We start from the raw sequence: 71,428 nt of genomic DNA, 5'->3' as shown, positions 1-71,428 counted from the left end.
ATGGGCAGGAAATATCAGAAAGGGAGACAGAACATAAAGACTCGTAACTCTGGGAAACGAACTAGGGGTGGTGGAAGGGGAGGAGGGCGGGGGGTGGGGGTGAATGGGTGATGGGCGCTGAGGGGGGCACTTGACGGGATGAGCACTGGGTGTTATTCTGTATGTTGGCAAATTGAACACCAATAAAAAATAAATTTATTATTAAAAAACACTTATATTATCACAAATAGTGATTAATAAATTGCAAAATTATGAATTTTAAAGAGGGATAAAATAATTTTCAAGCATTCTAAGTCTAGTTTTCCTTGCTACAGGCCACCATTTCAATATGTATTTAATTGTTTCCAAGTTCCAAAAGTACAGATTCAGTTGACTCTGATACATGTGTTCTAAGCAAAGTATATTTGACTGGAACTAATGCAACACTGTGTGTCAACCACAGTCAAATAAAACAATTAGTTAAAAAAAATAAATTGAGATATAATTAACATATAACATTGGATTAGATTAGGGGTATAACATAATGGTTTGATGCATGTGTATATTGTGAAATGATCACCACCATAAATTTAGTTAACATCCATCACTGCATATAATTACAGTTTTTTTCTTTGTGATGAGCACTTTTAAGATCAACTGTCTTAGCCACGTTCAGATGCAAAAAAACAGTATTATTCACTATAGCCACCTCACTGGTACTTTTAAAACATTCTGATACTCAGTTAAAGCAAAATCTCCGTTTGATGGGATCCAAGCATGGGGTCTATTTTTTAAAGGTCCCAAGTGATGATGACAGTCGGTTGTGACCCTCGGGAGTAGCTGCAGCATCGGTCAGAGTCATCCCTAGGTACATAAATTTGCTCCCATCAAGAGCACATGTCATATCTCCTAATTTTCTAATTGCTTAACCTTGGTGAATATGCAAATATAGTATCTGAAAAAGGGACGGTAACTGTGCAGAAAGCTCTTGGGTCACTGCCCTAATTTATCAAAATCCCCTTCTCTGAGGGCACCATTGATATACGAGGTTTGCTCTGTCTGCATCTTATAACCCCGTCATCTGGGCCATACATGAGAAATGGATACCTCTGCCATGTTATTCCAGCAATCTCTCTTTAAAATTTGAAGCTTGAAACAAAGTTAGAGCTGATTGACAGTATGCTAGTAATGCTATGTGCAGCTTCTGATGATTTCCTTGGTGTCAACCCATTGTGGCCAATTTGAAGCTACTAATATCATTTGGTGCAAAACTCGTGAAAATATAACAACTGATTCTCCCAAGGCACTATGAGCCACTCCCAACACACCCACGGAGCTGAGTCATCTTAATATCAGCCCCTCAGATAAGATTCAAGTACACTTCCTGCCCTGTTCCCGAATTTCCCAGGGCTAAATGATGCAGAGACATTCAGTTCAATTTAATGCAGAGACATTAAATTCAGAGACATTCCTTTCATTAGTCTTCTTTCCAGTAATTAAATACTTTTTTTTTTCTTTTTGGCTTAAGCTATTCACAGCCAGTTTTTCCTACATGCAGTAAAAAGACCCTAAAAGAATGCAATCACTCTTTAGGGTATTCACATTTTAGTTTGAGTAAGTTTATCAGATACTCAAGATACTTCCCGAGATAAGTAGATAACAGGGCAGGCCTGGCCCAAGAATTCCAGAGAAGGAAGGCTGAGCAGCTGGGAGGGGGCAGGCTCTCTGTGTGCTTGTTGGGTCCCAGGGAGAATCGAGGACAAGAGAGGGTTCAAAACAGACTTTATTTTCAGAATTGTGCCCAGCATGGCTTCTGGCACTCTCTACTTCCTTTGGAGAGAATTTATCAAATGTTTTACAAGGGCTATTGATCCAAACGCTATGGAAGCAAGGGTTGTTTATTTATAGGTACTTCTCTTCAAATCTATAAAAGAAACCAAGATACTATGGCTTTTTTGAGTAGTAGAGAAGAGAGGCAGAGGAAAGAGAGATAACAAATGGGGTAGGGGCACCTGGGTGGCTCAGTTGGTTAAGCATCGGACTCTTGGTTTCGGCTCAGGTCATGGTCTCAGGGTCCTGAGATTGAGCTCTGCATTGGGCTCTGTACTCAGTGTGGAGTCTGCTTGTCCCTCTGCTCCTCCTCCCACTTGTGTTCTCTCTCTCTCTCTCTAAAATAAATAAATCAATTTTTTTAAATTGGGGTAAAGACAATTATGTCTGAGTCTCTTCCCAAATATGCTGGGGTACTAAGCATTCTATTCCTCAAAGTTTACCGACGTGTCTACGGAATGGCATATATATTGTACATGACAATCTATGTTATTAGAGAAAAAACAAAGCTCTAATGCCAATAAGATATAATAGTTAAACTAGGGAGAGAGAAAAATTGATAAAAATAAGGATGACAGTGTAAAGTAACACTAATTATAGTCATTTATTCAAACTCCTCACCATTTCAGGCTTCATTATGTTGCAAATTATTAATTATATGCACATCAGAAAATATATCACCTATAAACTTGGTTCTCTTATTTGACTAATTTATCTTTATATTACTTAGCCCACATACTTTAGGCTGGTGTGGCAGGTTTGTCTACTTAAAGTTTTAAAAATTATCCAAACTATTGCTCATATTCTGACATTCTCTGTGTGATCCTGAGGTTATTCGCTTGGTTCTTCTTCTAGTTCCCTTTCCTTAACTGAAAATGACAGTTAAATTAGATCATGCCTAAGATCTACTGTGAATCTAAATATATTTGGACATGCAAAATTTCATGTATGTGCAGAGAGAAAGAAATTATGTAAATACACGATTTAAAAATCTGATTTTCTCATTTAGAAGGAGAGACAATGGTTCTAATTTTTTGAATATTGAGAATGAAATGAGTGGAGGCTTCCGATGGAGCTATTCTATAATAAACTAAACTAAACTAAAATCTTCTGATTTTCTTTTTCTTTGAAGATTACATGTTTAGAAGTGTTCTTGGTAAAAATAGTCTAGCAAACAATCAGGGCATAATTAAACCCTTGGAAGAATTCACTCTTGATACATATTAGATAATAAAGCAGAAAGGTAATAGAATGGTCACGGACATGCTTAAGGAGATGATTATATCCATGTTCTAACTCTGTCATAAAAACCAGAGGGCAGCCCCGGTGGCCCAGTGGTTTAGCACCGCCTTCAGCCCAGGGCGTGATCCTGGAGACCTGGGATCGAGTCCCAAGTCGGGCTCCCTGCATGGAGCCTGCTTCTCCCTCTGCCGGTCTCTCTCTCTCTCTCTCTCTCTGTCATGAATAAATAAATAAAATCTTAAAAAAAAACAAAAAACAAAAAAAACAAAAACCAGAACCCAAGGGAGATCTCCAGGAACTTCAAAGAAGTCCTTAAAGCTGCCTAGTGATTATCTTGTATTTACCTGGCCCAGTAATTCTTAAATGTTGGTGTTTGTCAACTGGGAAATGTGACACATACAAAGGATCTATCTGATTCGGAAGCCCGGCCCTTTGCATTGCTTTATTGCCTTATTTGGTGGTGACGGACACCCAAGTTTGAGAACCACTGCCCTGGTCTCTCTGCTCTTCCACTCTCCTTGAGGTTCTCAAAGTTTTTGGCACATTAGAATGACCTGAGGGGCTTTTTAAAAGCCCTGATACCTCATCTTGGGGAAGGTGGCAGAGGAGGAGGATCCTAGACTTAACCTCGTCCCACAAATGAGCCTAGATAACACTCAGATCAGTTATGTAACCCAGAAAATGACCCAAAGATCGGCAGCACAGATTTTCCAAAGCTAAGTGCAGAGAAGAGTGTGTATCAAAGAGGGTAGGAGGGGCAGAGACACAGCTGGGAGTCAGAGGGAGCCTCGGGACTGTCCACAGGAGGGAGGGACTGTCCACCTCCCCACCGGGACCCAGTGCAGCAGGGACCTCCCCACCCGGACCCAGTGTGGCAGGGACCTTCCCACCTGGACCCAGTGTGGCAGGGCCCTCCCCACCTGGACCCAGTGCAGCACTGCCCACCCCTGCACTCTCCTGTGGAAACACTCCCTCCATCCCAGCCTCAGCAGACGCCTTCCTGGGTCCCTGCGAGTCCCCTCCCATTCATAGCAAGCCTGTGCACGTCAAGGACCTGGCTCAGTCCCAGGCCCCTGAGATCCTGAGCTGAGCAGAAGTCAGAGATGCTTAGCTCAGGGAGCCACCCAGGTGCCCTAAATCTGGCTGGTTTTTTAAAAGAACTCATCTAATTTTCTGCTGAATGTATACTCAATGTAATATATTTATTTAGCAACCTATCCACGCTGGCAGGACTGATACATGTGGAAATGAGTTCTGGTGAGGTTGTACCAAGTGTTCTTGCTTCAATAAAGCTCTTTATGCCGTGTTTCTCTATCAATTATTTTTAAAGATTTTATTTTATTTATTCATGAGAGACACACACACACACACAGAGAGAGAGAGAGAGAGAGAGAGAGGCAGAGACACAGGCAGAGGGAGGAGCAGGCTCCATGCAGAGAGCCTGATGCGGGACTTGATCCTGGGACTCCAGGATCATGACCTGAGCCGAAGTCAGACTCCCAACCACTGAGTCACCCAGATGCCCTCTCTATCAATTTTTAACATTGATCTGTCCTTTATATGTAAACACCATATTTAAACATTACCTGATAATTACTTTTATTACCTGTATAGTGTAGACATCCCAAAGTGTGTTCCATAGAACACCAGGATGGCAAGATCTACTATTCTGTTCAAATAACATTGGGAAATGCTGCATGCATTTCTTTCTCTCGCATTTTTTTGGGGGGAGGGAGGAAGAGAATAAGAGTGAGGAGAGGAACAGAGGGAAAGAGAGAAACCCAAGCAGGCTCCACACCCAGTGTGCAGAGCCCAACACAGGGCTCCATCTCATGACCCCGAGAACATGACCTGAGCTGAATTTTAGAGTTGACCACTAACCAACAGAGCCACCCAGCGCCCCTCTCCTGAAGATTTATACTGTGTTATTGGCATATTACTGAAAGGTCTCTTACTAAAGTCTCTTGCAAAAAATAAAAATAGAAAATTAAGCTCCTCAACTGTCTTGGCCACTGCTTTCCCAACCTGTTAGTTCACAGACAACTCCCCACGGTGGTGCACCTGCCCCCACCCCAGCACCACACATTAGCACCCTGTGGTGCCCATTTTGTTAAATGCTCGTTCAAAGTCACAGACCTAATAATAGCGCTGGAGGGGGAAAATATCTTGGCCTGCTCAGTTCTTTTCACTTTCAGTCTACTCCCTCAAAAATATCTTTTTAAATATATAAACAGCATCTATGAAAATTATTTCTGATAAGAAAGGCTTTCAGGTAATTAAAAGCCCATGATAATTAAATCATGGTCTACATTTAATTAATACTTTATAGTAATTAAAATTGTCTTCCAACCGAAGGCATGACTTTGAGATTGGATTATCTGAAAGCAATTTTCTAAGCAATAATTCTGTCTCTGTTGAAGCAGGAGTTTGAGAAGTTGGGTGAACTTCATCAGGCTGCATCGTGACTTAAATCATGCGTCTCCTTTCAGTGATGAACAGTGAGCAGGGTACCAGAATCTACAAATTCATCAGATTCCAAACTAAACACTGAGGAAAACAGATGCCTTGAGCCCTCTGCATCCTCTGCATCCTTGGCACAGGACATAGATCAGGGTTTGGCAGGGTCCACTACTACAGTTAAACTGGACTGCTTAAAAAACAAAAACAAAAACAAAAACTGGACTGCTTGATTGATGGATAGATAATGCCAAACATTTTTTTTTCGGATGCTTTTTTTTTTCAACATGCAAAAATCAATTTTATTTCTACAGATTAACATCAAACAATTGGAAATAGATATTTTTAATGTACAGGAGTTCCAAAATAATAAAATACTTAAGTATAAATGGAACAAAATATGTATAGTATCTGTACGCCCAACACAACAAAATGTTGATGAAATAAAATTTAAAAACCTAAGTAAATAGAGAGATGCAGGATGTTCAGAGACTGAAAAACTTAGAAAGATGTTAATTCTCCCCAAATTGCTCTATAGATTTAACACAATTCCAGACAAAATCCCACCAGGATTTTCTATAGATACAGCCTAGTTTATTCTAACCTTTACGTGGAGAGGTATTAAGAGTAACCCAAAGAATTTTGCATCAGAAAAATAAAGTTGGAGAAATAACACTACTAAAGTGTAAGCTTACTATAGAGCTACAGTAATCCGGACGGTGTGCAATTGATGCTGCTTTTCTTTGTTTCCTTTCTTTTTTCAGCCTCGCTCCTGTAGGCTTGTGTCCAAACAACCTACAGGCATGACTCCGCAGACCTGCACACAGATGCTGACTTCGCTTTTTGTGTTCAGCCCGGGACAGTGAGGACAGTGTCTGGTTTCTGGCCATCCTCCACCGGAGCCCTGGAGTTGGAACGGTTGCAATACCAGGCCTCTCCAGCACGGAAGTGGCAGATGCATGGTCAAGAGGAGCCAAGGAACGCATGCTGTACTGTATGCCAGGGCCAGTAGGGCATGATTGCTCGGGTGGAAAGTGGTAGTGAAACATTAACCTTTTCTCAGGAATGCAGAGGCACAGGGAAAAGGACCAGAGCCAGGGGAAATACCAAAGAAGAAAAAAAAAACAGGAAGAGCAAAGGAGACCAATGGCAAGGACAGCACAGAGAGAAATCGTGGCATGCAAGGCAAGCAACAAGTCCCCTGAGAGCTGAGAAGAGAGGGAGCAATCAACCAAGAGCGGTTCTGTTATGTGAAAAGGGGGACAAACAGCTTTCTAGGCCCCCAAAGTGTACCACTGAAAACATTCACATTCAGAATGAACGAACGAATGAATGGTTGATTATTCATTCATTTGTTCATTCCTTATTCATTTGTTCATTCGTCCAACCAACAGTGAGTTCTCTCTGCGGGACTCCTAAACTTGATTTTCTTTTTTCTTTCTTTTTTTTTTTTTTTTGTTCAATAATTTTATTTTATTATTTTTTTTAAAGTATATGATGTATTTTCTGTTATATAAGTTCAGACTTCAGTTTCTCTAAACTTGATTTTCTAACAAACTCTCACTTCTTCTATTCCAATAGAGCAAGGGTCTTAGATTCCCTGATTTGTTGCAACAAAGAGAGTGTCACTACATTTTTCTGGCCTTATATATACATTCAGGAGCATGATGTCTGGCACAGATAACACAGATGAACAACATTATTTTCATGAGAAGGGAGTGACAGTAAGGAAGAATGCTTATCTCTATAGGCTCTCCCATCTGTGTGTACCATAAGGCCCACCCCCATCTCCAGAAAGAAAATAAATCCTGAACAAGAGAGAGAATCCCAAAGTTCACTAAGAAAACTGTGCTCTGACTCCTGAATTTCTAAATTGGGTGGATTTGAGACTCAAGATAGTTCAGTCATGTCAAGTCAGTTATAGGAAAAAAAATACAATTTTTGCATATCAAGATTTGTGGCTCAAGAAACTGAGGTTTGTTTGGAAATAAATATTGAAAAAAAAAAACTCATTCCCAGAATTTTCTAGTTAAAAATTTTATGGCAAGTTACAGGACCTCTATTTAACAACAACAAAAATGGTATTATGTTCCCATAAATATAATTTAGTGCTTTCCTACTTTTGAAAAAATAACTTATTTTAGATGCAGAGTCTCATATTCAAGTCTGACAATTAGAATAGATTTTTCAAAAAACCGTATTACAATCCCATAGTTTTAAATTTAGTTTTACAATGCTCAGATGGTAATGTGAATAGAAATGGTAACTCAATTACTTTTCAAATAAGTACCTTGATGAATATATTCATTTTCTCCTGACAGGGAATTATTATTGCCTTAAATTTAATCTTAGTTCTGCACATGCTGCAGGGATTTTCATGGCTAAACTGTTTTAAATTATCTTATGATTCATCTACCTTGAAATATGAATGCACTCTACCCACAAATAGGCGGAATTATATGTAGTAGATGGCAGATTACTTTAAATTTGATTTTGTAGAAATATTTTATTAAAACATTTCTCTTATGTGGCTAAAAATCACACCCCTTGATTCGCTTTGCGGGCAGCGTCGGGAGACTGGACTGAGCTGGTGGTATGTGTGCTCGTTCATTCATTCAACAAACACAGAGTTAAGCAGATAAAGGATCAAGGCCAGAAGCTCTGCTAAAACAAAGACGATCAAATCAGTCTTCATGTCTAGAAGGTACTGAGGAAGGAAAGGCCAGTCTGTATTCTCTACGGACAGGACTGGGGCTGCTGGTTCTGGGGGATATGTTATTTGCTCTCTGGTTTGAAATAACCCATGGACAGAAGGTAGGAGAGAACAGAATTTAGACTATAGCCGAAATAGAACAGAAATCTGCAGGTGAATCTGACTATATGAGTCTAACACAGAAAGGCTACACTTGCCTTAGCCTTACACATATTTAGAATACGGACATTATCAAGTCTCAAAATATCATTCCAAAGGTCAGTACCAACGCTTTGTATACTTATCTCTAGTTAAAAGTTGGTACAGATGGACAAATGCCAAGAACTGGAAGATATAAAGGCACCTGTGGGGTAAGAAGGGCAACTACCATTGAGTTAATTTGACCCGGTGGACCTTTATTTCTCCAGCAAGGGATTGGATAGTCTGCATTGTACTCATTCACATTATAAACTAGGGAACGAACTTGGAAAGGCGAAGTTCCTTTCCCACACAGGCCAGTGACTCATGTCAATTTGGAACTCACAGTGAAATGTGGCTTTGGAAAGCGTGTTTTCTCCACGTAGTGCTCTCAAGTTTGTTTTACGAGGGGCACCTGGGTGGCTCAGTCGACTAAGCATCCAAGTCTTGGTTTCGGCTCAGGTCGTGATATCATGGTCGTGATGACAGTCTGCACTCATCGAGGAGTCTGCTTGAGATTCTCTCCCTCTCCCTTCTCCTCTGACTGTCCCCCTACTCACACTCACTCTCTCTCTTTCTCTCAAATAAATAAATCTTTTAAAAAAATTGTTTTGTGAGCAGAGTGCTTAAAGTAATGGAAGATAGTATTACAAGTCTGAAGTCCAATCAACTTCAAAGTATTTAAAATTTCTAAGGAAAGGTAGCTTTCCTGCAGCTCAGAAAGGTAAGCAAAGTCATGCAGGCTCTGCATTCGTACCAAAGGGGAAGAAGCATTCACTTAAAAAGAACAGTAAAAGATGAGCTTTTCAAGGACGTTACCTCCTTGGAGAAAATCTGTAAACACTGTCAGTTTTGACCCCATCTTTAGTTAAATAATCCGGCCCTCTTACACTGGAGCTGTCTTGAATACATGCACACACACACGCCTGTGTTCCCTGAGCTAATTACTTAATCTTAAAATTTACTCTTCTTCTCATCCACAAAATGAAAATAACAATATCCACTTTCTAAGTCTGTTGTGAGAACAAAGGAGGTGATTGTGTGATGTATTTAGCATAGGGGCCATCTAGAAGTTGATAAAGGTCAATAAAAGATTGTAGTCATTGATGGAAGTTAGTACAATAGATACCCCAAGTATGTAAATAGATGTCGATGAAGGGGTCGACGGCCCATAATCTTACTCGGATTTATAAACAAATCAGATTAAGCAGATTTATGCACTCAAATCAATGAAGGCCAATGTTGTAAAAGAACTCTGAGCGCTCTTGGTCTTTATTGCCATCTTTTTTGTTCTAGTGACAAATAGGCATTTACAATAACACCATTATGTGTTCCTGAAAAACTTTGCGTTTGCAAAAATTGCACACTAAAAATAACAAGGTCTGTGGGGAAAAATAGCATTAAGGGCAGAATTGTTAAAACCAATGCAACTTTGAAATCAACACCCTACACGAAACCAATTAAAATCCTAAAAAGAAATTACGCTAGTATGGTGCAATTTCCGTGGGCGCTTGCCAAAGAATCTCAGTCATTGCAGCCTCCGTGGCTCTTTGCACTGGAGTCGTGCTTCCTTTGCCTTTTGTAATGAATGTCCCTAAAGACAGTCACTTCCACAGAAATCAGTTTAACCAAAATTGAAAATGCAATCCAAGAGCAGCCTTCATACAACTTCCCTAATACACTGGCCTCATTCACCAATGTACAAATCATATATATTAAATTAATTGAGCAAGAGGCCATAGGACTGAGGTGATTCTAATACCTTAGCAGCCCGTGTTGGCAATCCAAAACCTCAACCTGTAAAGGCCTCAAGGTTAAGAAACTGAAACCTAAGGACAACCAATCACGAACACCCAATGATGCTTTCCCAGATAACATAACTGCTTCCGCTACAGCCAAATAATTTCCTTGCTTTGTTTCCACCTCTTCTCTCTAGAAGTCTTTCCCCTGGCTTCTGCCAAAGGCATACTCCTGGCTACTTCCAATTTGATGTTGCCTGATTCAAGCTGAATATTGCTCACATAAATGCTTAAAATCCCTAATATGTCTCAGTTGAACACATGTGTATAAATTGGTCATAAAGAAAAACACACTGTGGGAAAACAGACTGTAAGTTTGCATGTGTGTGATTTTGATAACCAATGTAATGATGGTACTCACCACTAAGACTTCTGGCCTTTAGAGAACTATTTTCAATCAGTGAGGAAAATTGAACAAATATCCAATGAAATTGAACTGCATAAATAAAAACAGTAATTCTATCAAAATACTTTCACAACCTACATTGTATCTTTCATTTGAAACAACTGTGTAGGGATCCCTGGGTGGCGCAGCGGTTTGGCGCCTGCCTTTGGCCCAGGGCGTGATCCTGGAGACCCGGGATCGAATCCCACATCAGGCTCCCAGTGCATGGAGCCTGCTTCTCCCTCTGCCTGTGTCTCTGCCTCTCTCTCTCTGTATGACTATCATAAATAAAAATTAAAAAAAAAAAAAAAAAGAAACAACTGTGTAATAAGGAGGCTTTGGAGAAAAAGTCAACTCAAATGGATGGGCAGAGGTATGACCCCATCCATGTTCCTGGTGGGGCTTCCCTAGTGAATTGCATAACAACCTCTGATTTCAGGGTAAAGACTAACATTGCTTTTTTTTTTTTTTTAAGATTTTATTGATTTATTCATGAGAGACACACAGAGAGAGACAGGCAGAGACACAGGCAGAGGGAGAAGCAGGCTCCATGCAGGGAGCCCAATGTGGGACTCAATCCTGGGATTCTCAGATCACGCCCTGGGCCGAAGGCAGGCGCTCAACCGCTGAGCCACCCAGGTGTCCCGAAGACTAACATTCCTTTTCATAACTCATAACTCATAACTCAGCAACCAGGCAGTGTGTAAAACAACAACAACAACAATAATAATAATAATAAAGAAAAGAAAAGAAAGAAATAAAGAAAATAAAGAAAAGAAAAGAAAAGAAAACAAAAGAAAACAAAAGAAAACAAAAACCCTTGGCTCACTAGCAATCTGATGCAATTGCAATAGAACTTTGGCTACTCTTGGATCATTTCTACCTCCCTACCACTTAGGCAACAGCTTGACCACACTTAGATCTGCTTTCATAGTTGGCTGAATTTGAGACCCAAGACATGTCCTTCTTGATTTTGTAGGTTAAAGGGAATAGAAAGATGCAGAAGAAGGCAATTTTCAGTTCTCCGGTAATTACTGTAAACACACACACATGCACACATGTACACATATATGTGTCTGTGGGTCTGTGTTTTCTTTCTTAGGTATAAACTCAACACACCACGTGTGGACTATCTATTTGCCTTTCTGCCCCTGCACATCTCTTACCACCACTGAAGCCCAGAGCCGGGCTCAAAAATAAGAGAGCTAAGTGGTTTTCTAGGCCACAAAGTTGATGTGTGTCAGAACCAGGACGGGGAGTTAACAGGTATGTGCATTATAGTTGTTCCAGTTGCTAAAATATTGAAATACAGTTTCCCTGACCCCACAAGTCTCTAGATCAGCATCCCAGCCTCCTTAGAGTCTCCCCTGCAACTTTCAGCAATTCTCCATCCTGCCTCACCCTACCTTGGACTTCCTTATCAACCAGAAACAAAAGGTTTAATGCCTGGGTCAGTGGGCATCCCGGCTTTGCTCTGGCAGTCGCCATCCTGGTTGGTCTGTGGTAGGTATATGTGCAGCACTGATGACTAAATATTCACTATTTTGGCAATAAATGCCACTCCTAGCTAAAACATCACGGAAATGTCACATGCTGGGGGAAACTATTTTCTGCAACTTCCATCAAAGATATCCTTGTATGGAGTTGGGAGGGACTGTGTTTCGATCTTGAGGTAGAATATAGGATGAGAGCACAAGCAACATGTTTAACTTACTGCCATCCAAGAGAGAGCAGGTCTTGACCAGGGCGGTGATGGGAATGACTGTGCACAACCCCAGAAGAATGGCTGAGACAATGGCAGCAAAACTATCCTCCCTTCCTCATATGAAGACGTCAACCTTCCCTACAAATATATTTTGAACAAATACTTGAAGAACATTAATTTGGAAAGGGGATAGATTATTGGTCTTTCAGGGATATGAATCCGTTTCAGTCTACTAGTGTGTGAGCAATTTGGCACCAGCCTCCACCTTCCCAGCCCAGGTTCAAGGCCTCCTTCATATCCTGGTGACCATCCTGTCCTCAGGAACACATAAAGGGCTTGCTCACCTCTCACGGTAATGACTCGTTTCAACTTTGCTGCTGCTCTCGTTCCATTAACTAAGGGCCACAGATCCACGGCTGACCCTCAGCGTACTTGGTGCATTTCCAGTCCCCACAGCTCCCACCCAGTTCTCACCGGGGCGCTCTCTTCACGGGTCTCTTCCACGTGATACCGTATCAGATTGCCACCACTAGCTTTCCCATTTTACCCATTTCACTTTTCATTTTACCCATTTCATTCTCCGTCTGTCACCTCTTGCTGGATCTTACGGACACTGGCTGGCCATTTCTCATAACTCCCCTCTCTCCAGAAACTCTGGTTCCCGTCTGGTCTGGGCATGCCGACGCCCTCAGCTGGTCTCCTTCTTTCAGAGCCTCATCTTTACAGATCTTTTTAGTTTAGGCCTTACCACAATGGCTCCTCTGAGCTACTTGCTGTTCCCCCAAGGGTGACTTATTCGGCCTCCAAACCTCTCCACGTGTTGTCCTCTTTGCTTAAGATGTCCTCTCCACTTCTACCTGGCTTGCTCGTTCTCATCTTTCAGGACTCAGGGTCCTGTCACATCCTCAAAGAAGCCTTGTCAGATTCCCCAGGGCTGGGTGAGGTTGGCCTCCTGTGTGCTCTCAAAGCACCTTGCCATACTCCTGCCACACACTTATCACACTAGGTATTGTTATCCTTTTGCTTGACTCTTTTCCTGACTGGAAGTAAGTGCTTTGAGAGAAGGAGCTGCATCTTGTGAGCATTTTATCCTCAACACTGAGCACAGTGCCTGGCACACTAAAAGTAAAACTCTCAATAAGTTTTAGCGCAATGAATATGACAGTAAACATGTAATAAAAGTAGGTAATACTTCTTGTAATAGTGTTGTATGGTGACAGATGGTAGCTACATTGGTGGTGGGCATAGCATAATGTGTAGACTTGTCCAGTCACTATGCTGTATACCTGAAACTAATGTAACATTGTGTGTCAACTGTGTCACAAAAAAATAGTTAATACTGGGATGCCTGGGTGGCTCAGTGGTTTAGCGCCTGCCTTCGGCTCAGGGCATGATCCTGGAGTCTCAGAATCGAGTCCCACATCGGGCTCCCTGCATGGGGCCTGCTTCTCCCTCTGCCTGTGTCTCTGCCTCTCTCTGTGTGTCTCTCATGAATAAATAAATAAAATCTAAAAAAAAAGTTAATACTTCTAATGCAACCCATCATCATTCCTATTTTACAGATGAGGAGACTGAGCCCAGAGAAATTCAGTGACTTTCCCAAAGTTACAAAGCCAATAAATATAGATGTGAGTTGAAAATCCAGGTAGGCTGGCTCTACGTATGCTACTATCCATATACTCTATGCCCTTGCTTTTGTGTTAGAGGTGGAATCATAGCAACAATAACGTATCATTTGCTGTTATTTCAAAATAAGCTTAAATTTAAAAGCCACATATAAGTGAGAAAACACGTTTTATGTTCAGCTTATTTTAATCTTGATTGGATACATGTAATTTATACCCAGGCCTAGATGGTAGGTCCCTAGGGATCAGGATAGAGGGGAAGGAAGAAAATAAGTGGAGCCAGAGCGAAAATAACAAAAAGGTCCAAAGGATATAGTCAAGATCAGGTCCCCAAAAAGTGTTAAAAATGGGTCTGGTGGTGGGTGGCTCAATCCATTAAGCATCTACCTTTGGCTTAGGTCATGATCCTGGGGTCCTGGGATCGAGTCCCGCCTCTGGCTCCCTGCTCAGCGGGGAGTCTGCTTCTCCCTCTCCTTCTGCTGCTCCTCCTGCTTGTGTCTGCTCTCTCCCTTTCTCTTCAAAATAAATAAATAAAATCCTTAAGAAAAATGGGTCTGATAGCAAGGAAGAGCAGGTTGGAGGGGCAGAGGCTGAAGTCTAGATTCTACAAACATGTTTTTGCTACTAAGCCACAATACGAGATAATTTGTATCTGATCAATTGGGTTACAGCAAACATCGAGCCAGCGGTGCAGTTATAAATCTCCTCTTCACTTAATAACACCTAATAACCTTGAGCTAATAACTTGATGATCAGTGACAGCCATTTGACTTAGAGATTTATGCCAAAGAACATTGAGCATTTCTCAGATATCTCTGAACCTTAAATTTGGGTGACAGTATTTGTCTTCAGTAATAAAGTTAACTAGATTTATACCGCATGACAGTTCTCCCCCATGCCAGTATTTTCCCTGTTATACGTGCTGCCTTAAAGGAGCCCAGAGAATCTCTCAATTTAATCATGGTATAAAAATAAATAGTCAATATAGCTAACATTTCATGTCCAGAGCAGAAGATTAGCAATGAAATCAAAGTGAGAAGACAAAGAACACCAATGTGGAATGCCAGCAGTCTATTCTCATCATCTCAACACCTCTCTGTGCCCTTGGTCCACAGACACGCACAAGTCAAACAGTATCCACCACCAAAGAATGCCAGGAGGCCTAGCTCTGAAAATTGCTCCTTCAAAACACATCATTAGCTGCTTCGCTTACAATCACAAATAAAAAAGATGAAACTCATTTTAGACTGGTGCCATGCCTGCGGCCCCTCCCTGCCCCCACACACACCATGGGAAGCAGACGTGTTCTATTCATCTCTTGCCCCCATGGCAGCCGGCACAGGCCCAGGCTTACTAGACATCAGATAATTGCAGAATTGGGTCTCTGAGTCACACAGAAGCATTCTTTCTGTCCCTTGCAGGCTCTGCTAGGGCTCTGTTCCATGTGGGCAGAAAGCTCCTCAGAGACGCAGGGCACAAGCACACCAGTGGGCTGTGCTCCAGCTTCATATTCCCAACCAGATGCTCTTCTGCGAATGCATGTGAAGTCAAGGCAACAGTTCACTTGGCTGGAGTGCTGCCTTGAGCTTCCATACCGTTCGTTTGTTCTATGATACTAACCCGGCTGGACCAAGAGGGACATTCTCCTCTGTGGGTAGAGGGTTCTGCGCTCCTATCTTTCTAGAAGGTTCACATCCTGTGTCTCAATGTCACTCTAGCTGCATGGCAACATGGCAAATGCCTTGGACAGAGTTGGAAGGCTAGACCTCTACCTTGACATTTTCTGCTACTCACTGTTGAAGACTCCAGCAAGTCACTTAACACCATGGAGCTTCAGTGTTCTCATCTGCAAGATGAAATAAATACACGCCCTGATTTACGCACAGAATTGTTCTGAGGATCAATGGCATGATATATATATAAAAGTGCCTTTCCAACTGCAAAGCAAATCTAATAAATGTAAGTGGCATTACTGGTGGTATTTGTGACATTGTCATTTTCAGCTGGTTTCTTTGACTCTGACCCAATGACCTCAGCCTCATAAAATCAGTGAGGTTCAGAGGGCTTTGTTATTGTTTGAGGAGGTTTTCACACACGAAATCTCAAATATAGTCCAAATGGTGTAAAAGAATGGCCAGCATACCGCCTGCCCTGAGCAGTTGGGCTGAACTGAAGTAGAATGGCGTTCCATGGGTGGGATTTAGCATCACAGTGAGACAACATACGGTCCAAAATACATTGTATCTACAAAATATGACAGCATTTCATGTGTCCTAATTATAAGTTAGGCCTGAAGGGGTAGTTGTAGGGCCCTTAGGCTAGATTTACAGAAGAGAAGAAATAGCTTTATATTCATCCAACAAACTCATTGAGTAACTACTGAGGGCCAAGCACATTGCGTGAGATGCTAAGGCTACGGCGCTGAGCAAAATGAACCCTTATGACCTTGTTGTGTGGCAGCCCAACCTAGCCCAGAGCATCAAGGAAGATTCCTTCAGCAACAGGCAGTTTATGGAAGGCTTCCATGAGAAGGAGCTCTATTGAACCTAGGGAGCTAGACTAAAAAGGGGAAGGTGGAAGAGTCTATCAGGCCCATGTGATTTGGTGGCTACTTATTATCTCACATTTGCAGTCCCACTGCCCCAAAGATGTCAGACTCCAATTCCCAGCTTCCCTTACGGTGAGGTTGCTGTGCCAAGCAAATGCACTAATATAGGACTTTGATTCAGAAGTGAGCAAGACAGGTAAACAGTTTTCATGTAGATCTTTGGTGGGTTTGTTTTGTTTTGTTTTGTTTTTTTGTTTTTTTCTTTTAAGAGTGCAGGCAGGCATAGCTACCTTTTTATGGAACATTGTAAGGTCATGAAGCTGACGCGACTCTGGCTGAATTGTAGGCGGGGTCCTCCCTGAAGTTTATAAAGCTATTTCTACAGCCTCCTAAAAATTATTCGAACTGTCAAAAATACTTTAACAGATTGCCAGAAATAATGCATCCAATCGTTTTATAGTGAAGGAGGTATGAGAAAGGGCCTGGAACCAAGAGATCTACTGGCCTAACTACCTCCTGCAGCATCCAAAGCAGTTGGCATCGGTGTGTTTTCTCCACTAATATCTTGATATCAGAAAGGTAATGAACACACGAATTCTTCTTCAGCAAGGCCATCGGCAACGAACACTCCAGCAAAACAAAGAGCTCTCTTAAGAAGAATTGCTGAAGAGGAACATCCCTGAAGGATCAAATGCAGATTTAGGTGAAAATCTCAGTGGCTTTTGACTAATAGTTCCAGATTCTCCTTTAAAGATTTCATGGTGTTAGCCTTAAGGCCGATAAGCAGCTCCAAAGATACTGGAAGATATTTCCAAAGGCCTTAATCAGGTTTGGCAATGTTCCCTCTGATACTGCTACTAACATTGGTCACTATCAGTAGGAGCAATGACTCATAGCCACTGAACACTTAGGGTACACCAGACCCCATCACACTTGATTGTGGCTACAACCCTTCAAGGTAGCTACTTTAATTATCCCCCTTCTTTGTAAATGAAGAAACTGAGGCAACAGACCCTCAACAACTAGCTGAAGTAAGTGCCTGCCTGAGTATTTGAACGCAGGCCACGTAACTCCAAAGCCCGTGTGCTCAGCACTGTACTAGGACAGTAACGGGGAGGTGATGTCTTTTTGGAGATTTTTTGGCATTTATCCTGCAGTCATTTTGCTCAGGACGTTCGGTGATCAAAATGCACTTGCAATTTAAAGCATCCTAATGCCTTTCTTGTTCTAAAATGATTTGTGAACCTCCATAGAGAGTAAATCTGGGCTTGGACCAAGAAACTAGTCCCATAAATATGGGGCTATGCCCAATCTCTATAAAAGGTAATCAGTACTAAGAAGTTCTATGGTTGACAGGACATAGTCCCTTAAGTGCTGTGTCTCAATAACGTGTGAACTCTTAAAACGTGTAAACAAATAAACAAAAAAACTTGCCTTCTAGTTAGGGAAATCGAGTCCCCTAACCAGGGTAAAGGTGCCCTGGGAATGCGGTTTACCAAGCAGCCACAGAGGATCAGAAGAAGATAGCTCTTAGCAAATAGCTTAGTGTGTGACCGGCAGCCATAGGATTTCGAAGTTTTAACAGAAATTCCCTAGCGATTATGAACCAGGGACATTAAAAGACCCCATCATTATCTGCTGACTGGTTGACTTTTTAACAGCTACTGAGTTCTAGGGACTTCCTTTGTTTCATTGTCAGCTGGTCTTTTCCTAATGGCAACAGGGTCACCCTCTCTGAAGCCACCATGGATTGAGTGTATATTATTCTTCATGTCCTGCCTCATTCTAGGAAGTATCTGAAGCAAAAGAGAGATTAAATAAGCAGAGGAATTCTCACAAGACCATCCCTGAGCCATGCTCCAGGCCCATCCCCAGGCAAGAGTCTCGTTGTGAGCCTTTCCATCGCCCTGCTCCCTGTCCTGAGCTGCCCAGCTCACCCTCCCCCATATCCAGGTCAAAGAGGAGATAACTAACAGTGGCACAATCACCACATTGACTTATGCTCCTTGCAACCTTAGGCCTCACTTAATTTTTTACCTAAATATTTCTTTTTTCAAGACCCACCTGTGCTGTGCTGTGCCTCTAGGCCCATCATTCTGCCTGTGTTTTGGCTCTTACCTTCCTATTCACCGTTATGCCTTCCTCAGGCTCCTCTCCTCTTGGAGTTGCCAGGGTCTCCCAGGCCCTCACCCTCCACAGCCCCTCCCCCGGTCATGCTCTGTCAGCCACAGAGCCTCTACATCATGGCCACTGCCCAGTCCCAGCACCAGCTCTAGTCCCACCAACTGCCACCAGCCTGTACCCAGAGTCCCGCTGCCCCTCACCTCTGGTACTATCCTCCTGCTCTTGTCCTCATCCTCCTGGGGCCTGCCATACAGGCCCAGACCCTTGTCTCTGTTTTGACCTTATACTCCTACAGTCTTCTTTGTCTGCTTGCCTTTCTCTTTGGAGTCATGGAACTCCCTACCTTCTGCGCTTAAAAAAAAGTATTTATTCATGAGAAACACAGAGACATAAGCAGAGACATAAGCAGAAGGAGAAGCAGGCTCCTCCCAAGGAGCCTGATGGTGGGACTCGATCTCAGGACCCTGGGATCATGACCTGAGCTGAAGGCAGATGCTCAACCACTGAGCCACCCAGGCGCCCCACACTTATCTTTTTTTCAAATTAGTTTGGTTTTTTTTTAAGATTTTATTATTTATTCATGAGAATACACAGAGAGGAGACAGAGAGAGAGGCAGAGGCAGAGGGAGAAGCAGGCTCCATGCAGGGAGCCCGACGTGGGACTTGATCTGGGGTCTCCAGGGTCATGCCCTGGGATGAAGGCAGGTGCTAAACCGCTGAGCCACCCGGGCTGCCCTAGTTTCTTTTTCAAAGTGAGCATATTTAAGTTTTAAAAAGTGACACATTACCAGAAAAATATTAAGTAAATACTAGTTCAGGTAGTCAAAGAACGTGGGAAAACAATAAAGCAGGGTCCTTGTATGATTATTACTGAGATACTAAGCCTCTTTCATTAGGACCCATACAAATATAAGAAGGTGGAGAGTTTTTACCTACAGTTTCCAGAGAAGGAATCGTGAGGCCCACTTCAGAACACATGGGGGGTCAATGGTAGACCTGAAGTTTGTACCCAAAACTGTCTGATGCCACAGTTCACTCCAGTAGGTACCACTCTACCTTAGCACTTTGTGAGCCACTTTCCTAAAGCACTCTGGAATTTAGGAAATGTGGAATGGGATTCTTGAGCTTCCGGGTTCACATTACAATTCTCCCAACCTGCTCGCCACTCTTGAATGCACCACAAAGTCCATTGGCCGCATTTCCAACCCCAGGGTTGGCTGTGTGTAGTAAGATGAACACTTGACGGGATGAGCACTGGGTGATATGCTATATGTTGGCAAATTGAACTCCAATAAAAAAAAAAATTAAAATAAAAGATAAAAGATAAACAACTGACTGGTTGACTTGTCCTGCTCAGGTTCATCCTCCATACCGCAGTCAGAATCATATTCTCAAAGCGTGAATTGAATTATGTCACTTCCTTGCTCAATGTCCTCCAGTGGTTTTCCAATACACTTTGGAAAAAACTTACCAGGCCTGATTTGTGGACTTATCCCCAAAGCTCAACTTCCACGCTTTTTCCTCGTGCCTCCCCCAGAATCTCACTCCTTCATCATTTCCTCACTTTTCCCTTGTGCAACGATCTGTTCAAGTTTCTTCCACTGTAATAAAAGTGCTTCTTCAACCTCTGCCCCCCTCTCCCTCCCCAATCACTGCCCTGTTGCTCTTCTTCCTTTTAACTTTAAGCTTCTAGAAAGGACCATAGACATACTCTAGCAGCTGTTTTCCCTCCACGAACCACATATATACTCTCTTAGCTCCTTGTAGCGTGGCTTCAGCCTTTACCTACTCCTGAAGCTGAACCATCTCTTAAAGGTGTAATCTGAGGCAGCCACCCAAGCCAAGGGCTCTCTCCTTTCTTGACTTCTTTTTTGAAAGATTTTATTTATTTATTCATGAGAGACAAAGAGAGAGAGAGAGGCAGAGACACAGGCAGAGGGAAAAGCAGGCTCCCTGTGGGAAGCCTGATGCAGGACTCGATCCCAGGACCTTGGAATCACAACCTGAACCGAAGGCAGATGCTCAACCAGAGTCACCCAAGCTCCCCTCCTTTCTCAACTTCTATGTCACATTTTTGGGCTCTTTCTTCCCCTGTTCCTGACCTCTCTAGTTCTATTTTCCTTTCCTGTGCTCCAAGTGTCCCTTCCTGTTGCCGATCCGTATTTTCCCTTAACAGGCACATCCACTGTAATGACGTTATCACCTTTTTTTTTTTTTTTTTTTACAATATCCAACTCTGAATTGTTCATGTATTCCTGCTCACATTTCTCATGCCCATTGATTTCTATGTGGAAATCCTTACTGGTTCTTCAAGCCACCTACGACTAAGCTTCCGTCACACCTGCCAAGCCTTTCTAGTGCAAACCCCTGCTTCTAAGGGGGCAACTTCGAAATCTCATTTCTTCTTTTAAAAAATATTTTATATAAATTCAATTTGCCAACATATAGTATAACACCCAGTGCTCATCCCATCAAGAGAAATCTCATTTAAAAAAAAAAAACAACCAATAATCTTACCTCTACTGCTTTGCTGTGATTCAATATCACTTCCTTATATGCTCTCTACCCCTTTTCCAATTCTCATCATTCTTTAAGACCTGGTTTATATTCTCTCTCCTCCTCCAACTCTTCCTTGACCACAGATATACTGTAAATCTTATACCAAGGATAAATTCTTAAGGGCAGAGGCCATGGGTTCTATAACACTGCATTTTTCTCATTGTAATCATCTCTACCTCCTCTCCCCAAATTCCAACACTTTGTAAGCTTTCAAATGTTTCTTGAGCATATAAAGGAAGAAATGAAAGAAGGAAGGAGGTCAAACATTTGGGGAGCTAAAGAAGAAAATGTAATCTTGGCATATTTCTTAGTTCTACCGAGAATGATATTTATGATTTTCATACTTATGATTTTCAACCTTGGACCTGACCTCTAAGAAAAAAATTAGAAGATTTAAATATAATTACATGATAGACTGTGATTGTCACCTACCTTAAGGCTGTAAAAGTGAAGATGGTTGATAGATGGTGGGAGTGAAAGTGGGGAAGCAGGAAGGAGTTACCCTCAGGTGGAAGGCAGTGGGTTTGGATTCAGACTGTCTCGTCCCCCCACCTCCTTCCTGGCCTTGTGACCTGAGGGAAGGTATCCCCTAACTACCATGTCTTATTTTTCTTATTTGTAAGTTAGAAATGATACCTCATAGGATTGCTATAAGGATGAAGTAAGATAATTCATGTAAAACACAACAGTGTCTGGCAAATAGTAAATATCCAGTACATTTTAGTCATTGCTATCTTACATAGTTGAGGGAGAAGGGACAGTGTGTACAGTTGATGGAATGTGTTTTGCATAAAGATATAAAGATAACAGAGGAACTAAAATAAAAGTAATGAAACTTGGACTTGGAGGAGAAAATGAAGAAAATAGAAATGAACTAAGTCTTCATATTTCAAACCAAAAGTCAAAAGACCCTATTTTAAGATATAGTGGCCCCAAATATTATTTAGAATTAGGAAAATAACCATCAGAAATTAAAAGAGAAAAGTTTACAAATGAACGCATGACTGGTAGTAGGAAGGAGTAGAGAGAGGGTCTGTTGCTTTTCATTGTGATCTTTCCAGTATTTGATTTTTTACTGGGCATGTATTATTGCGATTTTTATAAGGTAGAAACATTCATATACATACAAGTATTCACATTTACATGGACACAAGATGCTTCAAAAAAGGGCAGGAGTGATCTCACGCCCTGGCACCACCTGCTATGGCATTTTGCCAAAATGTACACACAATAAACAGGTGTGAAAGCTGTTGCCACCTTCACCTGTTTGTGAGTGGTGGTTATTTGACAGTTACCTTCCAAAGCAACAGGATTACCTTATTTTTAATAGAAGAGCTGAGCTGAAAGTTGTTTAACTTATGCTAAATATGTCAAACCCATGTATCTTTTTTCTTGTTTTCCTTTAGATTAGCCAACAGGTGCTTCCTTCTTCTCTAAAAGCAACACTTGATGTTCTGAGCACTTCAAGGAAAGTGAACATACATTGAAAATGACATTTTTCTCAGTACGGAAGAGATGATAGTGGAAAAGTCTCCAATTTACTTTGCCTCCCTTTATATCCATCAGGTTGCTGCATATTGCACGAACGTATTCCATCAAATGATAAACAGAAATCATATTTCAGCTGTGGTAGAAGGGTTTAGGGCTATTTTTCACAAAACAAAATTGTGAAGCAAAATGTTATATCAATTATATATGAGACTTGTATAAACCCCTGGAGGGAGACAATGCTTTGAAAAGGAATTCTGCTCCTCAGTCAATTCTATTATACCTGATAGTTTGGATTTGGGTCTCTTGAAGATGCAAGTTCAAAACTAATTCCTTTAGAATATTGGAAAGTTTTGATAGTTTGGACAAGGAAACAATACCATGCTTTTTTTTTTTTTTTTAAGTGACTTATTTAGATGTAGGTTAAAACTATAACATTCTTTTCTCAAAAAAAAAAAATTCTTTTCTCAGACACTTGTAGAATAGAACTGCATGTGTTCAGTAGGAAACTTATTGATAGATATACATAAATCCAAGCTAGTAATTTGAAAGACACTTGGGGATTGAGCAGAGAACTAGAAACATTAAGAACAAATCCATAAGAGAGAAACATATAAGAATGTCACACAGAAAACATCAGTGACCAAGAGAAAGCTATGGATAGGCAGTACCAGAGTAGTAGAAGGATTTTGCCTCTTTCCTTCCAGTTGCCTACCTCTCCCACTGATCCTAGAAAAGACCCAGAAAAAAATAGGTGGAAAAATGAAGAGCAAGAGCAGGAGGTGGGAGGGCAACTGTTCCTTATCTCAACTGTCATTGACTTGTATCCATTTTATAAACCTGGTTGCATAATAAAGAAAAAGAAGATGAGGGAAAGGAGGAGAAAACTCAAGTATCTTTTCTTTGGCCAAATTTTCCCAATGACCAAAAAAAAAAAAAAATTACTTTGGAAGTAAAAATAAATATATTTCCCTCTAGAAAAGAAAAAAAAAAGAACAAATCCCAGGTTAAAGCTAGTATTTTATTTTACTTTACCTTCTGTGCCCTCTTTCTGGAACTCCTTCTATGGTCTTTTAGTCAATAATTATTAACAGGTGTGAATTATACCAGTGGTTCCATGAGGACCTGGTCCCCTGACAGAAGGGTGCATTCTTTCCCCTTCCACTGATATGTGACCTCCTCCATCCTCCTTGTATCTTCTATATGAGTGAAATGCTTATCCAAATAATGGGAATGGAAGGCTTCTGAATCTTCTTACAGACAGAGAAGCACTCAAGATCTGCACCTTGTAGGACATTTTCTACTTAAAAAGTGTGATTAACTTTAAAGCACCCGACCAGTACAGGTTTAGCGAGAGGCCCAGCTATTCCATTTCTAATGTTCCCACTGATATAATGAAGCCCATACCTCCAACGCATAGTTATTCAAATACCAAATTTGATTTATTGGAATCCTTTGAGTTTTGACCCCTAGTCCTCAACTTCTCAGAAATCCAAGCCTATCTATAAACCTGATTCTCTTAGGTCTGGTTTATGTATTAGATAAATATGTCAATTGCTTTTTGGATTGTGTAATTTGCCACAAGAGGTATGTAAGGGCTAGGACAAATGACTCTCTGCAGTTACACATGTCCCCACTAGATGAGGCTACCACTGCTTTTGCTCTCTCCTCTCCAGAGAGCTTGTTGTTTGGCTACTAGATAACATCAATGCAGAATTTAAAACCCTAGGGTTACTCAAGGTTGCCTTGTTTTGAGGATAAGGTGACCAGTCTATGTTGATAATTTCAATAAAATTTAGAGAGGTAAGTGTTAAAGTGCACATAGATGCCCTTATTATAGTGCACTATAATCCATGGCTTGTTTAGTTACTGCTTATTTTAAAAATATTCCCATCATCACCTACTGCACACTGACTTATTTTGTAGCAGTTACTGGCTTAACAGAGGCACAAACATAGCACATCAGTGGAAAGAAGAAGCCTCTACTTCCTCTTAGATAAAAGTTGGGAATTAGCTTAGTAAACATATTTTCAGAAGCATTACCATGAGCCCACCTACTTTTACTTAGTGTACAGATTTATAGAGGGTAACAGGTAGATACAGAATTTTCACAGAAGTAATTGGTTAAGTGTCCAACTCTTGATTTCAGCTCTAGTCATGATCTCAGGGTTGTGAGATGGAACCCCACATGGGGCTCTGTGCTTGGTGCAGAGTGTGCTTGAAATTCTGTCCCTCTGCCCCTTCTCCACTCACTCTCATTTCTCACACTAGAATAGATAAATAAATCCTAAGAAAAAAGAAGAGGGTCTTAAGAACAGCAACCTAGTAGAAAGAAGGAACTGGGGGTGGGGTTTGTTAGTAGCTACATTTGTATATAAAGAACACGATCAGATGATTCTCTGGATTGTTCAGTGAAAGAGCTGAAGGGAGTGATGAGTGTTGGGTTAGAGAGGATTAAACATAAGTGGAGTGAAAACTACTCAGTCGTCTGACCATCAACTTTGTGGAGCTACTCTAAGGGGATCAGATACTTAGTGGAATTGAAACAGTTCTGGTAAATGCAGATGGTGTCCTGGCACCTGGGAAGTCTTTGAGGGGAACCAGGGCAGAAGAGAGGGTCCTTTTATTTTTATTTATTTATTTATAAATTTATTTTTTATTGTTGTTCAATTTGCCAACATATAGAATAACACCCAGTGCTCATCCTGTCAAGTGCCCACCTCAGTGCCCGTCACCCAACACCCCCACCCCCCGCCCACCTCCCTTTCCACCACCCCTAGTTCATTTCCCAGAGTTAGGAGTTTTTCATGTTCTGTCTCGAGACGGTCCTTTTAATCACAATAATGGCATACTATGTAATTGGACCAGCACTCACAGTGAAGATAACTATAAACACTGACAAAATATAAAAAACACCTTTAAAGCCTCAAAGACTAAGTTACTGAGCCAAGATTCTAGGAAGAATGGAAATCCAAGAGGCCTTTAGGGATTCTTTTGCACTAGGGGCATTTACAGGTTTGGAAACAAGAAACTGAGAGGCTGAGCTAAGTTTTTGACAGCTTCCCAGGCCCAAGGGAGGCAAATTCTGAGTCCAAGACCAGCTGAGCTTAATGAGAGAGAGTAAAGCAGTCCCCAACACCCAAGAGCTCACCTGGGACTCATAGACAGGACTTGGTGTTGATCTGTTGTTGAACACAAACACTTTTGTAAAACATCATCGGACAAACCCACTCGATGTCTATGACGGTCGAAGACCAAAAAAGGCTGACTTCATAATCATGTCTGAATTCAGGCAAAACATGAACATTGCCATCAGCACAAAAATGACCAAACACCTCCCTATCCTGACCAACAGGAGTGACTGCAGTCTCTTTACAAATTACAGCCTTAGCCTTGGTCTAATCTTCCCTCCTTATTAAGACACCCGCTTACAGAATTAGCCCCACTCCTGAGATGGTCTGAAACAAAACAAGGCCCTGCTTCATTAAGCCCTTCTCAATCACCTGACACATCCTCTAATAAGTCCTTCCCAGCATTTTCCTTCTGAGATGCCCCGGTGTCTCCACCGTGTGCATTCCTTCTTGCTGCAATGACTGGGGAAAAAAAAGTTATTTAAATGACTACTCACCTTTGTACCTATTTGGGTGGTGATTTTTTTTTATATTATTATTGCTATAATCTTCTTGAGCTTTGTCCTGGGACACAGTTAAGTTACTTGAAAACAATTTGATCCCTTTGGATCTTGCTTTTAAGATTTTTGAGACAGGACTGAAGCCATGCTCCGTGTAGGGTGATTGCTCCTTCCTACTGAGGCAAAACCCCTCTGGGTACTCTACTTGTTGGCTTGTTGATCTTGAGGTTTTCCAGTCAGACTGGTGGACGCAGATACTGTTTCTGCCTGTGTGTGGGAGCCAGGTACCATTACCTGTACTCCTTTCCAGTGGTTTGTGTCTTTGGCTTATGTATTTTCCACAAACACAGGCGCTGATCAATGATGAGTTGAACATTCAAGGGGAACCTTTGGCAGATCTCCAAAGCACGTTCTGTGTGTGTGTGGGGGGGTGGGGGGGTGGGCTCTGTCCTTTCGGTATTTTTCCCATGAACTCGAGTTTCCTTGCTTCCCCAGAATCTCAGCTGCATCTCTTCAACAGAAAATGTCTGCTGGGATCTGCCCGTGGTCTCCCTCCAGGCACAGCTGCGTGGAATCCCTTAAAGCAGTGAACTGGGACAATCTCAGAGCTGCCCTCATTTGTTTCCTTCTCTTTTGGGGTCACCGCTGCCTCCAGTTGCCTGACATTCTTTGTCTTGCAAACTGACCTATGTCCATTTTTTTTTGGTTGTTCCAAGTGAGAGGATAAATCCAAAACCTTTATTCTATCTTGGCCAGAGTGAAGTTCTTATGGACTTTTAAGCTATATCTTTAAACAGCAGGAAGCCAAGAAATGTGTTTTGGTTTAATCAGTTGGTTGTGTAATTTGGAAGCATTAAAATTTCCTTTCAAAATAAAGCATTTAAGAAGCTCAGAACCCCTCTGGTTTCTTTCGCTGCCATTTTCCTGTTTGAAAATGTGCTATCAGTTATTGAGGTAATATTTAGAAAAAGTAAGCACCAGAACTTTCCATTTGGCTATTAAATAAAAATTTTAAATGTGGTACAATTTCAGTTGTCTAACGTCAGGTCTGCTTAATATTCTGTTCTACTTCAGCAGTGTAAGATGTTTATTGTTACATTTTTCCACTTTTGTTTTTAATAAACGTTGTGCACGGCATACTAAAGATAATCAATTTTTTAAAAACCATCTTCCTGTCAGCTACAGGTTTAAAATTCTGACATTATGCTCTTCTCATTTTCTGTTGGAACTGAATGAGTTTAAAAGAAGCTACAGAATGTGTTTATTAGGTGGATTCCATATCCCCACCTCTCTCTCTCTCTCTCTCTCTCTCTCTCTCTATTTAGCATAGACCCTAGGTCTTTGTACTATCAGAAACTTTTTTTTAAGTTAAAAATATTAAAACCATATTATAGATTTTGCTTTTATTTATTTGAAAATAAATAGAGTCATAGCAATAATTCTGTGAAGAACTTTCGACAGATTTTCAGAGATCCTTTTGAAAAGAGATGGAAAACAGAGAAGAGGAAGTGGTTTTCAAAACTGTAAGTTGGTTGGGTTTTCAGAGTGACAGCATCAAGTATTGATAAAGGTCAAGCTGTACCTATGTTAAGGGCAGAAAATTCAGCAGCCACACTAGCAAAACAGAAGGGGAACAGGGAGATTCAGGAACATGTCATCTGTCCGGAGGCTATTTATCAGTTAGTTTATCCTGAAATCTCCCCACCTACAATATAGGCAGCATTAGGAAATAATTTTTAAGGCATTTGAGCACCTCAAGTATTGTCCACCTGGCTTTATGTGTTCATTTTTCAACTTGCAGCACTTTCTAAAAGATTTATTTATTAATTTGGGAGAGAGAGAGAGGGAATAGGGGAGAGGAGCAGAGGGAGAGGGAGAAGCAGACTCTCCACTGAGCCGGGAGCCCCATGTGGGAGGTGAGACTGGATCTTAGGGGCTTGATCATGGGGTCTCCACCGTGGGAGCTCCATCCTAGGACCCTGAGATCAAGACCTGAGCCGAAGTTCAGACTCTTAACTGACTGAGAATGAGCCCCCCATGAAGCCCCCAGCTTGTAGCACTTTAGAAGGAACAATCTTGGCCCTAGGGTGGAGGTTGGGGATAGTTGAAGGTAACAATAGAGAGTAAATAAAAATCTGACAATACTAGAGGAACTGAAATAACCTTTGTAGAGTACTCACAAAAATTCAAAAAGATATAGCAACACAAGATTATTTATTAGATCTCATTGGCCTCAAGGGTAGCATTTTATTACAAAATAACATAATCACTGATTATCATCAAGGTAGAAAACCTGTAAAAAACTTGTAAAACATTTATAAACTGATTTTCACATATTATCTCAAATTGATCCTGACATTGACAATAACCCTCTGTAATAATTAAGGAAAGTATTATTGTCTCTAAATTGGACATAAGGAAGTGACTTATTTTAAGAAGATGGCAAGTTCAATTCTCTTGATTCTAGGTCCAGTTTGTAATAATAATAAAAACCTTGAGTCATTAATCTTTAAATCTGTTGAGAACACCCTAGGGGGAATGGAAACCTCTACAATATTTTTGAGAAATGTTTCCATTTAAAAACTAGTAAAAATCTTTGAACATAGGTAAGTTTCAATTCTTGGGAAAAATAATTTTACCTCATTCATTGTCACTTGTTTGTCGGCCTATAAGGTACATAATACCCTGTGAGGTGCAGGGAAGAGGTGGAGGCGTGGTGTTCGGCCCCTAGCCTACAAGAAATGATTGTTTAAGGAAGAATGTGAAGCATAAACCTGTTAACATAAGATATGGGCGGGTAGCACTAACTGAACAAGTGCCTGTAGATAGGGACTGGAAGGGGGCATGTGTCACTTCCAAGGTGGCATTTGCCTTGTGATAAGTAGGTTTACCTAGAGGACGTTGAGAGAGATGTATTGCACATAGAGTGTAGCTCCAGGAAGATGGGGAGATACTGGGCACATCCATCAATGCAAAGCTCCCTTGTCTGCCTGAAGCATGGAGCAAGTACAGGACAATCTGAAAAAAAATTTTTTTTTAATGGAAAATATTGAAAATGCATTCACTCAGCCAGCAGATATGAACAGATAGGCCAGGCTCTGCTCTAGGCTCTGGGCATTCAGCAGTGAGCAAAGTAGACAAACTCCCTGCCTGCAAGAAGCTTACGTTCTGGTGGAGAGACAGATCAAGCAAACAAATCAATACATCATGTAGTAGCAGAAGTTGACAAATACTAAGAAGGAAAAAATTAAGCAGGCTGAGGTGATAGACGCTGGGTGGTGGCAGGCGGGGGTGGACTCAGGTAGGAGTGCTCTTTTAGAGCCAATGAGGAGAGTTTGAGCGAGGACAGTTCAGAAGCCCAGGGTAAAGTGAAAGAGTGAGATTTATGAATTCCCTGGGCCACAAACATCCCATAGCTTATTCTGTTATCAGGAAAAAATTAATTAGAAACCCTATTTGATGAGAAAGAGTTCTAAGTAATAAGCTACGAAGCCCCCTGGACCTTATTCAACTTTGTTGTCTAGGATTCTGCAGCCCGATCCTGGAACCCTGTTTCCTCACTCTCCCCCATCCCTTCTGTTCTCGTGGGCAGAGAGGAATTCTGAGAACACACACACTGAGCTGGGCCCTGTGACAAGGAATGTTGCCAAAGTACCCCCTGCTTCCTCTCCATCCTTTGCCCCGTCCCTCCCCTGCTGCAGCATTAGATACCCAAGAGTTGGCCTTCGGTTCCTCCTCTTCTTTGGCCCCCTTTTCTGCACTCATCTGTTTCCAGCCGACTTCCCCATGCCACGGTGCCCCTCTAGCTACAGGAAATGCCACGCTGAGGGGCTCCATTCAACCCTGTGCCTCTAGCCCTCGGTGTAGGCTACCTCCTAGACTTTTGCTCCTCTGCTTTATCAAATTGTTTATCCAAGTTGACATGAAAAAAACATAGAAAAAAGAAAAAAAATTAAAGTTTGAAAGTTAACTAGGATCTAATAATAGCAGCACTTGAATTGAATGTTGAGCCAAAGCACAGGTTGCAAAATCAAAATCAAATGTATGGCAGGACAAGGTACAAACACCAGAATATGAGGAAGGTGTGTAAGATGACGAAAGCCAAGCTGGTTTTATTTCACTTGAGAATAACACCTGTGTGGGCCTTTAATGCCCTAGGATCTAAACCAAACACCTGGACAGAGCATCAGAAGGCCCATGTGGCACATAGGCTGCCAGTTGGCCCCCTACGGTCTCCACGTGGTTACCTGCCTCTGTGTACATAGGAGGAAGCCACGGAAAGTTTTTTTTTTTTTTTAATTTTTATTTATTTATGATGGTCACACACACACACACACACACACACACAGAGAGAGAGAGAGAGAGAGAGAGAGGCAGAGACACAGGCAGAGGGAGAAGCAGGCTCCATGCACCAGGAGCCCGACGTGGGATTCCCGACGTGGGATTCGATCCCGGGTCTCCAGGATCGCGCCCTGGGCCAAAGGCAGGCGCCAAACCGCTGCGCCACCCAGGGGTCCCCCACGGAAAGTTTTTAAGCAGGGGGGTGACATGATCAAGCAGTAGTGCAAAGGATGAATCTGGCATCAGACCAGGCCTTGAGGAGTCAAGGAGACTTATTTGAAGGCCATTGTGAGGAGCAAGGGGGACCTAGACGACTTGAATGGCTCTGGGAATTCTTTAAACTTTGGATACAAAGAGATTGAAAGCGAAGGATCAAAAGGACTTCGCAACAAGCTGGAGAGGGGGCAGGATCAAAATAGGTCTATGGTCCAATCACAGATGATGGAGGAGGGCTTGAAGCAAGACAAAGTCTTGTGCTTTTGGACTAAAGCTCTTGTCTGAAGCCCCATTCATCTTTACCATAATGAACCAGCCAGTGCTGTAATCAGGAAGTATGCAAAGTTCTGGGTCTTACCAGAACAGAAAGTGAAATCAAAAGCAACTTCCCTTTCACTCAAATCTGCAACAGCATGGAGTAAGGTAACACATCAATATTTCTCTTCAATGTTGTCTTAAAGCTCAGAATTTTTCAGTGAGAATGATTGATTACTAGAACTTAAGCTACAAAAAATGCTAGATTGAGGAGCTCTTGTAATGTAAGGTGGGGCTCTGGGGGAAGGGAGCGAATCTGGCACTACTGCCTTGCAAAGTATGTGAGGTTAAGGTTGGGAGTTGATTTAAGAATCCCTCTGCTTTACTGACTCACTCTCTTTCAGAGATCTTTTAGCCTTTCCCAGACATTTGCTGCAATTCCTGTCTTGGATCGCAGGATGTTTTTGTTCACTGCAGTGCTCTTGGATGTAAAGGAAAGTCCCCGAGACCAAGGGTCAAGGACTATATATTCATCCCCATTTTGCTTGAAATTTCCCATGTGATTTTGGGAAAGTCACTTATTCTTAGGTTCTTTATCCAGACACCAAAGATCTCTATCAGCCGGCCTTTCAAGGGCTGTATGAATAAATAGCAAGGCCTTTTTCTCCAGTCTTGACCAATGAAATACAGCTTTCTTGGAGTGTGTCTGCTACAAGTAGGGACAGAACTAATCCTTAATTTATGCCAGATAATTCAAGTAATAATAATCACAATAATAATTTAATAGTTAACATTCATTATGTGCTTTGTATGGGCTAGTTGTGGCACTATATCAAATTCTTCCTATGAGTTATCTCATTTAATCTTCCTAGGTGAGGATGGTATGATTATTACACTATTTTATAAGGTGAGAAAACTTACACTCAAAAAATAAAAAAAATTGGGCAGCCCAGGTGGCTCAGCGGTTTGGTGCAGCCTTCGGCCCAGGGTGTGATTCTGGAGACCTGGGATCGAGTCCCATGTCGGGCTCCCTGCATGGAGCCTGCTTCTCCCTCTGCCTGTGTCTCTCATGAGTAAATAAATAAAATCTTTAAAAAAAATTGTTCAAAAATCATATAGGTAAGTGCATTGGAACTAGTATTAGAATCCAAGCCCTCTGATTCCCAAGCTCATGACTTATCAAATAAGCAATTATTCAAACATTTTCATTTTTAAAACATTCAGAAATTTGAGGTAATAGACCAATTATGGTTTTGTGTTTTAGAGGTTCTTGGAACACTAAGGTTTAGTAGCTGTAATTTTTTTTTTCAAAGATTTATTTATTTGGGAGACAAAGAGCATGAAGGAGGAGGGGCAGAGGAAGAGGGAGAGAGACTCTCCAGGAGACTCCTTGCTGAGTGTGGAGCCCAATGGGGGGCTCAATCTCAAGACCCTGGGATCATGACCTGAGCTGAAACCAAGAGTCACACACTCAACCGAATGAACCCTTCAGGTGCTCCTAGCCATAATATAATGCTTACCTAAAAAAGATAGGAAAAATGTCATTATCTTTTTTTTAAAATTTTATTTATTTATTCATGAGAGACACAGAGAGAGGCAGAGACGCAGGCAGAGGGAGAAGCAGGCTCCCTGCAGGGAGCCCCACGTGGGACTGGATCCTGGGACTCCAGGATCATGCCCTGGGCCAGAGGCAGGTGCTCAACCGCTGAGCCACCCAGGCATCCCTCATTATCTTTTTAATTAAAAAAATTTCCCCAGCTTATTGAAATATAACTGACATTATATTATTATGTAAGTTTAAAGTGTATGATGCATTGATTTGATACATTACATATTACAAAATGATTACCACCATTGCATTAGCTAACACCTCCATCCCATCCCATAATTACCATTTCTTTCTTGTGGTGAGAAAGTTACAGATCTACTCTTTTGAGAATATACTGAGAATCTACTCAACATTCAAGTACAAGATACAGTATGATTATCTACAATCACTGCTGTACATTAGATCCCTAGAACTTGTTAAATCGTTTTGTGCCCATTTCCCCCACTGCACAGCTCCTGGTAACCACCACTCTACTCTGTTTCTCTGAGCATTGCTTTTGTAGATTCTACACATACATGATATACGGTATTTATGTGTCTTTCTCTATCTGACTTATTTCACTTGTCCTTAGTGAAATAATACATAAATATTCTCACTAAGAATATTAGAAACTCAAACTTTTTTCCTGTATCTTTTGATGTTTTGGAAATATACCAAGGGTAAACACTGAACTTGACCAGCATCCTTTCCGCCAACAGCCATAGAATAAAGCCATTCAGATGATGCTATTCATTGAAAGAGGTGAAGTTCAACACTATTAATAATTATACCTGGTGTCCAAAGAACATAGAGTTTCATAGTGACTCAAGGCAAAATAGAGACCACCTGTGCAGCTTATTTTCAGGTGTCCAGGATACAGCTAGAATGATGTAGCCAAATGTTAAAAACATTTAAACATTAATTCACTAAATCATTAGTGAATTCATTAGTGAATTCGTTAATTCATCATTAAACATAATTCACGCAGTGAATTTATATACCTGCCTTATGTTTATTGCATAAGAATGCAGAGGGAATTCTATACATGCAGTTTTAAGGCAGAGTCCTTTCTTTCATTTGGCCTCTACAGGATTTTTTTGTAATAACTAAATGATAGCTCAATTTCTACTTTATTGTGTGGTTATTTAGCTTGATCCTAACAGCAGGTTTTCTCCATTCACAAACATACTTTTACTTTTTAAAGATTTATTTATTAATTGAATTCTTTTTCTACATGCTATAAATGTTTTCTTTTTCCTCCTAGGTCAAATCCATCATTGAAACATATCGTTCGGATCCTGTGTGATGTAACTGGAGCTAGTACAGTGCTATAGAGAATTATGCAATTTAGCCTGGATATTAATTTGTCTTCTGGAGAATGATTTAGTATCCATTTGTCTACAATGGCTAATTCATGCAGAAAACTGATATTTAATATTTACATGGGATTTTACTGCTCAGCCATCTTGCCCAAAATATGCATTTGTTCTCAATTTTCAATGTCATCTATTGATCTGTTAAATATGGACCCTGGGGCTTTCCCAGTAGCCACCAGTGGGGAACTATTTCCTTGGAATAAGCTAAGGCTCCCCAGCATGGTCGTTCCCCTCCACTATGACCTCTTGGTCCATCCAAATCTCACCTCTCTGGACTTTGTTGCATCTGAGGAGATTGAAGTCCTGGTCAGAGATGCAACCCAATTTATCATCTTGCATAGCAAAGATCTTGAAATCATGAATGTCATCCTTCAATCAGAGGAAGATCTGAGATACAGGAAACCAGGGAAAAGGCTGAACATTTTGCATTATCCTGCTCATGAACAAATTGCACTGTTGGTTCCAGAAAAACTTATGGCTGATTTGAGATACTCTGTGGCAATTGATTTCCAGGCCAATTTAGCCAATGGTTTTGAAGGATTTTATAAAAGCACATACAGAACTCATGGTGGTAAAACAAGGTAGGACATTGCTCTAGCTGTTTAGTCTCTTGTGATACTTTCCTTATGGGTGACATCTGTTTGCCAGGAGCCCATTTCAGCAGTCTTTTATGAAAAGCTCAATAAACTGTGAGAAACTTGGAAGAAGCAGCAGCTCTGCGATTTATTAAGGAAATCTCAGTAAAGATGGGAACACAAAATGCAGAGGCATAAACAACTAGAGGGAGAATGACTAGGACAGATGAGTATGTGACTGTGTTGAGACAGGTATATTCGTGTGCTAGGGAGAAGGACGGTCCTGGCACAGAAAGCTGAAATAGGGAAGGCTTCTCAAAGGAGGTGAGTCTTGATCTGGAACCAGAAGGAAATGCAAGTGAGATTTGGGCTGAGAGAACGGAAGTGAGAATGTGTGTACATTGCCCAGGAAACAGCATGACTCAAATCTAAGAGGCAGGAACAAGTCTGTTTGGAGAAATGAGAAATATGGATTGACCGGCATGGATTAAGGACAGTGACAAAGGAGAGAAGTAGAGTATAAAGGGGTCAGATCATGCAAAGACTTTGAACTTCTTGTAGGGAGGTTAGGCTTTTCCTCCAGTGCAGTAGGAATTCTCAGGAGCTTCTGATCTGAGGTATGCTCCATAAAGCTCAACTATATGTTGAGAGTACATTACAGAGAGGGAGAGAGGGGACATAGAGGACGGCAATTATTTAGGAGGCCATTCCAGTGGTGTGAGCAAGAAGTGAGGGTGGCTTGAGCCAGGCTAGTGGCAGTGCTTATGGAGTCAAGTGACTGAACTTGGCATTTGTTTTGGAGGGTAAAACAGAATTTTCTGATCGTTATGTGAAATTAGAGAAAGAGAAGCACCAGTGATGCTTTATAGAGTGGATGCTTTGGTTGCCCACGGCCAGGGTCCATCTGGGAGAGAAGAGGAGTCTGGTTTCAGTACTTTCCCACCTTTTATCAGTGACACTCAACAGCCAGTTAGAGAAACCCAAATACAGTGGCTTAACCACAGAGGAGGCCATTATTTTCTCATGCAACAGGAAGTCCAGAAACAGGACAGCTCAGGTTTGCTACAACCCTCTTCCGTGCTATCCGGGACCCAGGCTGCTTCTATCTTTCTGCTCAGCACCCCTGGCACGTGGCTTTCCTCCTAATACAAAATGATTTCTGCACCTCTAGGCATCAAGTCCACATTGTAGGAAGGGGGTGGGGGGTTGGGGGAGAGAAAAAGGCAAAAGGAAACATTTCAGCTGAATATTTTACAAAGTTTTCCCACTCATTGACTTTAACCAGGCCAGAATGAGTTATATTGCTCCACCAAGTTGCAAGAGAGTCTGAAGAGGTGATTCTTTTATCTGGACACATTGTCTTCTTGAGTAAAATCAGGATTTCATTGGCACTGGAGAAGGGGAATGAGTGGGTGACTTTAGCAATGTCTGCTACATATCTCTTCTTTCCTGCCTTAGGTGCTCACTACCCTCTGGGGACTCATGTGCTGTCCCCCTCCCCTGCCTAGTCCCCAGAAGTCCACTTAGGGGAGTCCTTTAGGCCCATGTCTTTGCCCCTCCCCTTGGGGACACCCCCTCAATGCAACCTCATTTCTCATGGGTCTAATCTCAGCCAGCTTAGTGCCAGATAGGGAATTTATTATCAATTTTGCTCACTTAGGCAACATGTGACCAGTGTGGCTTTTTCATTTTTTGAAGTGACAAAGCCTTCACCCCAAAGAAGTACTTTTTAAGGATATCATTTTGGGAGATGTGGGAAATTGGGAGGGGAGGGGAGGATTTTTTTGAGTACAGCTCTTGTAACTAACCTCAGGCTATTTGTGACTCTTCTTAAGATTAATTAGTTCTCTTCATACTCAATCACATAGTAGGCCTTACACATAGGATGATTTGCAGGACAGTGTCAAGAGACTCATGAATCTCTCTCTCTCTCTCTCTCTCTCTCACACACACACACACACACACACACACACACACACACACGACTTAACCTAAAATATAGAATAATCCAGTCAACAATAGTTCTTTGAGAAGCAAGAAATCACTACTTTGCATGCAGAGCTAAAATTAATTGTGCAAGTAGCAGAAAAGAAATTGAATTTTTCACTTTCCCAATATAGACTTACTATAAACAAAAGTTCACAGCAGTGAAAATTCTTCCGGGCATGTGGAACTCCTTTATTCTTGTAGTAGCTGCTACCAAATCCAAATAAAGCCGGAAGTTCCAAGCAAATCGTTTGGATCCCCAGCCTCATTCTCCAACTTATATTATAGAAACAAAGTGAATTGAGGCACAATTATCCTGACAGCTCCTCTTCTTTCCCTCCTGGGCCTTCTCCACCTTTATTTCTCCCCCTTCTCTAACAAAACTCTGCACTCCAGGTTTGTTTCTTAATTGAAGCTTAAAGTCCAAAGAATACGTCTATAATTATACAATTTCAGGCATTATCAAGGTGATAAGGTAGAGAGATTTGTCAGAATAACTATGTATCTATTATAGTCTGTGGACTGGAGCTACTTTGCTGGAAAGCAGAGAAAGCTAGAAGTTTCTGGGAGTTAGACTCTGCGCCCCCACCCCCACCCCGTGGGGTACAGAATATGAAATCCCAGCTCCTTGCTTCCGATAGGGGAAAACTCAAAGGTGTAGTTTCCATTCCAGAGCTCCCCAGAGTGCAGGCTGAAGCTGGATCCAGCCTGGCTTTTTCTTCTGTCCTCTCCTGTTCCCCTCGCTCCTTACCTACCTCCTTAGCATCTCCTGGGGGGCATGTTTTTATAAAGCAGGGCCTGCTTCCTGAGAACACAACCTAAGACATCCCTGATATTCACAAGTACTCAAATCTCCAACTGAAGCCCCCTCCTTAGGGATGGTCCTTACTCACTAATAATCGTAGTCACTTTTGGCATCAAATTGATGGGGCGTGCCTATTTCATTTAGCAGCTGAGTTACTGAAAGTCTCTGATCCTTGTCAACTACGAGTATGAAGGAGGTCATGTAAGTGGACTGTGAAGCACTGTGCATTATTTATGATTGGCAGCCACCAAACACAATTTTACCCCAGTTTTATTTAAGAAGACAGCCTAGATTCACTAAGATGATGGTTTGAGAAGTCAAATATATCACCTCCAGGTTTGATAACCTGTGTCCTGATGGCATAGTGCATTTCTTTTCTTGGTTTCACTTGCAAATTCTGGCTGGTGGTTTCTTAACTTCACAGAATAATTGCAGTAACGGATTTTGAGCCAACTGGAGCACGGATGGCTTTCCCTTGTTTTGATGAACCACTGTTTAAAGCCAAATTTTCCATCAAGATAAGAAGAGAAAGTGGACACGTTGCACTCTCCAATATGCCAAAGGTATTGTCACTTTCAGAAACTTTGGGGGAATCATTGCAAGTTGACCCTTGGTCTTTGTATTTATTTATGTATTTATTTATTGCTTATTTATTTATTTACATTTCCTGTTTTCAAATTTAAGCCGTTATTTATTTTTTTATCCATCTACATATTCTATAATAACCCCAATCCTTCTAGATTTTAACATCATTCTGTGTGGGGCATTGTTATACCAGAAGTTAAAAAAAACACAAAGTGATTTATATTTTATTTGTATTCATATGGAAACAATGTTCCTTTTAAATCTGTGTTACTTGGCTAGGGATGAAATTCAGAACCACCCAGACAGAGCAGCACTTCTCAAACTTTATTCGGATGAGTCATCTGAGGATCTTGTTAAAATTTAGATTCTGATCCAGCTTGGAGTGAGGCTCAAAGTTCTGGCTTTTTAACAAGCTCCCAGGTGATACCACTGCTGCTGGTCCAGGCATCACATTTAGAGCGGGAAGGATCTAGAGAACCCTGCCTGGGCTCGACCCTGGAAATTCTGAGCTAGTGATCTCTGAACTCTGATGAAACTTAGAAATTCTTTTTTTTTTCTTTTAAGTTCCATGGGTAACTCTTAAGATCGTCTGTGAAATTCATCTATTGTAGCCATATACTTTTTTTTAATTGAAAGAGACACTTGAACATTTTATTTGGACTCAAAATTCAGAGACTCGGAAAGATACAGCAGGCTGTGGGCCTCATTTGATATTTCCTCACTAATGATGTACTTGCCATTTGTGATGTTGGACAAAAAATATAAAATATTTCTCAACCACTGCTTGGAAAGTGAGACAAAATTAGAGGCTATTCTGATTGTTCTTCAGCAAAATGAGCAGCCCAGAAAGCAGCCGGGCCATCACAAGCCAGCAAGGGGCCCTACCACATTTTTCTCTCTGCCCTCCACAGAGATGGGCCTCTATGGATGAAGGGGAGAAATGAGTCGATAACATGAGACACAGAATTTCCCTAGATTTCTGTTTCATGCTGGTAAAGGTATTTGCTCTGATACACCGGCAGAGCAGATCAAGGGGGAAAGTGACAATACTCCATGTGACACATATCCTAGTTTTTCCCCGGTCACACGGACAGCAATTTAATCAGCCCACTCGTTTCGGGGTAAAAATGATCCTCTACTTGGAACTCCAAGTCTGCTTTCTAACTAAACGTTCATTTAAGGGCAGCTCAGTCTCTTTCCCGGCAGCTTTTAATTAATGTCATTTTTCCTATGAACAATCATGGAAGGTAATAAAAATATACTTATTGAAGCCTTTTAATTAAAATGCGGTGCAAATATAATTGCCATTTCATTATATGAGAATTTGGGTTTTTTATCTTTAGAATCCTCCAGCCATTTCTCATATTTAAGACAAATAAGTTAATATTTCAAAAATGTTTTATGCAATCCTTGAATACTTGCATTGCCTCAACTGACTTGTTCAGTTCTTTGGATCGTGCCTTTTCCAGCAAATATTGGCTTGACTTTCTGCTTCTCACCGACATGCCCAACCCAGGCTCTCTCAAAGTTGGCGGAAAAAGGGCAACTGAAGAAATGCCACAATCGTACACTCTGGCCAATCGCTGTAGCAATTAAGTTGGGTTATGGATTGGTGAGAAGAAGCAACACATGCTAAATTCTCAATCTGTTTAGTTAAGAATACAAGATTTCAAGGAAGTGAGGTAGCCAGCTAAGTTCTACTAGAGGCAGCCTATCTTTGGGGCCTCTCTTTGTTCCCTTCATTCCTTGAAGGAACACACACCTGCTGGCGACACTTGCTATGTAAGTAAAGTCCTGCCAATATTGAGAAACAGCTAAATCCTTGTCTAGCAACAAGTGTTCCCTACTTGGAGATTACATCATCATCCTGGAAGAACATACACTAACACCTCATATGCTTCCATTTAAGGCAATGTTAATCTACACGGGTTGTTCCCGGTTCCTGAACAAAACTCAACCTCCATGGGCTACATCTGCATCTGGAGGGAGAACACAGAGGGATCGCCCATTTGTCTCCTAACCACTCCTGCCACCAGTGTCTAGTGTCACAGACTCTCATTCTCCCGTAGTCCCACAGCCTTCCTCCTCCTTCCCTCCCAGCTCTAACACCCTAGCCCTATTTTTTTTTTTTTTACAGAGTTTGTTCCTAAGACTACAGTCATAAGGCCCTCTCCCCAGCCTCTGCCATAATTCTCACCTCTGTAGAAATATGTGCTCATAGAATTCTGGTTGAGTCAGACTCCTAAAAAAAAAGAGATTGCTTTTCTGCAAAGTTAACTTGTAGGATATATATATATATATATATGTGTGTGTGTGTGTATATATGTGTATATATGTATATATATGTATATATATATGTATGATATATCTATATATCATAGTCCAATATATACTGCCATCTTTTTAAAAGTATTTGGTCAGTGTCTTCTGCTTTATTAAAACTTTGGACCTCATTTTTTTAAAAATAGAATTCTGTAGAATCAAATCCTGTTGCACAAACACTAAATAGCGCAAACATTTGTTATTTAAGAATGCAAGGCAGTTTCTGGTAACACTTCAAGCTATTTTCTCTTGCCAAAGCAAACTGCGATCTTATCCAAACAGATAAAACATGTTTAACAAGCCCTGGTTAGTGCTGTCATGAGCCTGATGCCTTCAAAGGGATGTTGGGAGGGGAAAGCTAGTCTAAGAGCTGTTACCCATTTGAAGAAAGTGGTATTTTCAGATTCTTGGATCTGTGTCCGTTCAATATTTGGGGGCATTGTACCATGGTGGAGACCACCTCTGGGGCAAACAATCCTGAGAAAATAAAGACAGAATTTGGTAATTACTCAGTGATTTTGATAGATGTGGCTGACCAGTCTGTAGGCTTAAAACTTCTTACTTCTTCCGGAGATAGGCAGAAGCTTAAATTACTAATGACCTCCTTGGCCTGCCTGCTTTCATTGCTGAATCAATGAAGCAAAGATAAAATAAGACTATGACTCAAGCTGTCACACAGCAAGTGAAAGAATGAGCAATGTCTTTGGAGTCACACGGTCACATCCACATCTTGGTCTTGCTGTGTAACTAGCCATGTGATCCTGGGCCAATTCAGTTAATGTTTCTGAGGCTCTGTTTCCTCACCTGTGAAATAACACCTACCTCACACATAAATAATAAGAGGATTAAAAGATGATGAAAAGCATTTCACGGAGTTTTGCGTCCCATTCCCTTCTGCAACAGAGATTTCTTATATAACAAACAAAGGGAAAGGAGACATTCTTTGATATTTTTCCTTAGAAGTACAAATTTTGAATTTATGCCAGTGTTGGAGATTACTGCATTTCAAAAAAGTAGAACCATCTAAAATATTTTTATGCTTTCAAGAAACAAAATAAGAAATAAGATTTGGCATCATTCTGGAATCCCAAAAGTGGTACACTGAGTCTTCGAGGAAGTCCAGGGATTAAAAAAAAAAGAAAAAAACAACAACCCACAAAAGGAGGAGAGGAGAGATCACAATATTATGATGGGCCATTAATTTCCTATAATGGTATCAAGTGTCCTTCAAAGTGTCAGGACCTTCCTCTAACTAACCTGGCTTAAGTCATGGACATTGTAAAATACTCATATTTTCAAGTACTGTTTTTTCCTCTTCCTGTAGGTTAAGACAATTGAACTTGAGGGAGGCATCTTAGAAGATCACTTTGAAACTTCTGTAAAAATGAGTACATACCTTGTAGCCTACATAGTTTGTGATTTCATCTCTGTAAGTGGCACAACCTCCTCAGGGGTCAAGGTGAGATTGAGTTCTAATTTTATGCATTGTCCTGAGAGCAATAAGCTTTTATTTTCTTAAGATTTCTTTTTCTCTTATTACTAAAGTATCATGTTTATTTTACAAAATAGGCAAAAAATAGTTTATAAATCCCATCACCAAGATACAATGATTGATAATTTAGTGTAAACTGTTCAAATATTTTCTGTATGTATGTCAGTATATGAGAGTGTATACAATAGCTGTATATACTTACTCTTTACAAAATAAAGTTTAACCTTATTTCACTATATTTTTACCATAATATGCCATAAGAACTGATTGCCATTAAATTTTTCTATAATATTTTGTTATAATATTTTATAGTATATTTTATGGATATTTTCTATAATATTATGTTCATAATACCTTAGTGTTATATGGCATGGATGTACCAAAAATTTTAATCAGTATCTTGTTTTAGGACATTCATATTGTTTCCAATTGTTTTCTATAATAACTTTTTTCCCCAATGAGAGGTAGACTTTGTAATTTTTAAAGTCTTCATTATTTGAAAAAATTTACAACACCCAGTGAGTATCTTACAGTTTTGCAAATATCAATAGAGAAACATCATTATCATCATGTCCTTACCCTGAAGAACCAAATGTAGACATAAAAATATTCAAAGAACCATAAAATAATGCTTATTAAAAACAGCTATAATATGGCTATTTCAACTTATATACTTATTATACTTACAGATATATAGATATATATATCTACAATGTATCTACATACATAACATGCCCAGCTTCAGGTGTGCATAGGTAACAGAAATGTGAGCAGTCAGAGGGCACTATACTTCAAGTTCCAGTGAGCTTCCTAGGTTTCACATCCCAGCTCTACAATTTTCTATATGGGTGTATGGGTGACTTGGAGCAAATTAATTTTCATGTGTTTCTATCATTTAATAAGGTTGTTGAGAGAATTCAGTTAGATTTCACATGTATACATTTAGCACTGTGCCTGATAAGCCATCAAAAAATGGTAACTATTAACATATCCTTCCTATAAAAGTTCTCAGGGATTTCAGATAATTCAGAGCAAGAAAGCAAATCATGAAATGAAAGTAAACCCATCCCTGAAACCTGATGAAAGTGGAATGTAATTTTATTTTTTTCCACTCAGTGGCTATTTACTTGGAGGGAGTAAATGAACATATTTGATATTCTTGAGTTTAGAGTCAACTAGATCGGAAGATGGATCCAATAAGGTCTTGAAGACTTTCCAACTTATGTACTTATGTTTTATTTGACTTGTGCTGGTGGACACAATTCTGGAAGGCTAACACTCAAGTGCTAGAATGCATGACAGTGATGAGTTCAAGTGGCATCTCATGATAAAATGGATCCATATAGCTTGAAATTTACAGATTAGCACCTAGGAAATGGATTATAACAGGGAACACAGAGTTGTTTGTAATTCTTAAGACTGACTTTTGCTGTAATGCTTTATGGAACATCTTATCCCCATCAAAAACATGCTTAATTCTATCACAATCATTTCTTAAAAAATGTGGTCTACCTTTCTTTGAGTGAGGACTGTCAGGAATGGAATTGTGCCAAGGATTTGTGATATTCAAAGACCACTTCTTCTGATTAATATTTCCAGGTGTCTATCTATGCATCCCCAGACAAATGGAGTCAAACACATTATGCTTTGGAAGCATCATTAAAGCTGCTTAATTTTTATGAAAATTACTTTGATATCAACTATCCACTCCCCAAACTGGGTAGGTTCAAATTCCATGTCATTATATTTATTTTTGCTTATAAACCTTGCTTTGATTTTTTATATGTGATTTAAATGAGTACTGAAGAGATTCAGTTAGCCCAGGAAGCAATAATTTTACTTCAGAGATGGTTCTTGAGCATAGAGAAGGTATTTATGAGAAGTACAAGTAGTGTGGATCATTTTATTCTTTTATTAGGTTCATATTAAAATAGCTGCATGGCAGGTTAGATTTAATTGAATGAAGTTTCCAGAGCATACAACCTTTTCTATGCCTTAAAGATCATATGAAATGTATTTATTTTTTAAGATTTTATTTATTTATTCATGAGAGACACACACACACACAGAGACAGAGACACAGGGAGAGGGAGAAGCAGGCTCCATGCAGGAAGCTTGATGTGGGACTCGATCCCCGGTCTCCAGGATCACACCCTGGGCTGAAGGCCACGCTAAACTGCTGAGCCACCCAGGCTGCCCGAAATGTATTTTATTTTTAAAAATATTTTACTTATTTATTTATTTGAGAGAGAGAGAGTGTTTGAGCATGAGCAGGAGGAGAAGCAGATGGAGAGAGAAAGGGAGAAGCAGACTCTTCACTGATCAGGGAGCCCAACTCGGGGCTCAATCCCAGGAATTTGGGATCATGACCTGAGCCAAAGGCAGATGCTTACCCGACTGAGCCACCCAGGTGACCCTATAAAATGTATTTTAAAAATACATAACTGAAAAGAAGGGTATAGTATAGGAAAAATTATACCAGATATAAGTATCTCTAATGACTATAGGAAATAATCCAATTAATATAAAATCATCAGTGCAATTTACAAAAGGAATTATTCCCACAGGTGAAGTACCAATGAATACTAATTTTTATTGATGCTAATTTATTTTTGATTGTCTTATAAATATTTGTTTTATCCACTAGAATTAACTAGTGTTAATTCCAGGCAATGTAATCACAAGTCAAGTGGCTTGGTTTGTTTCAACTTAAAAAGAATTACCTTTCTTTTTAGTCACAGTACTTCTTCCAAAATGACATAGCAGAATAAAAAGTAAAAATTCCAAGATTAAATATTAGCCAGAAATTTTATGACCTACGTGACACCAATGGCAAAGGATAAGCATACACACACATAGAGATATAATATAAATTAATATACGTTATGCCCGAGTTGCTTAAAGCTGATCACATTTCACTTTTTTTACTCAAGACTTTGTTAAGAGGTAGAAAAAATATCAATGCTGAAAAGGAAATTGAGGTCAGAAATAATTGATGCCCGCAGCTTTTTTCCTGTACTGCCTTAGAAAGGACACTTGCTCATAATAGAAGCTGTATGTTCTTGAAGTACTAATTGAAATATTGACAATAGAGATTTCTCCTAAAAGATGTTTTTCTGAAATTAAAATCTCATATCATTCTCTTTTTTATAGAAATGAGTTCATTATGTTTTGATGAATCTCAAACATACTAAAAATTATTTAACACCTTTCAAAGTTTTTGAGTAGTATTAATACAAAATATGAGTATTTTTTTAAAAAATCATTTCTTTATTCATGAGAGACGCAGGGAGAGAGCGGCACAGACACAGATAGAGGGAGAAGCAGGCTCCATGCAGGGAGCCCGAAGTGGGACTCATTTGGGGACTCCAGGATCATGCCCTGGGACAAAGCTGGCGCTAAACCGCTAAGCCAACAGGGCTGCCCTAATATGAGTATTTTTTTAAAAAATAATTTTCTTAGCAGTAATGCACCCAAGGTATTTGCCGAGTTTATCATGCTTCAAAACAAATGGTTAAATGTCAACAGGTTACTTCAGCTCTAACCAAAGCTGTATTGATAGAATTAATGCTGCTCAGTGATGGGTACTGACTATTTTCAGTGCAACTATGAGACACTGTGTCAATGTTACCATAGTCTTGATGTTTCCAGAAAACCTACTTATACATGAAAACATCACAATGTATTTGAGGAGAAAGTAAACCTCATTTCTAAAAAACAAAAAACAAAACCCATTTCTGGTGCAGAAGTCATAATGATCAAATATGGTTGTTCTTATTTCTTAGATCTAATTGCCATTCCTGACTTTGAATCTGGAGCCATGGAAAATTGGGGCCTCATCACATATAAAGAGACATCCCTGCTCTTTGATACTAAGACTTCTTCTGCTTCTGATAAACTATGGGTCACCAAAGTCATAGCCCATGAACTAGCACACCAGGTACCTGACACTCATGACATTTTCTTAGTATCAGCCCCAAAAAAGCATTGTACAGGACATCAGCAGTCTTCCTGAAACAATATAAAATTATATCGTTTTACCCTTAGAGGGAACTTTAGAGACTATCAAGCCAAACAGTATGTCAAGTAGCAGAGATTTCAATTTCTAGACTAGGAGACTCACACAGGAGTGTTATCACAGGAGTGTTATCACTGGCCACTGTGTCATCTAAAACTCTTCAAGGCAAAGCCTTCCAATGTATTTTAGTAAAGAAGGTATGGATTATGCAGATACATAGGACACAGAATTTGAAACCCTACAAGTAGAGATTTCTATTAAAAGTATTTCTCCTTATACCCCTAGTCTAGGGCAAAACCAATCCCCCTTCAGTTGAAACCTGTCATTATATAGCCATCACGAGTACTTCAAGTCCAAGCCATTACAGGCAGCTGACCCTAGACACATTACGTAATCCTCTAAATTTCATTGTCTTTGTCTATAAAATTAAATTAATAATACTCCCTGCTTCTTGCAGCTGTTGTAAAGAATTACAGATAAGTGTCAGTGCCTGTCACACTCAATAAGTGTTGGTTATTAATGATGGCAGCACTGATCTCTGCTACTGCTACCATTTCTTGCAGGCTACAAAATTTCCATTTCCTAGGCCATCTATCAACACTGTATTAGATGCAAATATGGAAGTGTGAAACTAGCTGTATGGATATCAGAGACTATTTTCCACTCTATTTCATTTCTGAAAATCCCTAGTAACAAAGTGAATTGTTAAGGGCCCCAGAAATTCTCCTTCACCATGTAGACAAATACCATTTTATTGTATTTACTAGAAGCCAGCAATATCTTATTTTTAATTTTTAACTTTTCCTTTATCATTATTATAATAATACGTTGGATTTTATTTAAGTAGTGAACTCAGTACCCAATTACATAGGAACCATGCTCAGCACTGTACTCTAAGAACATATGTACAGCTTCCTCTGGTTTAGAATCTCCCCACTGGCCCATCTTAGGGCTTTTGATCATTAGTCACTGATGGCCCTAGAGCACTTGACTGAATGTGAGGATTTCTAATCTTTCTACTGAATGTTCATAGAGAAATGGTTGGAGAGCTCTACTTCTGAGGCTCCTCTAGGCCTTCCTTTTAGAGCTTCTCTTTCATTGGAGATGCAGTCTAGAGCTGAAGCAATAGGCAGCAGTGGAATTTTTGTCTTGACATTTTTGTTTCCCCATTTGTCTCCATGCGACCATTCACTCTGACAAAGACTCCCAACACCAACTGAGTGGGTCCATAACATGGCATACTAGGTGCCCCAGGATGAAGCCCTTCTCCACTTCATCTCTTACCAAACCTAAGCTTTAGCCATCCCAGGCTATCTGCCATTTCTGAATAAGCCAGGTTGTATTGCTCCTTTATGCTTTTGCTCCTACTACTTAATCTGCCTAGAGCACACACTATTCCCAACAAGAAGACTCAGGGAACCAATCATTTCCTAACTAACTTAGGCACTCTCCTAGAAGAACTTATTTTTAACTCCTGGAATCCTCTCTATCCCTTGTACAGGCATTGGTCATAGCAGAATAATGTTTCATTGTATTTATCTATCACTTGACCTCCGTCATTTGTATTGGGGCAGAGGCTGTATCACATACATCTTTATATTTCTAACTCGTTGCCAGTAATGTAGTAGATTATCAATAGTTATCTATTGAATGAATGAATAAACTACTCTTATAACTGGTAACATTACCAGAATTAGCTCAACTTGTATTTTTCATACTCATCACTTTCAAATTAAGGAAACACCTCCATCCCTTTTCACAGATGTCCTTAGGAAGATTGGTGCCCACTTGTAAAATGATCTGAGGGTGGTCAGAAAAGAAATAGACCTTAAACAGTTTTTAGAAGTTTCATATCTAGCTATAACTGTAAAACTCTTCTGAATCTTAGAATTTTTTTGTTTAATTTCCTACCCCTCAGGAGATTGCAATCCTAAAACAGATAAACTAGATGGATAATACTGGGCATACAGGCTAAATAAAACACAAAAGTACATGAAAAAGTAGTAATACTTAAATATAGTGTTACAGATCAAATATAGGTTAAAGGTAAATTTCTATTTAGATTTCCTTTAGGCATCTTGTTAATTTTATGTATATATATTTAAAATTGTAGACTTTTATTCACTTTAGTGTCCAGGTTAATCCCCGGAAGGAAGTCAGAGCAAAAGTTAACAACTAAATTCCCTCATCAGTAATACTATGTAGCAATCTGAAAGTCCTAAGCAAATTCTTAACAATTCTCTTAAGTACCTACTACTTAATGTAAGGAAGTGACTTCACCAAAGATATTTAGGCTTATATTTCTCCTAAGACCACCACCATAAATCAAGAATAAGGTGAGTTTGCACTTACCCCACAAATGATTTTATTTTCTTCCTTAATATTAAAGCTAATAGCTAGGAAATGTTGGGAGAATAAAATGCAAGTTAGAGAGGGCAATAAAGACGAAAGAAAAGTGAAACAAAAGCAAAAATGTGGTGAGAAGGGAAGGCAAAGAAATTGGTAGAAGGAAGTTGTACAGAGAGAAAAGGGTAACAGAGAGAGGAAGGGCCTTAACCACCGAAAGAAGGAAGTTACCACCCGTTGTACTTTTTGCTACAATTAATAATTTTTTATATTTGCTTTATTTTTTTTAAATAGATATTTATTTATTTGAGAGGAGAAAGAGAGAGAGAGAGAGTGTGCATACATGAGTGGGGGGAGGGGCAACCAGAGAGGGAGAGAACCTCAAGCAGACTCCCCACTGAGCATGGAGTGGGACTTAGGACTGGATCTCACAACTCTGAGATCATGACCTGTGCTGAAATCACGAGTCCCACACTAAACCTACTGAGCCACCCAGACACCCCAAAATTTGTTTAATTTCTAATAACATTGAGTCTTTGCCTCCTAGTGGTTTGGGAACCTGGTTACAATGGAATGGTGGAATGATATTTGGCTCAATGAAGGTTTTGCAACATACATGGAACTCATCTCTCTTAATGCCACATATCCAGAGCTACAATTTGTAAGTTTACAGTTTTGTATGTCATGCTATATATACAATTCTGCTTATAACATAAATCCCTCACCCAAACATCTATGGACAGAGAGCTCAAATAGCACAAATACACAGCTGTGTATGTGAGGTGAAAGGAAAGAAAACCTATGTGTATATACAATGATGTAGGACAAGATGGTGCCCATGGCTAAGGATCCTGTGAAGAGTTCTTGGCATGTAACCTGAAAATTAAGCATAATTGGGGCACATTCCTCTAGAATTTTCAAAAGGTGAATTCACTTCCCAAAATGTATGAAAAGATTTTTTTCAAGCATGTCTTTTTCTTTAGGCATAAGGAATCTAAACCATTCATATACAGTAGCTTGTAATGGTTAATTAGCCCTTTGAGGTGGGCATTTGGTCCAGGATCATTTAGACAGACATGGATTCAGAGTTAGTGTCTTCTTTTTTGCTTTGTGTTGAGTCAATGGTGTAATCCTAAAACTTCATATAGCCTCACTTGTAAAGTGCATACAATGCATCTACTTTGCAGGGCGTTGATAGGATTGCAAATGATGGATACAAGGTCCTGGCACATAGCAAGTGTTTACTAAATGGGAACCATTTTATTTCTGTATCCAAGAGCGTGGTACATGGTAAACATTCAAAGAATGTCTGAAGGAATGTTGGTTTTATATCTTTATGAAGCAGAGAATTGGGGGAAGGGGAATATATAACGTGATAGAAACTTTCAATCAATTATAAGAAATATTGGTCAAAAACTTTTAGGAATATGTTACTAAGCCTCCTGTGTTTTCTACTGCTTTGAAAGTGCCAAATTGAAAGTGAAAAAATTTTCTTCCCTCTTTAGGATGATGGTTTTTGCCGTATATGTTTTGCAGTAATTAAAAAGGATTCATTAAATTCGTCCCATCCTATCTCCAACCAAGCAGAAACTCCTACTCAGATACAGGAAATGTTTGATGTGGTTTCCTATAACAAGGTATTAAATGCTGTGGGCAAGTGGAAGCTCTGCTTTCAGGAGAAATATAATGAGGCTTGTTAAATCAGCAGTTGAAGTTATTGGTTCCAGGTTATTGCCACTTGTTATATTTTTGTTATATTTGATGTTCATCTTTCAGACATTATGCATGTTCCATAAAATTTAAACTTCCTTTAAAAATAAATCATACCACCTATTTTTCTTTCTTTCTTTTTTTAAGGGAGCTTGTATTTTGAATATGCTAAAAGATTTTCTGAATGAGGAGAAATTTCGCAAAGGAGTTATTTACTACTTAAAGAAATTCAGTTATGGAAATGCTAAAAATGATGATTTGTGGAGAAGTCTGTCAAATGTAAGTCATCTGTTGGGTAACAGTAGACTGTTGTTAAGCCTAAGATGTAACAGCATAATTATGAAGGTTTATAAATAGCCATATTGTCAGTCATCCAATATTTATTCCACTTTTTACATTGCCAGGGTCCATAGAAGGCAGAACCTTCCTTTTTTCTTTAGCACCACACTAAACCAGGATGCCACCCACACTGGGATAGTCACAGGTGTTTGACGTTTAGCCCTCCTCTCTTTGGTTACCTTCTATCGTTAACCCAATAGTTTTGTCTCCCCATTTTCCAAAATCTTTAATGTCTTTGTAATTCCTGCCATGAACATCTAATCTTCTCATCCAAATTTTAAGGTTGAACTCTACTTTCTCAACTTTATTGTCCAGCATGTATTCTCCATTCAGTGAGACACATCTTCTCCCTCATAGGAAGAAATCCTGCTCAATCCTTAGTCACCATGTTTTTGTTTCTAGTGCCCTTGCTACGTGAAATGCACTTTCTTCTTGCCAGCAATTCAAGTGCCATCTGTCTTTTGAATTCTAGCTGAGATTTTACTTCCTCCTTACAGACTAATGCACCCCTCAACGGTTCACCTTTCTGCTCAATACGTCGAAGTGTGTTTATGATTCTGTTCCACGCAGTGACATTCTCTTTTATTAGTTTATAATGGTTCAATAATAACAATGATAATAATAAAATTTGCTTAAGAACAAGAATCATATCTATTCTTTTTTTAATGCCATGGCAATTAGCATTGTGATAAAATCAGTTAATTATTGATTAAAGAACACATGGTCTCTTTGTTATTGGGATTCATGTAGTATAATAGGTAAAATGAAGAAAACATGCAGTCAACTCAGATAATTCTAATAATTATTAAAATGTTCTTAAATTTTCTACTTGGAGTAAAATAATCTTTTATAGAAGTATTGGACTGATGGAGCTCATGTATATAAACACATATGGCCCAGGGACAGTAATAATACTGTTCAATATTTGTATAGCACTTAATCGTTTAAAAAGTTATTTCAAGTGCATTATCTCATTTGATTTTTTTATGCCCTTTCATAAGGGCATAAGTCTGGACCCTCATGGCCTAATAATTTATGTGATTTTGTGGTCAAAGAAACAAAGTCGTTAGTTAAACATTTTTTCAAAATGGCTCAAATCTTTTGTTCACATTTCTTGAAAATCACAAAGGGACCAAAATACAGTCTTTAGTATGACCTATACAAATGCTCTTTACCCATTTCCATTACCTCCTGCCGACAATCTAGGTGATTCTCTCTCTCCAGAGTCCTCCTAACTTCTCAACAAGTCTCACATTGCTTTTATCTTCCATCCCTCTCCTTCCTCTCCTTTGCTCTGTGTGTGTATATGCATGTGTGTGCATGTGTGCGCGTGCACGTGCGTGCGCGTGTGTATGTATGTTTGTGTATAGACCTCAACTTTGCCTTTCTTCAATAAGAAACAATCCATCTTTGGTGTGCATAGTGGATATGAGGGGAGAGATTAAAGGAGAAATTTGGTCAACAATTGCAGGATTCTTTTAGGTCAGCTATGACTATTTCTAGGTTAATTTTTGTCACATCATGCTTATTAGCCACCTCAAGAAGGTAAGGGAGGCAAAGTTCTTACCCCATTTTTGTCAGTGAGAAATGCAATACTGAGGAAGAGATTGGTGCAGGTTATATATACACCATGCAATGACAGAGTCAGTACTTGAAATCTATCTTCTGATTCTAAGCTGAGTATTCATTTTCTTAATTACATCACAGCTTCTTCCTAGTTATCAGGAAAGTCTCGATCTAACCTTCCCCTGAAAGTCCTTAGTTCTAGTTGACCACTTCCTGATGCCAAATGAAAGTATGGTATGAAAACGATAAATTCCTGTAAAAATCTTACTCAGAATTGTGTCACGTTATATCATTTCTAATACATTTCGATAGCCACTTGGGAATTAGAAGAATTATTTGTTGTTATTTTTCACAAAATCATTTCACAAAATCATTTAATAGCATTTGAGAGCCTTAGACAGTGTATATGTCTTATTTTTCCATTTACAGTTCCCCTTAAGCATTCAGTCCTTGTTATTTAAGGATTGATTGACAGACAAGTTGTTGATTCTCTTAGGTCTCATTTTAATTCTGAATTCAAAATTTATTGTTCTCTTTATAAGCTACTGTGAGTCACTGGGAATGCCCAGGTAAGCAAAGACATCCCCCCTCCCCGGTCAAGGGATTTGTGATATGAAAGAAGAAGGTTAATACTAGAGACACAGTGGCCTAAATGCTAAACAGCGGCTTGAGTAGAACACACAATAGAAGAATAAAGTAGGACTTTTCCCAGGGGAAAGAGAAAAAATGAAAGAAAAATTCAGCAAACTAATTCATTCTTAAAATAGTTGTTCTACTACCTTGTACTTCTTTAGAAAACTTAAAATAAATATATATGTATATACACACACACACATATAAATTTAATTGATGAAAATAGACATGTTAAGGAGCATAGCAAATCATGAAAATAAAAAAAAAAGGCATCTTGGCAGTGACCGTAGGAAATCCACAAAAATTATTTTTGTTTTATGTATATAAGTAACTTTTGTGGACTTCCTACAGTCACTGCCAAGGTACTTTTATTTTTTAATTTTCATGAATTGCTATGCTCCATACTAGATCAATTAAATTTTCATAGACCTATGCTGCTAAATGTCTGCATTCATGTCTAATATGCATATTCAGCTGACTATCAGTACCTAAATGGCAGTGTTCTTTCATTCTTGTTTTATAGAGTTGTCTAGATGATTTTACATCTGGTGAATTTTGTTATTCCAATTCCAAGATGACAAGCAATATAGTAAGTATAAAGAAACCTACAAAGTAGAAGTCTGGGGTATCACATGACCTGTAGTGAGTGTGGACTAGCCCAACTGTCCCTTTATTTTTTAAAAATATTTATTTAATTATTTGAGAGGGGGGAGTGCTGGGTGCGGAAGGGCAGAAGAAGAGAATCAGAGGCTCTATCCAGTCCCCTGACCTGTGAGATCATGACCTGAGCTAAAACCAAGAGCTGGACACTTAACTGACTGAGTCACCCAAGTGCCCGATCAACTGTCTCTTTAAATAACTGGAAAGGAAGAGAGACTTCATAATTTTCCTTGAAACAGATTTGACTGAAATAGGCATGTTCAGGCCATTTAGGGGGATGGTGCTGTTACTACTATATTTTTGTTGTTATAATTCAGCGTTCGCACAACCCCACTGCTAGCTAAAAATATCTCAGCTTAGAATTCCTCTGCGTGGTTAGTGCTGCACTGGCATCCTCCAGCTCAAAAACATGCCAAGCCAAATATGTTAGGTCTGGAAATATAGTGAATGGTTTTCTTGAGGCCCTGTCTTTTTGTTTACTTCTGGGAAGTTATCGGAACACTTTAGTGGAGGAGAAAGAAAAGTCACCCTGAAAGAAAAGAATTCCCTTTGAAAAGAGTCATGGTGATCCCATAAATTGTAATTTTTAAAGGAAGAGTCAGCATAACCAGTGATCTAAAATCTGTAATAGAAGCTGGGGAGCTAGAGGTTTTGTTCTTTATTCAATAGACATCTATTGATGTAATATTGTTCTTTTGGAATATTTAAAGCTCCCTAAAGATAGACATTTCTCTCCTAAACACCTCTACTCCACTGTTCTTAAAATGAAATGGTGGGGTGTATTTTTTTTGTTTTGTTTTTGTTTTTGTTTTTGTTTTCAGGGTTTTTTTGCTTTGAAATGGAGCAGGAAAAAAAAAAAGAAATGGAGCAGGAGGGAGGCTCCAGCATCAAGGCCTTCCTCTGGGACTTTGTCACCACACGTTAACCCTCTCGCTCCCACATCCACCCCTCCTTCAGTTAACTTGCAGAGAGCAGGGGGCTCCAGTCCCAGCCCTGAGGGTATACCCTGAGGCCTCCCCTCTTCCTCCTTCAGCCTGGTTACTGGCATCCAAGGAGGTCTCTGTGTTTTTCTGCCCTCCTTGATGGCTCTCCTCTGGCTCGAGTCACCAAAATCACTTGTCATTTCAGCTGGCCTTTCTGGGGGAGCATGTGGACGTCAAGGAGATGATGAGGACCTGGACTCTGCAGAAAGGACTTCCCCTCCTGGTGATTGAACGAGAAGGGCATTCCCTCAAACTGAGGCAGGAGCGCTTCCTGAGCGGAGTCTTCAAGGAGGACCCTGAGTGGACGGCCCTGCAGGAAGGGTGACTGCGTTTCTTCTGTTGGTCCAGTTCCCTTCAGCTCAGTTTGCTGCTTGGTTCATTAGCTTTCTCTCAGTTTCAGTGGCAACGGGCTGGATGCTCTTTCTCCGCAGGAGTCAGAGGCCTGAGCTAGCCTTGAGAACCCATGGAGAGAGCTTCGGGTGGGCCCCAGGTGCCTTGTTGAGCGTGCAGCTGTGTTCTTAGGAACCTGCGGCAGCCCCTCAGTTCTGATGCAGGGGGTGGTCAGCTATGTGGCTGTTAAAATATATCCTGTTCTTTTCAATCCTAGATTTCTTGGGCCTTTTAAGTTAGGTGACCAGCGCATACCTAGAAAGTGTTATGACAACTCCACATCTTATCAGAAGAGAAAATAGGGGGTCAAATAGGGCCTGAGTGGGTCAGTGGTTGAGCATCTACCTTTGGCTCAGGTTGTGATCCTGGGGTTCTGGGATCGAGTCCCTCTCCCTCTGTCTCTGCCTTTCTCTGTGTCTCTCATGAATAAAGTCTTTGAAAAAAAAAAAAAGAGAAAATATATCCCCTATATGGTGAATTACATTCCTGGGAATTAAACCTCCTGTGGCCTTTTATTTTTTAGTAACTGACTATAAACAGGGTGTCTAAAAACATATGATGTTCTTGGTAATAATGAAAGCAAATCCAGTGAACCGTACTATTATCTTGCTCATCAGCCTAACCTAAAGAAGATGTGTTCAAGGCTTTACTAAAAGCAAGAAACACAACACTGTCCACGTTTCTCAGATCTATTAGTTCTATCCATAAGATGAATGAGGTTAATTTTAAATGAAATAGTACAAGTGAATCTGCACTGGCTCTTATGATTGTTATTTCTTTGGGATGTATCTGTCCAATAACAATTCTAGAATTTTTCTGAGAACCAGAAGCAAATTCAAAGTCTTTAACACAGAGAATATATTGTTTTTCTTTTTTATTTGGTCAGTTGCCTATTTCCAATCCGACAACAACTTTAATGCCATTTCTCTATACACGCGTCATTTCATTTTTCTGTATCTCCTTCTGAAGTCTGAACCTCAAAGAGCTTAAACAATTTAGATCTTGACAACACAGCCTGGAAAATTTAATGTTTGCTTTGTTACTGGGAAGGCATGATTCACACTTTTGTAGTTTATCCAAATGCCATGAGGGAGTTCAATGGTGTGGATGGTCCAGAATAACAAATAATCTACTACAATGATTTGTATTTTTCCTCTGAGGTAGTATTTAGATTACTCTTATAAAATTATTACCCTCTGATTCATGCCTATCCAAACTCATGAAATGCTACTCTCCCTCTTTTTCACTCCCAGATATGTTTACCTAGAAAAAATTCCTTTCCTTCTGGAGCCAAGAGTGATCCAGATCATCCTGTTAAGTCCTGGCAATGTCTATGTGTCTATTTTTACCTTTTTATATAATTTTTTCAATTGTTTTGTTAATTACTGATACTTTGTGGGTTAGCAGGTAGATTATCCCTTCTGACCCTTTATGGGATAAAGTCTGTGTATACTGTTTCTTTCATTGTTTTACATTTTTCTGAAGACTAATAGGTAAATCCTCAATTATTCCTCTTTCTGTTTTATACCTGTCGGTATTTTCAAGCACATGATTTTACGTGTGCAAGATTACTGAAGCTAATATGGCTTGATGTGATAGAGGAAACGAATTCTAGAACCTACTAGCCACTCAAAAAAAAAAAAAAAGACCCAGCCGATTTCTGTTATTTACCATAGTAGGACCATTGAAAAGTGACCGAAGTACATTGAAATTGGCCTTTCTTCCAATCCATTCTGTTTTTCTGCTCTCTGGACTTTGCTGATTTGCAGATCCTAGATTTTTTTGTGGCATAGCTGACCACTTACAGTCACTAACCAGTTGCAGGAGTTGGGTGTGGGTAGCTTTGTTGAACAAAACGGCAAGTGGAAATTATACTGAAGTCAGATCTTTATCTCTTGAGGCTTTTCTTGAAGCTTTTCCTTGGTTATTTGAATTAATATCAGGCTGCCAGAGTTTTTGAAACTGTGAAAGGAAGATTGGATTTTTTTTTTCTCTTGCTTAGAAGAAAATAATCAGCAGAACTTGTGGTATGAGATTTGGACAGCAAATGATACTGGTAATTGTGACAGAGTTCACCTAGGTATATGTTGTTGCACCTCTATAATCACATAGAAGAATTTTTACATACTCAAGGATCTGCAAGTCTTAGCCTATAAAATTTACAAGGCCACTGATGTTGTGAAAGATGGGCCATTAGGTGCCTTTGACAGCCTATCTGAGTCTGGCAATGTGAATGTTAAAATGGCCATTCATAACCGTCTCTATTTTCTGACATAGGTTCCTCTGGCATATTCCACTGACCTACTCCACGAGTTCCTCTAATGTGGTTCATAGACACGTTCTAAAATCAAGGACAGGTAATAAACTCATTAGTCAAACAGGTGTTTCAATTCTGAAATTAAACATGTTTTGGGTTATTTGGAGGAAAGATACTATAAGTAAATCTCATAATAAGAGATTTATATTTGGGGAAGTTCTCACTTATCCATTTATTAGTTACTAAAAGAATCCTTTAGTTGGAACGTTCAAATTTCTATTCAGTGGAAAGTTTTCTTGTGCTTTAGCACTTAGAGATAGGTTTGTATTTGTATCAAGAAATGATGGATTCCTATCTTACAGCTCTTAAATTACTAACCTAGCAATTGGCAAAAATGTGTATTGGAAACATTTTTGTTTGCCACAAGGCAAAAATATGTATTGGAAGAAAACATGCACTTTGGAACAAAATGGCCCTGGATTCAACTCCTCACTATATCACCTATTATATGTGTGACCCTAAGAAAATTCCTTACTCCTCCTGAGCTTCAATTTTTTCATCTTATTTTTCATGAGGACTAGGTCTCACAGAACTATTGAGAGAATATGATAATAATGTTATTTTACCACATAGTATAATGTCTGTCATATTAAAAATATATATTACAATCTTAATTTCTCTTGAACACCTCACTGAACTGTGAGAGGGTTTCCATCATAATGTCATGTTCAACCTGGAATCCTTATTTCACCCCAAATAAGGACTAGACAAATGGATCACGTCTTTAAATGTACATGTTTCAATGACCAGTAACTAAACCCTGAGACAAATAAATCAAGTGGGATTCTGATCATGCTTATCATCTGGTTAACTGGGCCTCTTAGACCAGCAAAGACTGCGTTTGAGAACAAATTTAGCAGTCTTTATCCTATGAATTAACTTATTTATTAATTTAATAAGACCCTAGCTCACAAAAACAAACCCATTCAGTAGACTATGAAAATGAATGTCACAACGATTCTTCCATAACTTTGTCTTCCTACCGATTATTTAGTAAAAGAGTGAGTACTAACAGTTTTGGAGATGTTCCTAGTATGTCTGTTGATAATGAAATGCTATGCCAATTTCCTCCTTCTAGACACTCTGGAATTATCTGAAAAGACCAGTTGGGTGAAATTCAATGTGGACTCAAACGGCTACTACATTGTTCACTATGAGGGGACTGGATGGGACCAACTTATTACACAGCTGAGTCAGAATCACACACTTCTTAGACCTAAGGACAGAGTAGGTCTGATTCATGATGCGTTTCAGCTAGTAAGGTAATGCAAAATTTCATCTGATTTCATAGGAAATAACTTAATCATAATCAGATATGCTAGATTTCAAAATAAAATATTCAGTGTTGGTCATTGATTGTTGGTATGAGATGGATTTGAATGAAGGTCAAATACGGGCCACTAGGCCAAAGCCTACCCACTAAGAAGATGTTTTGACTCGACCAGTATTTGAAAATGTATTCTGACATTTTAAAATGTGGGTAAATTTATATACAAATCCTGACTTCTAGAACCTTTTTTGAAAGTGAAATGATTTTGCAACTGTGGACCTTAATTCCCACAGAGGAGGGTGCAGTGGGCAGATCCTTCTTGAAGCCAGGCCTTCACTGTCCCATGCACCAAAGTTTCAAACTGTACATGAGTGGCCTGATTCACTCACTTAGGATGGACCCTCTAAACATTTAAGCTTTTGACTCCAGATTTAAAATTTGTTTATATTTGTTTGTTGTTTGTGAGTAGCTTGCTGCTTCACCAAACACCTATGTAATCTGTTGAACCACAAGTATAATATAGTCTTAACCTTTATGATTTTAAATGTTAAATCTAGTACACAATCCACTTGTCACATTGAAGAAGTCAGTATGAAACTGAAAGGGAAATGAAGGAGGAATTGGCTACTTATGCTTATTCCTCCTTAGACTTTCCTGGAAAGACAAAATATTTTCTTTCTTTTCTCACTTATCCTCAGCAGAATAAAATATAGAATAAAGAAGGTCACAATATCACCAACAGAAAAAAATATTGGAAATCAGGTGGAATATTGTGCATTGTAAGCTTTTCCTATTCTCAGAATTACTATAGTCATTTTATTCAATGTGCATATTATTTCCTTTCAGATGTTTATCTAGGTCAAGTTGAGTGCGAGTAATCAGCAGGACATCTCTCAGGGAAGCTTCTCCATACAACAGAATTCTCTAGTTAGAAGAAAAGGAGATTGAGAGCTGAATCTTCAGCCCCACATGTCTCAGGAACACTGTGGTAGCAGAGCCCACTGGAGGCCAGGATTGGCCAGGACGTGGCCATCCAACATCTGAGTGGATCCATCAAACTAGCAGAGAAGTAGGCCACAGTTCACGGAAGGCGATTTGTCTGCTCAGAGGAGAAACTCTGAGTACATTGTAGAGAAGATAGATTAAAAATTTAAGAACAGGGTCACTGAGGAATATTGACAATTTAGCAAATGAAAGCCAATCTTTCAAGTAGTGGCAAAGTCTTTTTTGCTCTCTCTAGCCAATACATTTATGGGTTGTGTTATTTAGCAGAAGGAACCCTACAGTTATTAATAAATCAGTAGAAAAACAGTAATATTTCTTCACAAGGTGGACAGGTTAGTGAAGCTAATTCAGAGTACAAATTTTGGTTTAAAATAGATGACTTCAAGTACTACCTCTTTAATTCTTGTTTGACCTTGGGCAAATTATTTAAACATTTTAAGCCTAAATTTTCTAGTCTTTAAAATTCCAGCTTTAAATGGTAATATCTAATATCAAGGGTTGTTTCGAGGATTGCATGAGATAATGCTGATAAAGCACTAAGCACAGTACCTGTTCAATCAATGTGAACTGTTAGTGTTATTAGTATTATCTAATATACATTGCGTAAAAGATTCTGTATTGAAGAGGAAGATGAAGTGACGGCATAGAAATGCATTTCAAATAGTGTGAGGTTAGAAAAAAAGTGGAAAGTGAATTTGTGTATTATTATGTTTGTAACTACATAGAAAAAAGTACTTCCTAAAAGTGGAGGGGAAAAAAGAGGAGGAAATATTCCAAAGTGTTATTTGTGAATATGTAAGGTAATGAAACTATGAGGCTTGTTTCCTCCCCCCTCTAATTTCCAGCTGTTTCATAATTTGTTTATATTAATTTTATAATAAAACTGATTCAATAAGGAAATAATTTAAACACTCATAATAGAACTTAATATTTTTACTTGCTACTCTCCCTTTAGTAATATTTATCTCACCCTTCCTTGCTTTATAAAATCTCTATTTAAGAGTTCAAAGAAGTAATCCGCGATCATATTTGGTTTGAAGACAGAATTTGACCAAGGAATGGATATTTATTTCGATTGGATTTTCATATTTACTAAATATAATTTAACACTTGAATCCCATCTGAGTTGAGTACAATTAAAACAACTGTAATTTCCTTACAGAAAAATTATTTTTTTCTTTTAATCTGACACCATAAAAAGAAGGCCTAAATTGGTTCCTCAAAAATATAGTTTTATCTTACAAGGATACCATTTAGCTGAAACTATATACTAATAAGTAGAGAACCGTCTACTAATAGAATATAGTTTTTTTTTCTGTTGGGCTGAAGTATACACTTATATGTGTCTTTAGTTTTTAAGCTGAACAAGTATTCAGATAACATTTTGTGTAATGATTGGTGGTGAGAAGCTGGATTTTTATTAAGCTAATTATATAAAAAGAAAAGATGACTTCTCATATGAATATTAAGATTGTTTATAATAAATAACTACAAAAGCAAATAAGGTGCTTCTTTTAGTAAGATACAAATTAGGCTGGACCAAAAAAGAAAAGCAGGATTACTATAAGGTAGTTTTTGTGTTCAACATTCTTTTTTAAATTGTGCCCCTGGAATATTATACCTAGTTTTTCCTGTTGGTGATCCTCTAGGGTATCAGCTGTACTGTACATCATGACACTTACACATGTGGGAAGGAATAGTGACATTTGGTAGATTAATGCTTTAAAAAACACAGCGATCTATAGCATCATCGTGTATATGATTTAGCCCTCCGTCTTCAGACAAAAATTGTGGCAATTTTCCGTAAGTCTGTTTTAAAGCAGTATCTCATTGTGTCTGAGAAGAGTGAAGTCACAACAAAAGTTCCTTCTTTTTAGTTTCAGTTCCCTCTTTCTCAATAAGAATTGAAAATTTCAAAAACCCCAAGGAGGTAGCACATTATGTTAATGAAAAATTCAACAGAGACATCCTTTGTTCTGGAATCTGTTTCCATATCAAACTACTATGCTTAATCTGGGAGTCCGATGCTGGCAGTAATAGCTTACAGACCACGTGCAGGCACAAGTCCTGTCAGAAACACATGTGAGAACCACTCTGCAAAAATGACAATATAATGGTTTACTTCCTCTGCAGAAGAGACCCTAATGCTTTGGTATTCAGAATAATAGTTTTTTTTGTTTGTTTGTTCTTCTTATTAAAAGAAAATATGGAGAAAGCATATAACTTTGGAATCTAAATAGATTTCTAAAAAACAATGAAACTACTTTTTTTGTCCCACTAGAATAATTACTACTTCACTGTTAGACTCTAGGAGGGACGTTAAAAAAAGAGAAGACACTGTACCTGTCATCAAAATTCCAAATTAAAAAAAAAAAAAATTCCAAATTTGCTTGGAGGAACAATTCAAATCCACAAATTAAACAATTAGAGAATGACATAATATATGAAAACCTTGATATTATTTTGTACTAAATATTAATATTAGCTAATATTTCTTTTATAAAGCTCTTCCTGTATTATAGGAATTACTCTAAGCACTCAACTCATATGAAGCCATTTAATCCTTAGAACAGAACTGCCCCATCATTGCTCTCTATATCATATTTGTTTTAATGTTAAGAATATTAAGAACTAGGGGATCCCTGGGTGGCGCAGCGGTTTGGCGCCTGCCTTTGGCCCAGGGTGCGATCCTGGAGACCCGGGATCGAGTCCCACATCGGGCTCCCGGTGCTTGGAGCCTGCTTCTCCCTCTGCCTGTGTCTCTGCCTCTCTCTCTCTCTCTCTTTCTCTGTGACTATCATAAAAAAAAAAAAAGAATATTAAGAACTATAAAATATGCACAAACCACCAACAACTTGTTTCATACTTCAGTGCAGGAAGGTTGACCCTAGACAAAGCCCTTGACCTGACTCGCTATCTCCAACATGAAACAAGCATCCCTGCACTTCTCAAAGGTCTGGAATACTTAGAACTATTTTACCACATGATGCACAGAAGGAATATTTCAGATGTCACTGAAAACCTCAAGGTTTGTATCACTTCCAGAAAATTCACTGAGTAAGTATAGAGTGTCTGAAGGATTGGTGAGACTTGGTCTGTCTGTGTGAACTCCTGGGGAATAAATCTTCAAGAAGCTGGGGCAACTGGCTGATAGCACAGTCAACACCACAGCTTTGAATGGTTGGGAATCCTTTGCTCCTTGTCATCACCAACCTAAGAAGATCCTGACAGGATCATGAGCAAAATATTCCTCCTAAATGTGATTTTATCTATTGATATCCACCCCCCACCATAGGAAATTAAGTCATACTTTTAATGCAGAAACTCTATTTGACTATGGTAGGTGGGGCCCAGAAAACAGAGAGAAAAATAGATGGACAAATAGTTCTGTGTTTGAGGAAGATTCATGTAGACAGTTTAGAGTTGACCCCTTTTGATGATAAGAGCTGTGTTAAGTACTAAATTTAGCCTCTCTGTAAATCATCCTGTGCTTTCTGCAGCGTTACATTCTCCGATATTTTAAGCCAGTGATTGACATGCAAAGCTGGAGTGACAAGGGCTCAGTCTGGGACAGACTGCTTCGCTCGACCATCTTAAAATTGGCCTGTTACCTGAACCATGCTCCTTGCATCCAGAAGGCAACTGAACTCTTCTCTCAGTGGATGGAATCCAGTGGAAAATTAACGTAAATCTAGATATCTGTCCTGTTCTTTGTTCCTTTCACTTTGATGCTGAAGTCTTTGATCAAGCAAGACATTACATCTAAAACCTTTCAGTGAGGTTGGAGGAGGGGGGCGGAAAGCCATGCTGGGAATTACAAACCCTTGTTTCATGCTCCCGTATAGTAAGTGCTCAATAGATTTTGTGGGAAGTGAGATTTAGGTACCTTTAGAGGAACAGCTAATAAGCATTGGCATGGTAACAGAAAGACAGCCAGAGGGTAGAAGCAACGGGGGGGGGGGGGGGGGGGGGGGTTGCCCAAGCTCAAAAAGTGATGTCTTTTAAAGACAAAAGGCAATGTGAAATGTACATTGCAGTCAAAACACCAGTGATCATTTGCTAAAACTTGTTTTTAAAATAAGGAGAGGATACCTTTTTAAAAAGTCTATTACTTCTTCATTAACCAATACCACAGACCTGAATTTTGACCCCAAATTTCATATTTGAGGGGAAATTGATGGCCTGAGCCATGAACAGTGTGTATGTTGATGGCAAAATGGATTCTGGTGGTTATTATAATCAAGAAGATGCCCAGTGATCACATGGATTATGCTGCAGTTCAGTTTAGCAGTTACAATCCAGAAATACTAACAGATGCCACAATCTTTTCAATGTAAGCCTTGATTTCTATCCAACACATGGTTTTACATTGTTATCATTAAAACTGACTCTAGAGTTGGATGTTTTGAGAAATCAAATTGGTATGTGAATCAAGGAAAATTCATTCTTTAAAACTGAAGAAAAAAATTCACAATTTTAGTGCTGTGTAATGTAATGGTGTCCATTTGTCTATACCGGATTGCTGATAGGCTATCATAATTTCTCTCCATATAACTAAATCTCAGTGAGCTTTTTGAAATCCTTTCTTGAATTCTTCTTTTTGAAAACATTAATTTCAGTTTTCTTCTTTGTACTTTTCTTGTCATTGTTATTTGAGCCAAAAAAAAAAAAAAAAAGCAGTTTAAGAAAAGTATCTTTTAGCTCCTCTTTTTTGTTCATGTTTGAATGGGTTGAATGAGTGACGCTAAAATGTAAACATCCTGCTGCCCTATAGCATAATGAGATATTATTCCACCTTTATACTTGTTCCAAGAGGAGTGATCTTATCTGCAGCAACCCACCTATGGGTTAGATATGTGAGTTGAACGTGTTTAACCAGATGCTATACTTGTGAAAATATAAAGCTCATTTATGCTTGTAATCGATAATACATAATTAAATATTATAGGGTTTTTCCCCCTAAACTTCAAGATTTCTAGTATTGATCCTAATGAAGAATTTTCTTACATAGATTAATTACTTCGTTCATTTGTGTGTCCAATATATAATTCTTTGCATGTTGCCTGTGGGCCAGGCACTGCTTACAGGAAAAAAGGATAAAGCAGTAAACAAAACAACTATGTGTCTTACCTTCAGGGAACTTACATGTATTTATTATCAACTTTCATACATTTGTACAGTAAATACACTAAAATCAAAACAATGCAGACTATAATTTAATTGCTTAGTCTTTGTTTTGTGATTCAGCTGGCACTTGGGATAAGCACGTATAGGGGAAATAATGCAAGTGTTAGGATCATAGGTTTAAATTCCATCTTCACAATGGCTAGTCATGTCACCTTGTGCAAGTTACTTAACCTTTCCAAGCTTTATTTCCACTTTTTAAAAATCAGGATAATAACTATCTCACTAGGTAGCTTTGACAGTTAAATATGATAGTAGATTCTCCTATATGGTCACTACATGATAAATGCAAATTTCCTGCCCCATCCTCTGTTGCAGTTTTTCTGAGCCATCAAAAGGAATATCAGTTATTATTGATTTAACAATATTGGAATTAAAAACCATAGACCAAATTAGAATCAAACCTAGTTAATATTCTACAGGGCAATAAAACCCCAAACCTTATCAGGTTTACAAATTATAAATTATAAAATGACTGAACCCAATCAATTGTGCTAAATTAAATTTTCTAGACCCAGAGAATCAGATGACTCTCAGGCCTGTTAGAAAATACACTTTAATGTGATATTAAAGCAGTAAGAAACCAAGTTTTATTTTTAAAAAAATCACATAGCACCAATATAGGTTATTCAATTCTAGAATTCTGTATAAACCAACACTTTGATATGTCAGAAATCATTGATTCTACAAAGTTGCTATTTTAGTCCCTGAGTAAATTAAAATTTTATGATTATTCTCCTTGCTAGCATTTTATCATCAATAAGGGGAAAAAAACCCACGGGGCGCCTGGGTGACTCAGTCGGTTAAGCATCTGACTCTTGATTTCAGCTCAGGTCATGATCTCCAGGTCCTGAGATCCAGCCCTGCATAGGGTTCCCTGCTTGGTGGGGAGTCTGTTTGTCTGCTTTTCCCTCTGCCCCTCCCACCCCTGCTTTCTCTCTCTCTTTCTGAAATAAATAAATAAATCTTAAGAAAAAAACCCCACAAATAATTTGCAAAGCAAAATTACATAAAATATTTTTGTAAAAATTTGACAGAAATAAATGTTTAACACACTACTGAAAATAACTCAGGGGTGATTCTGTTATAGCAGTTTAAAACTGTAATAAGAAAAAAGGGTTTTTGTTTCATAGGGCTTTTTTCTTCACTTTGTTCTTCATACTTCAGCATTCCATCAGATGTTTTGGAGATTGTGTATTCCATCGGTGCTCAGACAACAGTGGGATGGAATTACCTTTTAGAGCAATATGGGCTGTCAATGTCAGGTGCTGAAAAAAACAAAATTCTGTATGCATTGTCAACCAGCAAACATCAGGAAAAGTTAATAAAGTAAGTGCATAAACTTAACTAACTTGTTAAAAGTAAACTGATACAAATTCAATGAAGTCAAAAAAAATTCAATGAAGTCACTAAAATATTGCCCTCCAACTTCAAAGGCATTAAAATAATTTAATCAAGATTAAAGATTGATTTGCTTTGACTTTACTTCCAAAAAATACATATTGACAAAATGCAAATAGTGAAAACAGATATATTCCTAGTTATTAATCTGCTGACCAATACTGGACAAATGGCTACATTTTACATCAAAACTTTGGAGAAAAATGATCACAAGAATGCATTCTTGTGTGTTAGATGTTTTACAAGATGCTAATTAAAGTACTTTGAAGTAATCAGTGAATGAAGTTACTGGCAGAAAAAAATTGAAAGTTCAACTGGAACATTAAAAATGTTAGCCAGGAAGGAATTTGTTATGGATTTTGACAAATTATAATTTTATCATGCCTCTTTCTCTTCTATTCTTTTAATATATTGGTAGCCTGAGTTAATTTCCATTACATAACACATACCATGACAAGTCAAATGGTCTTTATTTCTTCAGATTAATTGAACTAGGAATGGAAGGAGAAGTCATCAAGACTCAAGAGTTGGGCCTCCTTCTTCATGCGATCACCAGAAGTCCACAGGGGCAGCAATTAGCCTGGAATTTTTTGAGAGAAAATTGGACCCATCTCCTTAAAAAGTTGGTATTCATTTACATCCAATGTGTGCTCTTCCACCTAAATAGCTCAGTTGCCTGAAACCAAGTACAATGATGTGTCTCCCCAAAGTATATAAATGATCCTACTTCTACCCAAATAGTTTGAAAACTTAATAGCCCAAAATTACTCTGTTCAGGTGTGAGGGAGAGGAATGAGAAGTGAGTGGCAAAGAGATTTCGCTCACTCTGCACAGGCAAAGACCTGCTGGGAGCAAGCGTGTGATGAGTTAAATCCAGTCATCAGCCCCATCCAGCACGCTGAAACCATGTATAGTGCATCAAACACATTTGGCTTGCTTTGTTAATGCAGTTTTGTTCTGGGGGAGAGTTTCAGGAATTTTGATGAGAGCTAACCCCCACCCTCAGGTCCCCTGTGGAAGTGGCCTAGTGGAGAGCTTAGAGGAACTGAAAGAAATCTGATCAAAAGTGTTTGGGGAGCACTCCCACCCCTTTTTAAAACTCAATCAGTTCTGAGTCTTTTCTCGGATTTCAACTCTTAGGAGAACCAGAGCTCACTCCAGCATGCTCCTGGGCCTAAAGTATCCCTCAGAAGGAACCAATAATGGTTAGATTTCATTGGAAGGCACAGGATGGCATTGCTTTCTTTCACAACAAACCCCTGCTAAGGCACTCAGCTAGTCCTTATCCAGAACCAAAATGTCACTTACAAACTATTTGGAAAATATCCTGAATCTGAGAGCTGCACAGTCTGTTCTGTTTACCGTAGTGTCAGTATCTCTGATTTCCATCATTCCCAGTTCCTCTTCCCTCTCATTTGTTAGCCATGAAGGACTAAGAGCCTCCATAGCTTTGTGTAAGCAAAAAGAGCATTTTCACCCCTCTGCCAAGGCCTTGAAGGAGGTTTGAATTCTCATGGTATCAAACAGAAACAGCTTTAAAAAACATGTGTGTGTATGTGTGTGTGTGCGTGTGTGTGTGTGTGTGTGTTTATAAAATGAGCGTGTGTATGTTTCCTTAAGGATTACTGGAATCATTGGTTGGGTCGTTTGTATGATCATCATTTCCCTCCCCTGAAATGATGAGACTTATTCTGCAATGCCATAGATTTCCTTTGTCACTAGAAATGATCCTCCTGCCTGACCATGTGCACAGCCTGGACTTGGAATCATTTCTAAGATGTATCTGTTCTCTGCTTTTCAGCATGAATCCCTTTGACTTATGGTATAAATTCTCTATATAAGATACTGGGGTGAAGGACGCACTCCGTGGCTACAAGTGAGAGTTCAACCAAATAGCATTGCCCCCCCACCCTCACCAAAATACTGTGTGTAAAGACAGTGGATTTCCAAAATGGGGGGAGAAGTGTGCAAGACAGTACATGAGAGTGCAAGGAGAACATATTACTACATATATTAGTTCTTATGCTATTAAATTTTCTATTTGACCTATAACATAGTACATGCATATAATACATAAATAAAAATGAATATTGGGAAGTTTGTGGACAAAAAAATCTTTACCAATGGAGTGCATAATAAAAACATAAAGAATGCTGCTTTAGGCATAAACATATATTTAAACATAAACATTGCTGGATAAGCTAGTCACAGTTCCTAAAAAGGTTTTATCTACATTTTCATCTTATGGTCAAATTTGACACACTTTAGGACGTCTGGGTGGCTCAGTGGTTAAGCGTCTGCCTTCCAGCTCCGGGCGTGATCCTGGAGTTCCAGGGTCGAGTCCCACATGAGGATCCCTGCATGGAGCCTGCTTCTCCCTTTGCCTGTGTCTCTGCCTTTCTCTCTCTCTGTGTCATGCATAAATAAATAAATAAATAAATAAATCTTTAAAAAAAACCTTTAAAATAAATTTGATACACTTCATAGCTTTGGGATTTTCCTGAATAATTTATTCTTATGGTAATTAATAGAATATATTGTAATGTACAAGCTTATTATAGTGATTAATGTCATATATTTTAAAAACATATGGTATCATAAAGATAAGGCTAGTATTTCTACTACTTAAATCTGTGTGTTTCTCTTTTTATTTGCAGATTTGACTTGGGCTCACATGCTATGAGAATAATCATCTCTGGCACAACATCTCACTTTTCTTCCAAGGATGAGTTGCAAGAGGTTTGTGACTCTCTACTGCTAACAACCTAAAAATAAATGTTCAAATCGTAAAACTGAAAGCAAACCTAGAAGTAATCTGGTTTAAAGTTCTTGTTTTATTAAAAGAAAATAAGTAGTTCAACCAGTGTCACATAGAAAGTAAATGGAAGGGACAGGGCTAGAACATCTTAAAATACAGGTGTTCATAGCATTCAAAATGAAAATTACACTTAAGAGATGATTCCTTGCTTATTTTTTGTTTCATAGTGTATTGTCACAGAAGTGACTATATTGAAGTTTGGGAGAGTACTTAAAGGTCTTTTTTTTTTTTTTACACCAAAACTACTGTTGTTGATAATTCTACTTATTTTTTTAAAGCATTCTAATGTTTTATATCTTCTTTTCAAAGTGAATCTTGAGTTATTTACCCTTTAAGGAAACTCAGAATTCTACAACTTAAATCCTGGCTCGCTACTTAACTGTATGACTTGGCTTGATCACTAAACATTTTTACTCACAGTGTGCTCACTTATAAGATAAGGATTTATCATTCTTGTCTTACATTATCTATTGTTTGAAGATAAAGTGAAAAAATAATTACACACACACACACACACACACACACACACACACAAAAGAGAAAAAAACCCAACCATTCAAAGGTTGGCAGAGAAATGATTACTCTGGTGTTTGTATAATTTGCAAGCTGTTCTGAAACCCTTTGCAAGAGCAAGTATTTTATGAACCATGTCAGTAATTTTTTTCTTGCTTATTTTTCAGGTGAAACTCTTCTTTGAATCTCTTGAGGCCGAAGGATTACATCTGGATATTTTTCAAATTATTTTGGAAACCATATCCAAAAATATTATGGCTGGAGAAGAATCTTCCCACTCTGAAGACTTGGCTACTGGTTAGTTCTTAAGTGGTCAGTAGAAAGAGCACTTTGGTTGTGGACATGAAGTCAACAAAGCTCAAGTCAAAGCTCTGGATATTTCATCTAAGCCACCAAGCAGCCTCAAGAAACCAGCCAGCTCAACTGCCTGCCCTCACCTGCTGTCTCTAGCTGACAGATGTTTGATGTTGAGGTGGGGGAAATCCACTTCAGTAGCCTATTTAAATGTAAACTTCCTGAGTAATGGAGATATGTTGAGATGTGAATATAAATATATAGACATAGCTGTAATAGATTAGCCACACGGCACATTATCTACATTGCTTTACATCATGCTACTTTTTTTGCTTCTTTGATGCTTTTTCTCACCTGCTTAGTATCCTGGAGTTTGCCCAGCCAGTTTTACTTCAAGGAAACATAGCCAATTCTTTTTTAAAAAATATTTCATTTGCATCCTTTCGTCCCCTCCTTTTCTTCCTCCTTCATCTCAGCCTGCATAGTTCATTTAATTTCTACCATTCATGGACAATCTGAATCAAATTATGAAGTATAAGGATCAGGAAAACAGAGAATTTGTCACCAAATCTCAGATTATTAGAAGCTAGGTGTCAGAGTTTATTAACAAAATCAGGAGGGCTACTTGGCTTGAACCTCACATTTATTTTTAGTATTTTATTTATTTATTTATTTGAGAGAGAACACAGGCAGGGAGGAGGGGCAGAGGGAGAAAGAGAAGCAGAACCCCTACTGAGCAGGGTGTGTTCAGTCCTCACTCTGGGGACCCTGGGATCATGGCTTGAGCCAAAGGCAGGTGCCTAATCAACTGAGCCGCCCAGGTGCCCCAAGCCTCACATTCTTAATGAGCCTCAAGTATAGCCTTCTGAGGTCATCTCCATGGGTGGCAAAATCTGTAGTCACAGAGGCTCAGGAGAGAACAATGATACCTCACCACTTTAAAACATACACTGTCACTTTTTAAAAAAGATTTTATGTATTTATTTATGAGAAACAGATTGAGAGAGAGAGAGAGCCAGAGACATAGGCACAGGGAGAAGCAGGTTCCATGCAGGGAGCCCAATGTGGGACTGGATCCCGGGACTCCAGGATCACGTCCTGAGCTGAAGGGAGGCACTCAGCCACTGAGCCACCCAGGCGTCCCTACACTCAAATTTTTAATCTTTTGAAAATTGCAAAATTAGTTGGTATTGTGTATATTTCCAGTTAACTCAGGTTTAATGTAAATATTTAAATGAATCATCATACTTTATAATTCAGTTTTAGCATTTCTTTATATTTTTAAAGGAAACTCGACCTCTGAAACGTATTTCTAGATGCTTCTCTGAATTATTTTAATAGGTATTTGAAATGAACAAGGAAACCACCACTCCAAATACAGGTTGTAAATTTAATAAATTCATGTACCCATGTATGAATCAGTATGAAGATATAAACATGTTCTAGAAAAATTTGAATCAATACACAGATGATTAACTTTTCTGGGCTATTAAGGGAAGCTGGGATGTTGGGGCAGAGGTGAGGTGGGAAGGGTATTGACTAGTCCATTTTGGAGTGATATCTTGAAGGTTTATAGATCTTTCTTTGGTGCCAGTCAGAGAGAGGGTACAATTTGGATAGACCATGGGCATGACATTTTGTTAAGTTTTCAAACCATTTCTTGGAATCTTTGAAGTATCCTTGGCTTTAGATTTGGCTTGGTTGTGGTCCTACCACAGTCTGTGTAACGCATATATCCCTCTGCAATTATACGTACTTTCAAATAAAGAAACTGAAAAAGTAAAGAATGTCATTTTTCCACCAACATAATGTGTAAATTAAGCAGAAGAATGTGTATGAGTTTTGGTAGATCCATTCTGTCATATTTATTTCCATAAACATGTAAAGTTCTTTCTTTTGTATAGTAAGTTATCCACTGTAAATTTCCAAGTTTCTGATTCTCTTCCTTTTAGTTCTTTATTTATATACATTTGTACCTTTTCACATCCTTAAGGATTGGGTAGAGAAGTAGAAGTTGTAGTAGAAGTAACAGATTATTATTTGTGGAGAATGAACATGAGAAGTACTGTGCCAATATTGTTTTAACAAATAAGGAGGTTTTTTTTTTTTTAAAGAAATGGGGATCCCTGGGTGGCGCAGCAGTTCGGCGCCTGCCTTTGGCCCGGGGCGCGATCCTGG

General features: G+C 39.2%; 1 protein-coding gene across 1 annotated transcript; it reads left to right on the top strand.

The window, feature by feature from the left end:
- Positions 1–31,084: 31,084 nt before the first annotated feature.
- On the top strand, positions 31,085–71,034 carry ERAP2 (endoplasmic reticulum aminopeptidase 2). Its single transcript, XM_025992854.2, has 19 exons — positions 31,085–31,242; positions 33,927–34,619; positions 37,829–37,967; positions 41,636–41,770; positions 43,403–43,523; positions 45,589–45,743; positions 48,715–48,828; positions 49,673–49,804; positions 50,025–50,156; positions 52,939–53,004; positions 54,204–54,379; positions 56,726–56,805; positions 57,844–58,027; positions 61,912–62,068; positions 62,541–62,725; positions 65,392–65,553; positions 66,107–66,247; positions 68,283–68,364; positions 69,124–71,034. Exons 2-19 carry the CDS (start codon positions 34,066–34,068, stop codon positions 69,256–69,258), a joined length of 2,850 nt encoding a protein of 949 aa, XP_025848639.2. The 5' UTR covers positions 31,085–31,242; positions 33,927–34,065; the 3' UTR covers positions 69,259–71,034.
- Positions 71,035–71,428: the final 394 nt, after the last annotated feature.

The sequence above is a fragment of the Vulpes vulpes genome, chromosome 14, assembly GCF_048418805.1.
Source record: "Vulpes vulpes isolate BD-2025 chromosome 14, VulVul3, whole genome shotgun sequence".
NCBI lineage: Eukaryota > Metazoa > Chordata > Mammalia > Carnivora > Canidae > Vulpes > Vulpes vulpes.
This window is presented reverse-complemented; position numbering and strand designations above follow the sequence as displayed.

Coding starts and splice junctions, on each gene's coding strand:
- ERAP2 (XM_025992854.2), top strand. CDS start 34,066: ATGGCTAATTCATGCAGAAAACTGATATTTAATATTTACATGGGATTT. Junction 34,620..37,828: donor ACTCATGGTGGTAAAACAAG/GTAGGACATTGC, acceptor TTAACTTCACAG/AATAATTGCAGTAACGGATT. Junction 62,726..65,391: donor GAATCCAGTGGAAAATTAAC/GTAAATCTAGAT, acceptor TTCATACTTCAG/CATTCCATCAGATGTTTTGG.